At 37.5% G+C, this 72,089-nt stretch overlaps 1 pseudogene; it reads left to right on the top strand.

Moving 5' to 3' along the window:
* The first annotated feature begins 30,454 nt into the window (after positions 1-30,454).
* Positions 30,455-56,788, top strand: LOC131346409 (nucleolar protein 7-like; annotated as a pseudogene).
* The last annotated feature ends 15,301 nt before the right edge of the window (positions 56,789-72,089 follow it).

Here is a 72,089-nt window from a genome sequence, read left to right as displayed (position 1 = left end):
CAAAAGGTCACTCAGGTACTTTTACTAGTCCATACTATTATTATTATTATTATTATTATTATTATTATTATTATTATTATTATTATTATTATTATTATTATTATTATCTTCTGTATATTTTAATTTTATATTTATTTTTATATTTGTATATTTGTCTGTTTGTATTTTTAAATCTATATTATCAGTTACAATTTATAAAAGTCACCTTGTCTTGATATTATCCTTTTCTTTATCTGCTATACCTTTACTGCTGCAGCTATGCAAATTTCCCCACTGTGGGCCAAATAAAGAGTGATCTTATCCAATCCTTTTTGTTTAATGGGCTGGAGTCTCACCCAGGGAGCCTTACACCCAGTTTTCCAGGATGGGATCCAGCTCCTCTGTGAAACTGAAGAAGGTAAATTACTGAAATTGAATGAATGAATATAATTATAATGAATTATACTTGTTATAACTTTATTACAGAATACAGTGGTAAAAAGAAAATGTAGCAAATTAATTGTGGATAATTAAGAGATATGAAAGTCCTGGGTATTTAAGAGAGTCCCAGTGTGCTGTCCTAAAAGATTCACATAATAACAGAAAACGTTTACAAAAATTGCCCCAGATTACTTGATGTCATCTCATCGATTCTCCAGCAGATGGGGAAAAAGGATTGTTGAATTTTTTAGTGACTTGCATTTATGAGTACTGTGTTCACATTTACAAAGCTCTTCACACAGTTAGAGCAACAACAGTCTATGTGGACTAAATTGTATATCACCTTTCATTGTTTTGACACAAAGCATCAAATAACCTCAGCTTTCAAACTTCGTCTATTCTTTTCTCGTTCAAACTCACCCTTCAACAAAACTATGTGTATCTACAGATCTACGTTTGCATTCTGTTTTCAAAACTAATCAATATCATTAAAAAACAAGCAAATTCTCTTTATTTGTCTAATGAAATATATTTATTTAAAGTTGTAAACATATAAACTAATAGATTAAAAAATAAATAACCTAATAAAGAAGTAAAGTTTATTATTAATTAAGTGAATTATTAAAGGATTAAGTATATCTTAATATATGTGTAATTAAAGTAAATAAGTGCATTAGTGTGTGTTAATAAGAACACCATAATAGTAATTTTTATTACAGTCATTAATAACGATAACAACAACCAATAATAATAATAATAATAATAATAATAATAATAATAATAATAATAATAATCATCATCATCATCATCATCATCATCTCCGTGACTCCAATCCGCATCTCAGACAATAGCACGTGCGGTCGCATTGCTTCATCCTTGACGTCATCTGCGTCTTCGCTGCTGTAGAGTTGTTTATTTGTATTTAAACTGTCTCCATGGTGATGACGCGTTCATCCAATAGTTTTCATTCAAAACCTGCATTGAGTTTCTGCCTGGCATCGGATAAACATCGTCTCCATCACCACAACTCTACAACTCCACAAGACAACTCTACAACTCTACAAGACAACTCTACAAGACAACTCTACAACTCTGCAAGACAACTCTACAAGACAACTCTGCAAGACAACTCTACAAGACAACTCTACAAGACAACTCTACAAGTCATCTCTACAATCAGCGACTTCTACGATCGACGAAGGACTTCTGACCACACCATGTCTTTCCGTGGATTTCTTCAGGGACTGAAGAACTGGACTCTGGGTGAGATCGCCTGTGCTGCGGGTCTGGTCACTCTGTCTGCCGGTGCGGGATACTTCATTTACCGCAGCCTCCGGACAGAAAGAGCTCCTCCTGACCACACTGAGCTTCCTCAAGGTAGGAGGAGCTTTATCCTACCTCGTGACTTTAATGTCTCACTGATTTTACAATAAATCCAGTAGAAGGTACAGTGTTACAGTCTAATGTTATGTAGCTAACAAGCCACCTCATCTACTGCTAACAATTAGCCTCATGCTAGTTATCGTGCTAGCGAACTTGGCTACTGGTTTAAATTACACAATAAAGTCCTTAAGCTTGGTTCAAGAATGTATTTTATTTCCACAATGAATTATTTAGCCTGTTAGTAGGTCACTTTTAACAGCCCTGGCTACTGGTTTTACACTAAATCATGCTTAGCCTTGTGATTCTCCAGCTAGCGCGCTAACAGACTTTAGCCGATTTTTACCGATTTAAATGACACTGTAATAGTTGGACTAATCATATCTACAACTTATCATATTCTCAAGCTCTAGAGAACATGTCTATTTGCTGTAATTATTACACAATTAATATTATATAAATATAATGTTTAGCCTAATGTTAGTTAAGCTGCTAGCGAACTTGGCTGTTGGTTTAAATGAAACTAAAATCCTGAACCGAGTTGATGAGCTTGAACAAGGAGAATTTCATTTATTTCTACAATATAATATTCATCCCCATTAAAAAGTCACTTTTACCAACCCTGACTACTGGTTTTACACTAAATCATGTTTAGACTACTGATTAATCAGCTCTCCTAAAGGGCTTGGTTACAGGTGTATGTTATCTACCTAGAGAACTTCACTAATCATTTTATTTACACAATATCATAGTGAGTATGAAGCTAGTTAGCTTGATGAACTGAGATTTAATAATTACACAGTATAATATTTTTATAGATTTGGGTGGTGGACAGGGGCAGGAGGTTTTAGAGAGTTTAATCAGGTCACATGTACAGTGAATTTACACAATCTGACTGCTACAATTTGTCTGTTTCTTCACAAGTTAACTAATTATAAAACTTGACAGGTTATTAATCATTAATAGGAAAGTTTGATGTTGTGTAATTGAAGAGTCAGAATTCTGAGTCACATAAAAGTGATTTTGTTACAGAGCCTGTGGATGTGCAGGGGGAATCAGTAGATACTCCCTCTGTCCTCCAGGTATGTTTCAGTTAAATAGTGATATTTAACTTAATCTGAAACCTGTAGGCCACTTTTGTCTAAGTGTGTGTGTGTGTGTGTGTGTGTGTGCACGTTAAGGTCATTGAGCCAATCCTGCAGCTGCTGCCTCCCGAACCTCAGGATGAACCTTCAGCTGTCATTCTGGTAAACAAATCATTCATTTATTTACTAAAACCAATCAGTAGATTTAACAAGGTGTTTACTGTAAATAATGTTAGTATGAATCTGATTTGATAAGAAGCACTTATGATCTTCATGCTCTACATTTCACAGCCGCTCGATGCTGATGAGCCGAACAGCGCCTGCCGTGACGTCCAGTGCGTGTCTGCAGACTCCTCCCTCTCCCAGTCTGGGGTATTCTACAGTGCTGCAGCTGAGATACAAACACACAAACACCCTTCTTTACAAGTTCTAATGTTTAGTTTTGTTTCTCTATTTCTAGCCAGTGGACATAGTTGGAATGAGAAGGGGTCCAGAGAGTCGGCTCTACTGGTTTGACACCGCAGAGACATGCTGCTTGACTCTCGAGGTAATCACAGTCTTTATTACTCTGGTGAAGAGAATGGACATTATTGAATTGACATGGTTTTTAGTACTTTGTTGAAAGGTGGATCTTGAATTTCATCAAATTGTCATTTGCAGGGATTCCCTTATTATACCAGCTATGAGGGGAGATTCACTGGCATTCAGGTAAGGGACTATTCATTGTTGCATTGTAAAATTATGGTAATTGCAGTGACTAATTTTGTTTGTGTGTTTTAAGGTTGTTGAGCCAACTGTTCAGCTGCTGCCCACAGAAGACGACCAAGACCCTTCACCTGTTTTTCTGGTAACCAGAGCTTTAAGGAAAAGAATATTATTATGAAACTGCTATGATCAGAAGCACTCACGATCTTCCTGCTTTACTTTTCACAGCCACTCGATGCTGGTGAGCTGATCAGTGCCTGCCGAAACATACAGTTCCTCTCTTCAGACCCCTCCATCTCCCAGTTTAAGGTATTCTACAGTGCAGCAACTGAGATACAAACACATAAACACCCTTCTTTACAAGTTCTGATGTCTAGTTTTGTTTCTCTATTTCCAGTCAGTGGACGTAAAGTCCTACTACTTGGGGATGATAAGGGGCCCACAGAGTCGGCTTTGCTGGTTTAAAACCACCACGACGCACTGCTTGACTCACATGGTAATCACAGACTTGATTATTCTGAGGAAGAGAATTGACCTTGATGATTATTAGATGCTCACGTTTGTGAAATAGATCTTGAGTTCCAGCTATTTGTCATTGCAGGGATTCCCTTATCATACCACCATAGAGGATTGTTTCACTGGCATACAGGTAAGGGATTATTCATTGTGGCATTAGGAAACTTTTGCTAATTGCAGTGACTAATTGTGTTCACTTTAAATTGTTCTTTTAAGTCTGACTCTGGGAGGGTTACAGAGTTCATCTCCTGTAACCGAGTGGAGACATCGTTCATCGTGCCACATTACAACACGGTAAATTTATTGCACTGTCATGAAGTGTATATTGTAGTTAGTAATTTTTGGAATTTTGTCATATGTACTTTTGTCTGCAATGACAATATATTTTTTTATTCAGCACAAAACCATTAAAACGGTAACCTGCCATTACGTGTATGTGGCTGGAGATGGGCAGATGTGCACCTCCACCTGGGAGTATGACCAGGACGACTCTGAGGTAATTCAGAGTTTCAGATCTGATGTGTATCTACATATGTTGCTATTCCTCTGATTCGGATGCTGTAAAATTTACTGTGTGAGTTTTAATGATTTAATGATTTGGCTTGCAGGAGAATGAGGAGGAGGTGGAGATGGAGGTGCCCTTTATTTGGTACGATCCTATTCACTGTTTATTGATGTAACAGTGTATTGTATGTTTAACATACACTAAGCATTTACATCTCTTCTTTCTTAGCTGCCATCTTTCAGAAAGAGGGGTGACTGACATCGGCCTGAAGGTGCCCGCTGTCCGTGAGGCGTTCGCTGTAAGTAAAACCTTTCTTCAGCTGCTGTTATTGCGCAGGTAAAGTCCTCTCTGCTTTAACGTATATTGTGTGCTGTCTTATATTCAGACTCTGCTTGCCAGCGTCCACAACCAGGACTTCTTTTTCATGGTGGGAAAAAGGATTGTCATGCGACTGGCAGCAGCTAACAACCAGGTAACTTCAGAATGATGAAAGACTGTTTGATTTTTGTGATGAAAATACTTTCAGTTACTCAGTCATAGCCAAAGTGAGTTACAGAGATTTTCTTGTTTGTTTGAACAGGATGTAGTTGGTGTGCAGTTGGCATACGAGGCCCTGATTCGATTCCTGAGGACGCCTTCATATCAGGATTCGATTAAAGCAGAGCTCTCCGGGCCTGATGTAAGCTAATAAACACCTGTGTGAAATGACAGATGTTTAAACAGAAAAGATTTTGATAATATAGAAAACTGAAGCTTCAATATGTGAAGCTAATTTCTTTTTGTACCTTTACTCCTATGTGCAGGTCTACCACTACAACTTCCTGGATGTTTTTTATGAGCTGATTCTCTTCGGCTGTTTTAAAAATGGCTCAACACCTCAGCTAGTAAGTGTCTTATCAGGAGATTTAAGTTTCAGAACATGGTCTTTTTTATCTCATTTTCCCTTATTTTTTAATCCTGATAAGACATGGCATTAATGAAGCCTGTTGTCTTTCTTTCCTAAAGTTTAAGGGAGGATTCTTGGAGCGCGTGCTTCAGCTCATCAGCATGTGGGATATAGACGTGTGGGAGCCTGCAGCAGAGCTGTACTTCAAAGTGCTTATTGTAAGTGTTCCAATATCTTCTGATGCCACGATACACAAATTCTCAGGATTGTACCTTAAACTCAGTGACACTATGTTGAATATGTGTGTGATTTGTCAATAGGATCACCTTACACAGATATTTGAAGTACTGTTCACTCAGCCTCTGGAGCTCTACAGCAACCCAGCAGCCTTAGCCTCCATAGTTCAGATTCTCGTCATGCAGGACGTCCAGCAGATGATGAACACTTTGGAGAAGCTCTGAGCAATGTCTTTCCCTTTGCCCTCTTCATCTTTTCTTTCTCTCTTTCATTTCATATTTCTTCTTTTCTCTCACTTCTTTTTCCTACATTTGCTCAGGCTCTCCACACGTGAGTATGAATTAATTTTATTTCTATTTTAGATTAATGTAGTATTTTAAAAATCTTTTTTTCTTTCTTACAGGTTGTACAGTGAACCCCAGGACTGAAGAAGGGCTTAACCCTAAATCTTCAGATCCCCTTTCCCTTAAAAATCATCCCTTATTAATCTATCCCTCTATTCCTGTCCCACTCCCCCATTCCCATAAATACCCTATAGTTCATAAATAGATAAATAGAATTGATTGTAAATAAACTTATATCTGTATAGTGCTTATATGCTTTATTTTTAATAAATATTTATATTTGTTCCTATTTCAGTCTCATTCTGATTATTTTTAGTCATCAGTATGTCTGTATAATTTCCCTTTAAAAAGCAACACAAAATGAATTTTTCACTTATATACAGATCCTTTTTAAAGAATTTCACAACCTTTAAATGGTTCACTAAAATGTGAAATTTTATATTTTATTTATATTATGTAATGTATTTATGAATTGTATAATATGATATATAATCTAAAAACACAAGCATGATCACAATGGCAGAAAAGAATTGAACTCCATATTGAAGAATAAAACAAGATGAAGGTCTTACAATTCACTATACAGTTACTGGGGTGTGGTATAAATAAAAAAATGAGGTAATTATCATTATTTTGTAATCATAGTAATGTAAATAATAGAATAGAATAAGTGCCAAGCTGTTCCCCACCTTTTCTACATGAGGTATCATGCTGACCAGAGAAAGGGTCAGTCTACTGCTCATGATTTTTGAGTCAGTGGTAAACACAAGTCAGTGTCGTAGGAAGTCTCTTTCTGTTCCCATCCTCTCCTGTCTTCACTACAGCCATGTAAGTTAAACGCTCTGTAAGTTAGTGATACTGGAGCTGCACCCTCGTTGCCGGACACCCCAACTTCCTGGCCTGCCCTTTAGATACACCTCTACTGTGTAATAATTTAAGATCTGTGTAATACTCTGTAATCTTAGCATGTAATGCTAAGGAGGAGTCTTCATCTATCTTCATCAATAAATAAAAGCAGGGGGCAACAATCACTTGTGTATTATGTGGGAGAAACTCTTACTCAGATCATAAAGAGGCAATGTTTGTGACATGTAATCCTGGAAAAAGTGTTATATGAGATGGATATCATATCATCATTATTAAACTATCATTTTTAATAAATGTAATCTGTTGTAAAACGTTTATTCATATTAAAAAAACATTATTCCATGTTTTTTAATTCATTCATGTTCTTATTTTCTTTTGGGTAATGAACCAGTATTTTCTTTCACCCCCTGAATAGCTTGTTCTCTTTTCATAGACAATTATATCCTCTTTATCTTATCTTAGGCCTACAGACTGCATAATGCAGATTTATCCCTGTATAACTGTCTGTTAGACACATTTCATCAGTATCCATCTGACCAATAACCACAAAGAAATAAAAAGTGACATTCTTTAATTCTGCTTCATACTTGATTTACTGTTGTTGCAGTTCCAAGCTGCTTGATAAAACAACAGAAAAGAGATGTTGAAATGAACAATTCAGAATACCTTTAGAGGACGTTGTATTATATAAAGCTGCAGCTTGTTTCTTCTGCCATTTACTTCCTGCAAATCCATGCAAATTTCCTGTAACCTTCTACTCCATTCTTTCACATGCTAAAGTCATTAGATAATTATCTATGTATAATGTAGTTAATATTCTCCAGCCAGCAATTACTGCTCATTGAAATTAAAACAGAATATGGAGTGGGTGGAATAATCAACCCATTTGCTCAGATTTCTTAAATCACATCTATAACCAGACCAATAATTCCATCTAAAACTCTGTCTATCTATATGCAAGTAGCCATCTGATTCTTTAGAATTCCACCTCAGGCACCTTAAAGCAAAATAAAATTAATCCCCCCTAAAAAATTATGTATCTGTAAAGAGTATTATAAGTCATCTCTTTCCCCTTCTATACTTCTCGTACTAAAAGAACTCAAAGGCTCTCAGATTAACACTGTCAGGTAAATTTCCATTACAGCAGGTCTGAGGTCTTGAGGAGTCATCCCACCATCGTACCACAGTGTTGCTGTAATTATAAAACGTCTAATAACATTTTCTATTACATTGACTACACTTTACCTACAGTAATCACAGTCAAGTGGCCTTTACAAAGGCATTTGGCCACAGGAAATGTATCCCCAAATCAAACTGAATATAATGGGGTCTGTTTGGTATCAATGGCTCCACTTTTGGCAGCAGAAAGTCCAGCTGAACGATGATGGGCCATTTAACAAGCATACCTGAATGCAACGTGTCTTCTAGGCTTTCAGCTGAAACTGATAATAATATAAAAAATAATAATAATAATACTAATAACATAAAACAGTAGCAGGCAATGTACAAATGAAAAATATATGTTGATTATCTAAAAATGTTCTCATTCAGCCCTGTACCCAAAATATATAAATAAAACAATTTCATTATTTAACAAAGTACAAAGAGACTACAGTCTAATCGCAAATGTTTCAAATCATTATCATGTGGTTACACAATCGAGGAATTGCTTATGTACAAAAAATCTGCAATTATTTCAGTGCATAAGAGAAAGATCAAGATCAAGTGCATAGAGTATTATGAACCCATAGCAAGAGTTTCTTCTAACTGAAAGCAGAACAAATGTGAAAGGTTTTTTTTCCGGAAGTGAAGAAAGGAAAAGTCATTTGAAATTAGCATCGTCTGAGAAAATATCTACAAAATCTTGTACCACTTTGTAGCAGAAGTCATACTGTTCCTGAAAGAAAGAAAAAACATAACTGTTTACATATTAGTACACTATCACATATTGATAAGACAGTGACAGGACCTAGTTATTTTTCCACAAATCAGGCACTTGTGTGTAAAAGATTCTTACCACAGTTTGGACCATGTGTGGTCTCTGAGTGCGTAAACTCTTCACGTCCAGTAAGCCCTCGGCTTTAACCCGCTCCAAAACGAGAGCAATGAACGTTCCAATCCGGCCTGCACCAGCACTGATTAAAACCAAAACACAAGTGGTAACTATTGTGTATTAACAGCAATATAAAACCGTGAAAGTGTGATTATATATTGACACAAAATAATAGTGTTGCAAATGATTGGATTGGTTCCTCAATCAGTCCTTTGCCAAGCCAGCAAGGATTCTTGTTCACTTCAATTCTGAGCTTTAATCATCAGTTTGCAGCTTGAGTGTGTGAGTGGGTGTGTATGTGTACCTGCAGTGCACCACTATAGGGGGGTTGCCAGATTGCTGTTGTTGTTTCTGCACTGCAGCAATCAGATCAATCATTCCTTTTCCGTCCGATGAGATTCCAATCTCTGGCCAACCATGGAAATGAAAATGTCTGACCAGACGAGACTGCTTCTCCTAAGAACACATATTATATTTACTGTATGTAATGTGTGTATATATGTAGGTCTATAATGAAACATTTTATTCTGATCTTACAGCATGACAATATCCATATCTACAGGGCATGAGGGATCACTGAGTGGTTTAATGAGTATAAAAATGATGTAAATTATATGCTCTGGCCTTCTCTGTGACTATTGGAGATAGCAGCCAACACCCGGTGTTCCATCAAGCATCATCTCTGCTCAAAATATAGCCTGAGTTTGAAACCATTTCCCCTTCAAACAGCTCACTATCAAGCATTTGAAGCAGATATACGCATTACTGGAGAGTAAATACTGAACATTACAGCAAGGCTTACACGTTATTATCCCTTAGTGTTTTTTTCTGTCCTATAAAATGTCATAGTAACTGAGCTGGTACTGTCCGGCTGGTAACAGTAACTGACAACTGTGAACTTATAATAATCATGCAGCGTTATCCAAAAATAATCTCTATGCACATCATAAATATTTCAGTGTAAACTTCATGTGTTTCAGGGTGGACTGTTCTGTTAAACACATATACACTGGCTTGTTTTGTTTCCTTAATGGTTGTTCTCTGGGTTCCTGAGCCATACAGACGTGCTTGGGTGAAATCCATGGCTGATTTCTGCTTGGAGGTATTTCCAGACCCATCCTTCACCCGCATCGCCCTGCAGTTACCCTGCAAACTAAAGAAAGCGAAATTGTGGTGTTCATATCATTTCATAAACAAGTGTGGTGGCATGTCTGTACTGTGACTTGAAATGGTTAACAAACTACACATTGACACAAGGGTACGAGTCAAAGCAAAGAGAGTCGCTCCTGGTACTGGCAGCCACCTGTTTAACGTCTTCCTCTCCACACACACAGCAGAGTTCCTGAAGGGTTACTTGTTCATCTATGTTACTTGTTAAAATTTCCACTACACAAGTGACAAATGTTCTGGTGATGAACAGTTTTCTATCACAGATGTGTTTGATTATTGTTGGGCTGTGGATCTGTATTGTAACACAACTTATTAAACCAGTGCCACATGTTGGATTGCTGTTTTTGTTTATACAACATGGCACTGTAGTCAGGGTATGTGGTAAAATAGTTCATTTTCCTGAGCCTAAGTGTTAGTATACTAAGAGTTAGCACTGAACCACAAATTGAAGTGTTTGCCTCAGAAAATATCATCCATTTTTTTGCATTAATGCTACCAATCCCATTTTTGACAATACTGATACTGAACTCCGAGTATTAGCCACTAGCACTGATCCAGTACAGACATCCTCACAGCAACAGTCTCTACCTTCTGTAGCTATGTTATGTCAGAAATCACAGATGTTGTGCATCAAGCTGCAGTTTAACACAATTTGTGCTCCTGTGCAGAAGCACTGCTGTGTCAGTCTACATCAGGTGTATTCTAGCCACATGGATTAGACTGAAGACATCGAATTTTACTGCAGTCATTTTGTTCTGTTCACTTCCTCATAATCATGTGCAAGAACATCTAGTTGTATTCATAAATGTTTCAGCCTACCGTTTGGACACTTTCTTCAACTTCTTCACTTTTATTTTCTTCTCTTTCTGCTGCTCAGCTGCAGGACAAAATAGCCTCCAATAAGTCAAAGGAAACTTATAAGCAAATTACTGTCTACCAACTAAAGAGATAATGCCTGATCTGATCAGAGTTGGGAAACTACCAGAAGAATTTTAGATCTTACCTTGATCATCTGGCAATGATGGTGGTCTAAACAGAAACAACAGGAATACACAATTATACAAGTGAATATGAAGAAGTTTGTGTGTGTGTGTATATATATACATAAATAGATCTGGCATAACATTATAACCACTGACAGGTGAAGTGAATAACACTGATTATCTCCTCATTATCACCTGTTAGTGGGTGGGATGTTTTAGGCAGCAAGTGAACATTTTGTCTTCAAAGCTGATGTGTTAAATGCAGGAAAAATGGCCAAGCGTAAGGATTTGAGTGAGTTTGACAAAGGCTAAATTGTGGTGGCTAGACGACTGGATCAGAGCATCTCCAAAACTGCAGCTCTTGTGGGGTGTTCCTGGTCTGCAGTGTCAGTATCTATCAAAAGTGGTCCAAGGAAGGAACAATGGTGAACCGGCAACAGGGTCATGGGCGGTCAAGGCTCACTGATGCACACGGGGATTGAAGGCTGGCCCGTGTGATCCGATCCAACAGACGAGCTACAAATTGCTGAAGAAGTTAATGCTGGTTCTGATAGAAAGGTGTCAACACAACACAACAACACAACACAATATTAGTGGTCATAATGGTCATAATGTGGACATAATGTTATGCCTGGTCAGTGTATGTTAGCTTAAAAATATCACGTACTTCTGGACCGCTGTCTCAAATTCTTCTAAAAGAGCATCTGGTAAAAGTCTGCTTTTCTTCAAAGCTTTAAACAATACATGAGTAATAATTAAACTTTAGAAACATTAGGCAATTACAAAGACTTTAAAACATTTGCATTGCTTAAATATGAAAGTTTACTATGCAAAGGTTTATACCTTTTGTTCTTGGAAAAGCAACTGTCTTTTCGCCTCTTCTCCTTCAGCAACTCTTTCCCCTGATAAACAAAGTATAATTACTACACAGTATAAAACGTATAAATATAAATACTTCCTGTATGGGGCATGTTATACACAATGCTCTCATGTAAATCAGTTCATCCTCTAACTGTATGAAACTCTGACACAGAAATGTTTACCTATTATGAACATAAACAACAGAACAGGACTGACTTTAGCATTAAAAAAAGAAATCTGTAAGAAGCTTGTAATTTCTCAGACACTCATGATCCCCATGTTTCTCTCAGCAATGTATGACAAGCAGACTCTGGATGCTAGTTTAATGTTAATTATATTAATGTCTTTATAAAAACCACTGAAATGACGAGCAGCCAGAAAATGAGTAAGTAAATGAACAAAAATGAACCTGACATACAACCGATTAGATTTTCTTCATTTTCAGCCCAAAAACTCAACTCTCTCAGTAACTAGTGAGAGCATATTAACAGCAGTAATCACACAGTGACACCTAGTGGTCAATCCAGGAAGCATTTTCCATGGCGATAATATTTAGTTCAGGATACCACAAAACCGACATGGACAATGTTAATAAGATAAATGCTTAAAGGTACTGAAAAATAAAACAAAATAAATGAATTGTTTATCATGTAAATTTCCAGAAGCAGTTTGTAAAAGCAATCACTCACACCGATAACTCTTTAACTGTAAACTAAACTGCACATGATCCCTCTGAACATCAACTACTCAAAGAAATAAGTAACTAAACAAACGAGCATAAAAAATACAAATTCATCCTTTATTTATAAAAAAATATTATTAATAATCAAAAATGTCAATAGTGATAGTGTTTAAGACTGAGGCTGAAGTGGAAGCCGAGACTGAAGCAGTCGATGCTGAGGCTGAGGTCGAGAAGGAAGATGAGGCTGAAGCTGGTGATGAGGCTGAAGTGAAGGTTGAGGCTGTAGCTGAGGCTGAAGTGAAGGTTGAGGCTGTAGCTGAGGCTGAAGTGAAGGTTGAGGCTGTAGCTGAGGCTGAAGTGAAGGTTGAGGCTGTAGCTGAGGCTGAAGCTGAAGCTCAAGTTGATTTTGATGCTGAAGCTGAGGCTGATGCTTTAGAAAGCAAACCAGGAGATACTGAAGCAGAGAACAGCACACCAGCAGTTAAAAAGGAGAAGAAGAAACGGACCAAAAAGGGACACGAGGCAGAAGAAAGAAGAAAGTCCAAGTCAACAAATCAGGTATGAATATTAATATCATGTCATGATGTCAGTAATGTACCTGGACTTAAATTAATGAGGAATTGAAGTAAAAGATTTTATCTGTGTCAATTAATACAATCTAAACATTACATCATATTGAAAAAGCTAATCAAGATTTTTTTTTTTTAGAAGTAGATGAGGCTGAAAACATGGTTCAGGTTGAAGCTGAGGCTGAAGCTGTAGAAAGCAAGCCAGGTGATGCTCAACCAGAGAGCAGAAAATAAAGAAATTACCTGTCAACGGGGAAACAGCTTTTATTTTAAACATTTGAAGATAAATTGTTAAAAATAGACTTTTTTTGTTGTTACTGCTAATAAAATAAAAAATAAAAAACTGTTAAATTTCACTTGGCTCAATAATGGCTTTCATTTCCTCTGGAGTTACTGCACAGCTCTCCATATCTACTGCTCATAGATCACTTCTTAAGCAGTGAATTCCTTCATCCTTCATAATCATTTCAGGATCAGACTTTACTGTCTAAGTACGATGGTTTGTGTTGAATTCCGTGAAACAACACACACACACACACACACACACACGTGTTTACAAGTTCTAATGTTTAGAATTGTTTTTCTATTTCTAGTCAGTGGACAATAAGAGAGACAGAAAGGTGGTCAGTTTTAACCTTTTTAAGGCAGCTGGACCAAACGGCGTGTTCAGGGCGACCTCTCCCTGGAACGGTCACTAATAACCATGGGAAAAAAATACTGCACTACTCTTCCAGTCCTGAAGAAGCTCGACAGGGTTTTTACCACCGAAGACCATTCACAGACTTTCAACTGAACTGAAAATGGAAGAAAAATTTCAAGGGGCAGCAACAATATGTATATAGCTCGTGTATGTTGGAGTGAAATGTGGTTTCTTTAGGATCATGGTGTAACATGTAACAGTACAAGGTGTGACCTTTGTTTGTTTTTTTCTTTGTTTGCAGTTGTAATGTAAAATAGTAGCATTGCTACATCCAGGCTGTGCCACATAAAAGAGCAACTTTTACTGCTAAACTTTAGTCTTTTCTTGACTTCTCTTTTTAGAAAGCACTTTCTCTTTAAGTTAATTTTCAATTTCTTGAAACAGTAGCCTCTGTAGGTGTAGCATCTCCTTTTCAAGATTGTCCTAAACACAAGTGGGCTACGAAATGATAAAACATACAAAGGAGGCATCAATAAATAGCAAATACACAAAGAACAATTACACAAAAACAAACAAACAGGCCACAGCCATCAGAGAATACAGTTTCCATGAAAGGGTGTACATGGTCTGTAACAATGCTTAGGTAGGTGGTATGTGTCAAAGTAACATCCACATGGATGGCAGGTGTCAAGGTTTCCCAGCAGAACATTGCCTGAAGCATGACACTGCCTCCGCCGGCTTGCCTTCTTCCCATAGAGCATCCTGGCGCCATGTGTTCCCCAGGTAAGCGACTCACACGCATCCGGGCATCCATGTGATGTAAAAGAAAACGTGATTCATCAGACCAGACCACCTTCTTCCATTGCTCTGTGGTTCAGTTCTGATTCTCACATGCCCATTGTTGGCACTCTTGGCGGTGCACAAACTGTGATGCACTGTGTATCCTGACACCTTTCTATCAGAACCAGCATTAACTTCTTCAGCAATTTGAGCAACAAATTTTATTTCAATTTTCACTCCTGAAAAATCTCAGATACTTCAGTACCCTGATCATTTCCTCCAATTCACCTTTTAGACTGCAATATTCTGCCACATAAGAGAGCATCATGTTTTGTGCTGCATCACGTGCACATCTGGTCCACAGTGTCAGTGTGAAATGCCATTATTTTTTGCTGTAATTAGCCTGAAATAGTATATTTATAGTTTACATTCAGATGAAGAATGTTCAGATTGATGGTCACTGTCACCTGCAGTGAACTATGATGGGTCCGGCGTGTGCTGGGTTAACACTCTTGACTTTCTTAAGAGCATACTGATAGGCGAGAGTGGAACACCAAAATCAGGCCAGCTGGTGAAATGGAGCTGAGAGTAAATTCATTTCTATGTAAAAACTACATACATGAAACTCCTCACAAACCACCATGAGCCAATGTACTGTATACATACATACATACATACATACATACATACAGGGGTTGGACAATGAAACTGAAACGCCTGGTTTTAGACCACAGTAATTCATTAGTATGGTGTAGGGCCTCCTTTTGCTCCCAGTACAGCATCAATTCGTCTTGGGAATGACAGATACAAGTCCTGCACAGTGGCCAGAGGGATTTTGAGCCATTCTTCTTGCAGAATAGTGGCCAGGTCACTACGTGATGCTGGTGGAGGAAAACGTTTCCTGACTCGCTCCTCCAAAACACCCCAAAGTGGCTCAATAATATTTAGATGTGGTGACTGTGCAGGCCATGGGAGATGTTCAACTTCACTTTCATGTTCATCAAACCACTCTGTCACCAGTCTTGCTGTGTGTATTGGTGCATTATCATCCTGATACACGGCACCGCCTTCAGGATACAATGTTTGAACCATTGGGTGTACATGGTCCTCCAGAATGGTTCGGTAGTCCTTGGCAGTGACACACCCATCTAGCAAGTTTTGGGCCTAGGGAATGCCACGATATTGCAGCCCAAACCATCACTGATCCACCCCCATGCTTCACTCTGGGCATGCAATAGTCTGGGTGGTACGCTTCTTTGGGGCTTCTCCACACCGTAACTCTCCCGGATGTGGGAAAGACAGTGAAGGTGGACTCATCAGAGAACAATACATGTTTCACATTGTCCACAGCCCAAGATTTTCGCTGCTGGCACCATTGAAACCGACGTTTGGCATTGGCACGAGTGACCAAAGGTTTGGCTATAGCAGCCCGGCCATGTACACTGACCCTGTGGAGCTCCTGACGGACAGTTTTGGTGGTGCACATTTTGCATATCACCTCAGAGTTGAGGTGCACATTTAATTCTGCAGTGAGTTGGGCAGCTGTGGTTTTATGTTTTTTGGATACAATCCGGGTTAGCACCCGGACATCCCTTTCAGACAGCTTCCTCTTGCGTCCACAGTTACTCCTGTTGGATGTGGTTCGTCCTTCTTGGTGGTATGCTGACATTACCCTGGATACCGTGGCTCTTGATACATCACAAAGACTTGCTGTCTTAGTCACAGATGCGCCAGCGAGACGTGCACCAACAATTTGTCCTCTTTTGAACTCTGATATGTCACCCATAATGTTGTGTGCATTGCAATATTTTAAGCAAAACTGTGCTATTACTCTGCTAATTAAACCTTCACACTCTGCTCTTACTGGTGGAATGTGCAATCAATGAAGATTGGTCACCAGGCTGGTCAAATTTAGCCATGAACACCAAAATCAGGCCAGCTGGTGAAATGGAGCTGTGTGTAAAATCATTTCTATGTAAAAACTACATACATGAAACTCCTCACAAATCACCATGAGCCAATGTACTGTATATATATATATAGCTATATATATATATATATATATATATATATATATATATATAGCTTAGGAACATTTTATATGTATCTGATGCAGAAAAACTAGTTCATGCATTCCTGAACTCCAGACTGGACTATTGTAATGCATTACTAGGTGGTTGTCCTGCATCTCCAATAAACAAGCTACAGTTAGTCCAGAAAGCAGCTGCCAGAGTTCTTACCAGATCAAGAAAATATGATCAAATAACCCCAATATTACCATCCCTGCACTGGCTACCTGTTAAAATTAGAATTGATTACAAACTAGCACTACTTAAATGCAAGGCTGTAAATGGTTTAGCTCCCACGTATCTAGCCAGTCTTCTGACTCGCTACAATCCACCACGCTCTTTAAGATCACAAAACTCTGGACTTCTGGTAGTTCTCAGAATATCAAAGTCTACAAAAGGGGGTAGAGTGTTTTTAAACTTTGGAATAGCCTTCCTGACAGTGTTCAGGGCTCAGACACAGTCTCCCAGTTTAAAAGTAGATTAAAGACATATCTCTTTAGCCTGGCATAGACATAATACATCCCATAACCTTGTGCTCCAGTACATCTGATTAAATGCACATTATCATCTAGTGCTGCTAATATCATAAACGGCAGCTACGCTAATTCCTTTCCACATGTTCCTTTTTTCCTACCCATCCTGAGGCATCTGGAGATTGTGCCATCTTCAGTAATCAGAGGCCAATCCTGCAAGGATCCTGAGGCATCCAGAGATGGACCAGCTTCAGCTGGGTTCTGCTTCGTGAGGATTTGTGTATATCAAAGCAACGCTGCCAGCCCTATGTGGACTTAGAGGACGACAACAACCTCCTAATTAATACACACACTAACATTCTACATATGCTGTATCTGCATCACACTGTAGACTGTACATAACTGCAGAAATAACATTGTTCATAATCACACTCTTCGATGTTTAGAATAATTTATAATCACACTCTCTGGTGTCACCCAAATGAGGATGGGTTCCCTTTTGAGTCTAATTCCTCTCAAGGTTTCTTCCTTAAACCATTTAAGGGAGTTTTTCCTTGCCACAGTCACCATAGGCTTGCTCACTAGGGATGATTTTGTCTAACATCTATGTTTTTTGTTCCTATGTTCTGTAAAGCTGCTTTGAGACACTGTTCATTGTTAAAAGCACTATCCACATAAAATTGAATTGAATTGATATATGTGCAATTCTGCATTCTTTATTCTTCTGTTCATTTGTTTCTTTCAGACTTACATATTGCACACAGAACTACTGGATAGTGTAGTCGATCAGCACTGCTACATCCTCCAAGGACACATCTGTACAGCCAGCAGCCCTGCTGTGGCCAGTACTGACAGCATTATTCCTAAAAACATATGCAGATTCAAAATCATTTAACCCTTTCAAGCATTTCCAGAACAAACTGTGTGCTATATTTATGTATTTTACCTCTTCTCTCTCCCGTATGTTAGTTAGCATGACTATGGTGGCAGATTTGTGCTCCCAAACCATTCTCCAGAAATCAGCCACTGTCTCCGGTTTCTGACCTTCAAACAGACCTTTTTAAAGTTTTCCTACAGAAGTCATGCTGTTCAGTAAATTCACTCTGACATTCACTCTTCTGATCTGTATGCTGTGTAACATGTGGATGACCACTTCTGTGTAATAATCTTGAAAACTGATGAAACCCTCAGATGAAAGGTCACTTACACTACAAGCTGGTGTTAATTGTAGAACCGCACAACACTAACTTGGTGTCACAAAACAACCCTTTACTCTGTTTTATCATCATACTGGTGTTCCTTCCATTTGACTTATCAAACATTGTATAACTGCTACAATAAAATTATAACATTTAAACCCAATAATCAACTAAATAAAATATAAATGAATAAAACTACACATTATTAGTCCTGAATGTCACCTTTCATATGACCATCCATTAACTACCACAGTGGAGTGTAACACAACAAAATAATTCAACACTGAACCCCCAAAACACACAGATTTTTTTGTAAGCTGTGTTGAAGCATGCCATTTCTTTCTAGGGTTAGCATACATAGTGAGGAATGGTTTAGTGGCTTTACAGTTGAAAACAGAAGTTTACATACACTGTATAAAAAGACACATAACCTTTTTTTTACTGTCTGACATCAAATCAGACTACACTTTGCCTGTTTTAGGTCAGTTAGCATTACCAAATATTTCTATTTGCTTAATGTCAGAATAATGAGAGAGAGATTTTTTAGAAACTTTTTTATTACTTCCTTCAAAGTCAGAGGTTTACATACATTTCCTTAGTATTTGGTAGCATTGCCTTTAAACTGTATGACTTGGGTCAAACGTTTTGGGCATCCTTCCACAAGCTTCTCACAATAGTTTACTGGAATTTTGGCCCATTCCTCCTGACAGAACTGGTGTAACTGAATCAGATTTGTAGGCCGCCTTGCTGTCACACGCCTTTTCAGCTCTCCCCACAAATTTTCTAAAGGATTGATATCAGGGCTTTGTGATGGCCACTCCAAAACATTGAGTTTGTTGTCCTTTAGACATTTTGTAACTAATTTGGCGGTATGCTTAGGGTCATTGTTGATTTGGAAGACCCATTTGCTCCCAAGCTTTAACTTCCTGGCTGATGTCTTCAGATGTTGCTTCAATATTTCTACATAATGTTCTTCCATCATAATGTCATCTATTTTGTGAAGTGCACCAGTCCCTCCTGCAGCAAAACACCCCCACAACATGATACTGCCACTCTCGCACTTCACAGCTGGTGTTCTCAGGCTTGCAAGCTTCCCCCTTTTTCCTCCAAATGTAACGATGATCACTATGGCCAAACAGTTCAATCAGGCCACAGGACATGTCTCCAAAAATTAAGGTATTTGTCCTCAGTGCAAACTGTAGTCTGGCTTCTTTATGATGTTTTTTGAATAATGGCTTCTTCCTTGTTGAGTGGAATTTCAGCCCATGTCGGTACAGTTCTTATACTTGCGTATTGGTACGGTCTTAAATTAGTCTAGGGAAGACAGCAACAGAGCTAAATGGTTGGTGGTGAGAGACTGTGCAGCGGCAGAAAAAAACGCTGTCTCCAGGCCCAGCAATGGATACAATAACCCAAGCAACCACAGCCAATACAGAAAAAAAATTATTTACAAATTTCAAAACAAAGAAATAATAAAAGGGTATCAACTTCAGAAGGGCGCAAGGCCAAAATAACAAATATAACCAAATTAACTCTTTTATGACCCACTGGCTAAGCTACAAAGGAAAGAACACAAAATACAGCAGAATCCACAATTCTCCTCCTGATTACTTTGCTGATTTTCTTTTGTTTTTCCCATGACGTCCCACAAGGAAGCAGAGTGTTTGAGGTGTGCCTTATAATACATCCACAGCTGTATCTCCAATTGACTCACATGTTGTCAATTAACCTATCAGAAGCTTTCACCACCATGACATCATCATCTAGGCTTTCCCAAATTGTTTAAAGACATAGTAATCTTTGCGTATGTAAACTTCTGACTCTGAAGAAAGTAATAAAAAAAATTCTCTAAAAAATTCTCTCTCTCAAAATTCTGTCATTTAGCAAATAGAAATAATTTTGGTAATCCGAACTGACCTAAATCAGGAAAAGTTTAGTCTGATTTAATGACAGACAATAAGAAAAAAAGTTATGTGTCTTTTTTAGTGAATCCCATGTGTTAAAAAACAGGCTTTCATGGGGTGTCCTAATTTTTTCACAAGACTGTATATAAAAAGTTTAAATTTAAGTTTAAACTTACTATTTCATCCCTATTTTATCATTATTTTATTCCTAATGACCAAGCCTGATGGGACTGTGGCAAGGAAAAACTCCCTGTGATGATATGAGGAAGAAACGTTGAAAGGAACCAGGCTCAGAAGGGAACCCATCCTCATTTTGGTGACACTGGAAAGTAAATAATGTAAATGTAACTAAATAATATCCTTTCTACAACAGCAACCAAGAGCTTATGGGGAACTATTAGGTCAGTGTACTGTAGTTTCTGAGTTCCACCCAGGGAGACTCACACCCAGTTTTCCAGGATGGGATCCAGCTCCTCTGTGAAACTGAAGAAGGTAAATTACTGAAATTGTATGAATGAATATAATTATAATGAATTATACTTGTTATAACTTTATTACAGAATACACTGGTAAAAAGAAAGTGTAGCAAATTAATTGTGGATAATTAAGAGATATGAACGTCCTGGGTGTTTAAGAGAGTCCCAGTGTGCTGTCCTAAAAGATTTACTTATTAACAGAAAACGTTTACAAAAATTGCCCCAGATTACTTGATGTCATCTCATCGATTCTCCAGCAGATGGGGGAAAAAGGATTGTTGAATTTTTTATGAGTACTGTGTTCACATTTACAAAGCTCTTCACACAGTTAGAGCAACAACAGTCTATGTGGACTAAATTGTATATCACCTTTCATTGTTTTGACACAAAGCATCAAATAACGTCAGCTTTCAAACTTCATCTATTCTTTTCTCGTTCAAACTCACCCTTCAACAAAACCATGTGTATCTACAGATCTACGTTTGCATTCTGTTTTCAAAACTAATCAATATCATTAAAAAAACAAGCAAATTCTCTTTATTTGTCTAATGAAATATATTTATTTAAAGTTGTAAACATTTAAACATATAAACCAATAGATTAAAAAATAAATAAACTAATAAAGAAGTAAAGTTTGTTATTAATTAAGTGAATTATTAAAGGATTAAGTACATATTAATATATAAGTGTAATTAAAGTAAATAAGTTTAATTAAAGTGAATGTGTTAACAATAAGAACACCATAATAGTAATTTTTATTACAGTCATTATAACGATAACAACAACCAATAATAATAATAATAATAATCATCATCATCCTCATCATCATCTCCGTGACCCCAATCCGCATCTCAGACAATAGCACGTGCGGTCGCATCGCTTCATCTTTGACGTCATCTGCGTCTTCGCTGCTGTAGAGTTGTTTATTTGTATTTAAACTGTCTCCATGGTGATGACGCGTTCATCCAATAGTTTTTATTCAAAACCTGCATTGAGTTTCTGCCTGGCATCGGATAAACATCGGATAAACATCGTCTCCATCACCACAACTCTACAACTCTACAGCTCTACAAGACAACTCTACAGCTCTGCAAGACAACTCTACAAGACAACTCTACAAGACAACTCTACAGCTCTACAAGACAACTCTACAAGACAACTCTACAGCTCTACAACTCTACAAGACAACTCTACAACTCTACAAGACAACTCTACAAGACAACTCTACAGCTCTACAAGACAACTCTACAAGACAACTCTACAGCTCTACAACTCTACAAGACAACTCTACAACTCTACAAGACAACTCTACAAGACAACTCTACAGCTCTACAATTCATCTCTACAATCAGCGACTTCTACGATCGACAAAGGACTTCTGACCACACCATGTCTTTCCGTGGATTTCTTCAGGGACTGAAGAACTGGACTCTGGGTGAGATCGCCTGTGCTGCGGGTCTGGTCACTCTGTCTGCCGGTGCGGGATACTTCATTTACCGCAGCCTCCGGACAGAAAGAGCTCCTCCTGACCACACTGAGCTTCCTCAAGGTAGGAGGAGCTTTATCCTACCTCGTGACTTTAATGTCTCACTGATTTTACAATAAATCCAGTAGAAGGTACAGTGTTACAGTCTAATGTTATGTAGCTAACAAGCCACCTCATCTACTGCTAACAATTAGCCTCATGCTAGTTATCGTGCTAGCGAACTTGGCTACTGGTTTAAATTACACAATAAAGTCCTTAAGCTTGGTTCAAGAATGTATTTTATTTCCACAATGAATTATTTAGCCTGTTAGTAGGTCACTTTTAACAGCCCTGGCTACTGGTTTTACACTAAATCATGCTTAGCCTTGTGATTCTCCAGCTAGCGCGCTAACAGACTTTAGCCGATTTTTACCGATTTAAATGACACTGTAATAGTTGGACTAATCATATCTACAACTTATCATATTCTCAAGCTCTAGAGAACATGTCTATTTGCTGTAATTATTACACAATTAATATAATATAAATATAATGTTTAGCCTAATGTTAGTTAAGCTGCTAACGAACTTGGCTGTTGGTTTAAATGACACTAAAATCCTGAACCGAGTTGATGAGCTTGAACAAGGAGAATTTCATTTAATTCTACAATATAATATTCATCCCCATTAAAAAGTCACTTTTACCAACCCTGACTACTGGTTTTACACTAAATCACTAAATCATGTTTAGACTACTGATTAATCAGCTCTCCTAAAGGGCTTGGTTACAGGTGTATGTTATCTACCTAGAGAACTTCACTAATCATTTTATTTACACAATATCATAGTGAGTATGAAGCTAGTTAGCTTGATGAACTGAGTTTTAATAATTACACAGTATAATATTTTTATAGATTTGGGTGGTGGACAGGGGCAGGAGGTTTTAGAGAGTTTAATCAGGTCACATGTACAGTGAATTTACACAATCTGACTGCTACAATTTGTCTGTTTCTTCACAAGTTAACTAATTATCAAACTTGACAGGTTATTAATTATTAATAGGAAAGTTTGATGTTGTGTAATTGAAGAGTCAGAATTCTGAGTCACATAAAAGTGATTTTGTTACAGAGCCTGTGGATGTGCAGGGGGAATCAGTAGATACTCCCTCTGTCCTCCAGGTATGTGTCAGTTAAATAGTGATATTTAACTTAATCTGAAACCTGTAGGCCACTTTTGTCTAAGTGTGTGTGTGTGTGTGTGTGTGTGCACGTTAAGGTCATTGAGCCAATCCTGCAGCTGCTGCCTCCCGAACCTCAGGACGAACCTTCAGCTGTCATTCTGGTAAACAAATCATTCATTTATTTACTAAAACCAATCAGTAGATTTAACAAGGTTGTGTTTACTGTAAATAATGTTAGTATGAATCTGATTTGACAAGAAGCACTTATGATTTTCATGCTCTATATTTCACAGCCGCTCGATGCTGATGAGCCGAACAGCGCCTGCCGTGACGTCCAGTGCGTGTCTGCAGACTCCTCCCTCTCCCAGTCTGGGGTATTCTACAGTGCTGCAGCTGAGATACAAACACACAAACACCCTTCTTTACAAGTTCTAATGTTTAGTTTTGTTTCTCTATTTCTAGCCAGTGGACATAGTTGGAATGATAAGGGGTCCAGAGAGTCGGCTCTACTGGTTTGACACCGCAGAGACATGCTGCTTGACTCTCGAGGTAATCACAGTCTTTATTACTCTGGTGAAGAGAATGGACATTATTGAATTGACATGGTTTTTAGTACTTTGTTGAAATGTGGATCTTGAATTTCATCAAATTGTCATTTGCAGGGATTCCCTTATTATACCAGATATGAGGGGAGATTCACTGGCATTCAGGTAAGGGACTATTCATTGTTGCATTGTAAAATTATGGTAATTGCAGTGACTAATTTTGTTTGTGTGTTTTAAGGTTGTTGAGCCAACTGTTCAGCTGCTGCCCACAGAAGAAGACCAAGACCCTTCACCTGTTTTTCTGGTAACCAGAGCTTTAAGGAAAAGAATATTATTATGAAACTGCTATGATCAGAAGCACTCACGATCTTCCTGCTTTACTTTTCACAGCCACTCGATGCTGGTGAGCTGATCAGTGCCTGCCGAAACATACAGTTCCTCTCTTCAGACCCCTCCATCTCCCAGTTTAAGGTATTCTACAGTGCAGCAACTGAGATACAAACACATAAACACCCTTCTTTACAAGTTCTGATGTCTAGTTTTGTTTCTCTATTTCCAGTCAGTGGACGTAAAGTCCTACTACTTGGGGATGATAAGGGGCCCACAGAGTCGGCTTTGCTGGTTTAAAACCACCACAACACACTGCTTGACTCACATGGTAATCACAGACTTGATTATTCTGAGGAAGAGAATTGACCTTGATGATTATTAGATGCTCACGTTTGTGAAATAGATCTTGAGTTCCAGCTATTTGTCATTTGCAGGGATTCCCTTATCATACCACCATAGAGGACTGTTTCACTGGCATACAGGTAAGGGATTATTCGTTGTGGCATTAGGAAACTTTTGCTAATTGCAGTGACTAATTGTGTTCACTTTAAATTGTTCTTTTAAGTCTGAATCTGGGAGGGTTACAGAATCCATCTCCTGTAACCGAGTGGAGACATCGTTCATCGTGCCACATTACAACACGGTAAATTTATTGCACTGTCATGAAGTGTATATTGTAGTTAGTAACTTTTGGAATTTTGTCAGATGTACTTTTGTCTGCAATGACAATATATTTTTTTATTCAGCACAAAACCATTAAAACGGTAACCTGCCATTACGTGTATGTGGCTGGAGATGGGCAGATGTGCACCTCCACCTGGGAGTATGACCAGGACGACTCTGAGGTAATTCAGAGTTTCAGATCTGATGTGTAACTACATATGTTGTTATTCCTCTGATTCGGATGCTGTAAAATTTACTGTGTGAGTTTTAATGATTTAATGATTCGGCTTGCAGGAAAATGAGGAGGAGGTGGAGATGGAGGTGCCCTTTATTTGGTACGATCCTATTCATTGTTTATTGATGTAACAGTGTATTGTATGTTTAACATACACTAAGCATTTACATCTCTTCTTTCTTAGCTGCCATCTTTCAGAAAGAGGGGTGACTGACATCGGCCTGAAGGTGCCCGCTGTCCGTGAGGCGTTCGCTGTGAGTAAAACCTTTCTTCAGCTGCTGTTATTGCGCAGGTAAAGTCCTCTCTGCTTTAACGTATATTGTGTGCTGTCTTATATTCAGACTCTGCTTGCCAGCGTCCACAACCAGGACTTCTTTTTCATGGTGGGAAAAAGGATTGTCATGCGACTGGCAGCAGCTAACAACCAGGTAACTTCAGAATGATGAAAGACTGTTTGATTTTTGTGATGAAAATACTTTCAGTTACTCAGTCATAGCCAAAGTGAGTTACAGAGATTTTCTTGTTTGTTTGAACAGGATGTAGTTGGTGTGCAGTTGGCATACGAGGCCCTGATTCGATTCCTGAGGACGCCTTCATATCAGGATTCGATTAAAGCAGAGCTCTCCGGGCCAGATGTAAGCTAATAAACGCCTGTGTGAAATGACAGATGTTTAAACAGAAAAGATTTTGATAATATAGAAAACTGAAGCTTCAATATGTGAAGCTAATTTCTTTTTGTACCTTTACTCCTGTGTGCAGGTCTACCACTAAAACTTCCTGGATGTTTTTTATGAGCTGATTCTCTTCAGCTGCTTTAAAAATGGCTCAACACCTCAGCTAGTAAGTGTCTTATCAGGAGATTTAAGTTTCAGAACATGGTCTATTTTATCTCATTTTCCCTTATTTTTTAATCCTGATAAGACATGGCATTAATGAAGCCTGTTGTCTTTCTTTCCTAAAGTTTAAGGGAGGATTCTTGGAGCGCGTGCTTCAGCTCATCAGCATGTGGGATATAGACGTGTGGGAGCCTGCAGCAGAGCTGTACTTCAAAGTGCTTATTGTAAGTGTTCCAATATCTTCTGATGCCACGATACACAAATTCTCAGGATTGTACCTTAAACTCAGTGACACTATGTTGAATATGTGTGTGATTTGTCAATAGGATCACCTTACACAGATATTTGAAGTACTGTTCACTCAGCCTCTGGAGCTCTACAGCAACCCAGCAGCCTTAGCCTCCATAGTTCAGATTGTCGTCATGCAGGACGTCCAGCAGATGATGAACATTTTGGAGAAGCTCTGAGCAATGTCTTTCCCTTTGTCCTTTTCATCTTTTCTTCCTCTCTTTCATTTCATATTTCTTCTTTTCTCTCACTTCTTTTTCCTACATTTGCTCAGGCTCTCCACACGTGAGTATGAATTAATTTTATTTCTATTTTAGATTAATGTAATATTTTAAAAATCTTTTTTTCTTTCTTACAGGTTGTACAGTGAACCCCAGGACTGAAGAAGGGCTTAACCCTGAATCATATGTCACCCTAAAATCACCCCTATCCCTTAATAATCATCCCTTATTAATCTATCCCTCTATTCCTGTCCCACTCCCCCATTTCCATAAATACCCTATAGTTCATAAATAGATAAATAGAATTGATTGTAAATAAACTTATATCTGTATAGTGCTTATATGCTTTATTTTAATAAATGTTTATATTTGTTCCTATTTCAGTCTCATTCTGATTATTTTTAGTCATCAGTATGTCTGAATAATTTCCCTTCAAAAAGCAACACAAAATGAATTTTTCACTTATATACAGATCCTTTTTAAAGAATTTCACAACCTTTAAATGGTTCACTAAAATGTGAAATTTTATATTTTATTTATATTATGTAATGTATTTATGAATTGTATAATATGATATATAATCTAAAAACACAAGCATGATCACAATGGCAGAAAAGAATGGAGCTCCACATTGAAGAATAAAACAAGATGAAGGTCTTACAATTCACTATACAGTTACTGGGGTGTGGTATAAATAAAAAAATGAGGTAATTATCATTATTTTGTAATCATAGTAATGTAAATAAGAGGATAAGGCCTTCAACCCTCTCTCTGCTTAGTGCCAAGCTGTTCCCCACCTTTTCTACATGAGATATCATGCTGACCAGAGAAAGGGTCAGTCTACTGCTCATGATTTTTGAGTCAGTGGTAAACACAAGTCAGTGTCGTAGGAAGTCTCTTTCTGTTCCCATCCTCTCCTGTCTTCACTACAGCCATGTAAGTTAAACGCTCTGTAAGTTAATGATACTGGAGCTGCACCCTCGTTGCCGGACACCCCAACTTCCTGGCCTGCCCTTTAGATACACCTCTACTGTGTAATAATTTAAGATCTGTGTAATACTCTGTAATCTTGGCATGTAATGCTAAGGAGGAGTCTTCATCTATCTTCATCAATAAATAAAAGCAGGGGGCAACAATTACTTGTGTATTATGTGGGAGAAACTCTTACTCAGATCATAAAGAGGCAATGTTTGTGACATGTAATCCTGGAAAAAGTGTTATATGAGATGGATATTATATCATTATTATTAACCTATCATTTTTAATAAATGTAATCTTTTGTAAAACGTTTATTCATATTAAAAAAACATTATTTCATGTTATTTTATTCATTCATGTTCTTATTTTCTTTTGGGTAATGAACCAGTATTTTATTTCACCACCTGAATAGCTTGTTCTCTTTTCATAGACAATTATATACTCTTTATCTTATCTTAGGCCTACAGACTGCATAATGCAGATTTATCCCTGTATAACTGTCTGTTAGACACATTTCATCAGTATCCATCTGACCAATAACCACAAAGAAATAAAAAGTGACATTCTTTACTTCTGCTTCATACTTGATTTACTGTTGTTGCAGTTCCAAGCTGCTTGATAAAACAACAGAAAAGAGATGTTGAAATGAACAATTCAACAATTCAGAATTCAATTTGTATTATATAAAGCTGCTGCTTGTTTTTTTCTGCCATTTACTTCCCACAAATCCATGCAAATTTCCTGTAATCTTCTTCTCCATTCTTTCACATGCTAAAGTCATTAGATAATTAGCTATGTATAATGTAGTTAATATTCTCCAGCTAGCAATTACTGCTTATTGAAATTAAAACAGAATATGGAGTGGGTGGAATAATCGACCCATTTGCTCAGATTTCTTATATCACATCTATAACCAGACCAATAATTCCATCTAAAACTCTGTCTATCTATATGCAAGTAGCCATCTGATTCTTTAGAATTCCACCTCAGGCACCTTAAAGCAAAATAAAATTAATCCCCCCTAAAAAATTAAGCATCTGTAAAGAGTATTATAAGTCATCTCTTTCCCCTTCTATACTTCTCGTACTAAAAGAACTCAAAGGCTCTCAGATTAACACTGTCAGGTAAATTTCCATTACAGCAGGTCTGAGGTCTTGAGGAGTCATCCCACCATCGTACCACAGTGTTGCTGTAATTATAAAAAGTCTAATAACATTTTCTATCACATTGACTACACTTTACCTACAGTAATCACAGTCAAGTGGCCTTTACAAAGGCATTTGGCCACAGGAAATGTATCCCCAAATCAATCTAAATATAATGGGGTCTGCTTGGTATCAATGGCTCCATTTTTGGCAGCAGAAAGTCCAGCTGAACGATGATGGGCCATTTAATGCATATTCTAGGGTTTCAGCTGAAACTGATAATAATAATAATAATAATAATAATAATAATAATAATAATAATAATAATAATAATAATAATAACATAAAACATTATCAGGCAATGTATAAATGAAAAATATATGTTGATTATCTAAAAATGTTCTCATTCAGCCCTGTACCCAAAATATATAAATAAAACAATTTCATTATTTAACCAAGTACAAAGAGACTACAGTCTAATCGCAAATGTTTCAAATCATTATCATGTGGTTACACAATCAAGGAATTGCTTATGTACAAAAAATCTGCAATTATTTCAGTGCTTAAAAAGAGAAAGATCGAGATCAAGTGCATAGAGTATTATGAACCCCTAGAAGAATTTCTTCTAACTGAAAGCAGAACAAATGTGAAAGGTTTTTTTCAGATGTGAAGAAAGGAAAAGTCACTTGGAATTAGCATAGTCTGAGAAAATATCTACAAAATCTTGTACCACTTTGTAGCAGAAGAATTCCTGAAAGAATGTAAAAACATAATTGTTTATATATTAGTACGACTGTGCAGCAATGCACAGCTCCAACCATATCATCTAGTTCTCCGATGACACGACCGTGGTGGGTCTCATCAGAAAGAACGACGAGTCAGCATACAGAGAGGAGGTGCAACAGCTAACAGCCTGGTGTAAAGCCAACAACCTGTCCCTGAACGTCAACAAGACTAAAGAGATGGTTGTTGACTTCAGGAGAGCACAGAGTGACCATTCTCCACTGTTCATCGACGGATTCTCTGTGGAGTTTGTCAAGAGCACCAAATTCTTTGGTGTTCATCTGGCGGAGAAGTTCACCTGGTCACTCAACACCAGCTCCATCACCAAGAAAGCCCAGCAGCACCTCTACTTCCTGAGGAGGCTGAAGAAAGCCCATCTCCCTCCCCCCGCCCTGACTGTGTTCTACAGAGGGACCATCGAGAGCATCCTGAGCAACTGCATCACTGTCTGGTTTGGGAACTGCACCGTCTCGGATCGCAAGACCCTTCAGTGCTGGAAAGAGGTACCGGCGCATTCGGGCCCTCACAACCAGATTGTGTAACAGTTTATTCCCTCAAGCCCTCAAGCCATCAGGCTTCTCAACACCCAGGACTGAACTGTACAAAACCCTCTCTCTCTCTCACACACACACACACACACGCACACACAGGACTGAAATGCACAAAACTCTCTGTCTCTCTCTCACAGACCTGAACATATGGGCATTTGATCTTCATTTTAACAATATTGAAAGATTCAAGTAATATAACTAAACATATAAAACCAAAGAAAAGTCTTTTTATTAATTATTTTAAAAAAATAAAGTAAGAACACTCCCACATTTATTTGTACTTAAAATGGATAAAATGACCTACAGGTGTATAACATCTGGTGCAAATTATTAGACCATTGTTATAGAGCATTTTGAAGGAGGCTTGCCTTATTTAAACCTCAGACATTTAGCTTGGTTTGTTCTTAATTGTTGAAGTGAGAGGTATCACCATGGTGAGATCCAAAGAGCTCTCTGAGGCCTTCAGAAAGAAGATTGTTGATTATTATGAGTCTGGTAAAGGATAAAAAGATCTCAAAGGAATTCAGCCATTCCATGTAATCAGCCATTCCATTGTCCAGAAAATCATTTACAAGTGGAGAACATTTAAAGCAACTGCCAACATGGCCAGGTCAGGCCATCCATGCAAAGACTGCAAGATGCTTAAAGATGTCTCCAAAAATCCTAAAATATCATCACTGGACCTACTGAAAGCTTTTTCTACAGTTTATGCCAAAGTGCATGAATCTACAATCAGAAAGAGACTACACAAGTTTAATGATTATGGGAGGTGTGCAAGAAGGAAACAAACATCACACAGCTGAAAGAAATCTGCATTGAGGAGTGGGGGATACTTTCCTCCAGTCGATGTCAGAAACTGGTAGATGGCTAAAAGAAACGTCTCACTGAGGTTATTTCAGCCAATGGGGGAAACACTAGCTATTAGGGCATAGGGTGTCCTAACTTTTTCCTCAGGTGAAATACTCATTTTTGTTAATTTTTTTTGTTTTTTGTTTTTTGTTTTTTTGTATAAGTGATATATATACATATATATATATATATATATATATATATATATATATATATATATATATATATATATATATATATATATATTTCCTCTCAGTTCACCTTTTAGACAGCAATATTCTGCCACAGAAGACGGCATCATGTTTTGTGCTGCATCACACACACACACACACACACACATATATATATATATATATATATATATATATATATATATATATATATATATATATATATATATATATATATACATATAAAGATTTTCATTATCGGGTATGGTATTTTGCTAGGCATGATACAGAATTTTGCTGTCTGGAATATTACAATACAGAAAACTGACAAGATGACTTTTGCTTCTCTGATGTGTATCACAATATTTTCATTTAAGGTTTATTAATGCGAGTGGGAACCTAACTGCCTCAAAGCATGCTTAATAAAGCTAATCAGAAGCAAGCATTGTGGCATGTTTGTCCAACACAAGACCTGAAATAATTGTTTGGTCTGAAAACCACACACCTGGCAACACTCACAGACATCATCTGACATTCATTGAATTTAACTAGATGACTGTTCCTGAGAAAATTCAGCTTCCTATTATTTCAATCAATTTGCCCACTAGGATTTCTCACAACAAATCTATCTCACTGTTGGTTATGTAATCCAATAATTGTCAGGTAGTTCTAGGTTTCACCTTGTTTTATATAAACTTTATATAATCCTGCCATCCTGTGGAGAGATAGAGAATTACCTAGCACAGGAGACTGACTAGGAGGTACCACAGAAAAAGAGTTAGGAGAGGAAATGTCTGATCAGAGTGATGATGAAGGACTGGAGGAAGTCACATTTGATGAGTCGAAAGCAGTCGCGTTAAAGAGCGTTAAAGACGCACGGGATTAAGGTACACAGATCTGGGGCTGCTAGCTAGTCTGTCTGAATCATTCCTTACGGCTAGTACAGTGCACTACTCAGCACATGGACAACGATATATTCACTCTCTGTAGTCAAACTATGTATGAAGTAGGGATATATTACTAATAGATCTGCAGTTAATGAAAATCTGCAGTTAATGAAAACATGGTTTGGGAGTCGACTCCGAAGAGTCGACTCATACCAGTCGACTCCGAACCGTATACATCAGAATTTCGGATTTTTAGTGCACTGACTGTAAAGATCTCTTTGAGAGTACATGACCATAGGACCAGTCCAGCTGACAAATACAGCCAGGGTGTTATATATGATCAAAGTTTGGTGAATAAATAGGTTAAATACAAGGGTGTAACTATGGTTTGAGAAGTGGGGGAGGACACAAAATAGGGGAAAATGTTTTTGATTTGAATCCCATTTTCTGCATTTCCATACATTTAGGGACTATGGTGATACAAAATCCAGGAAATAATTAAGTTGATTAGAATGATAAATTCTGCCAAAAAGAATAGTAGGCTACTAAACTATGTATATAAAAAAGATGTCTTCATTTCTTTATTGTTCAATAGCGGTCGATCAGCAAGACTCCAGAGAATCATTTTATAAAGTCAAAAATGTTCACCAGTAATGTTTTGTGTGTGAATAAAATGTAAATAATGTGAGACTCAATTTCCACTGTTCCAACTAACCGCTGAACCTGAAAATGTAAAATAAATCACTTGTTGAACAGGATGTCTGTCAGAGACACATCCACCAAACCACAGGGGTTTAGAATAGAAAAAGCAAAAAGCTTTTATGAACTGGGTGTGTTACATCACTGTTTTGTAATATCAATTGCAGATAGACAGCCGCAACATTAATATGTAATTATATGAAAATGTTGATCATTACTTTAATAATTGTTTCTCATGCATAAACAAGCACCCTTAGTTAATGAACAAATTAAAATATTTACATTCCTGAGTATTTATATTCTGTTCCAGGAAGTATTTATATTTATACATGTTTCAGCTGTGTAGTAATGATACTTTGTTCATCAGGGGAAAGAGTTGTTGAAGGAGAAGAGGCGAAAAAGACAGTTGCTTTTCCAAGAACAAAATGTACAAACCTTTGCATAGTAAACTTTCATATTTAAGCAATGCAAATGTTTTAAAGTCTTTGTAATTGCCTAATGTTTCTAAGCTCTAATTACATGTATTGTTTAATGCTTTGAAGAAAAGCAGGCTTTTACCAGAAGCTCTTTTAATTTGAGACAGTGGTCCATAAGTAGGTGATGTTTTTATGCTAACATACACCAACCAGGCATAACATTATGACCACCTGCCTAATATTGTGTTGGTCCCCCTTTTGGTTCTAAAACAGCCCTGACCCGTCATGCACTGTATATACTGACACCTTTCAGTCAGAACCAGCATTAATTTCTGCAGCAATTTGAGCAACAGTAGCTCGTCTGTTGGATTGGATCACATGGGCCAGCCTTCACTCCCCACTCAGCGTTATTCACTTCACCTGTCAATGCTCATAATGTTATGCGGGATCTGTTTATGTATACACACACACACACACACAAACTTATTCATATTCACTTGTATAATTGTGTATTCCTGTTGTTTCTGTTTAGACCACCATCATTGCCAGATGATCAAGCTAAGATCTAAAATTCTTCTGGTAGGTTCCCAACTCTGATCAGATCAGGCATTATCTCTTTAGTTGGTAGACAGTACTTTCCTTGTAAGTTTCCTTTGATTTATTGGAGGAGAAGAAAATAAAAGTGAAGAAGTCAAAGAAAGTGTCCAAACGGTAGGCTGAAACATTATGAATACAACTCGATGTTCTTGCACATGATTATAAGGAAGTGAACAGAACAAAATGACTGCAGTAAAATTCGATGTGTTCAGTCTAATCCATGTGGCTAGAATACACCTGATGTAGACTGACACAGCAGTGCTTCTGCACAGGAGCACAAATTGTGTTAAACTGCAGCTTGATGCACAACATCTGTGATTTCTGACATAACATAGCTACAGAAGGTAGAGACTGTTGCTGTGAGGATGTCTGTACTGGATCAGTGCTAGTGGCTGATACTCGGAGTTCAGTATCAGTATTGTCAAAAGCATTAAGCAAAAAATGCAATGCAAAGCATTAATAGCATTAATGCAAAAAAAATGGATGATACTTTTTGAGGCAAACACTTCAACTGGTGGTTTAGTGCTAACTCTTAGTATACTAACACTGTATTTACTCTCCAGTAATGCGTATATCTGCTTCAAATGCTTGATAGTGAGCTGTTTGAAGAGGAAATGGTGTCAAACTCAGGCTATATTTTGAGCAGAGATGATGCTTGATGGAACACCGGGTGTTGGCTGCTGATATGAATTGTTTTAACATCTTTTGCTAGTTTTAGGCAATAAGTACAAGTAAAAAAAAACAAGTAAAGTGGTGAAAGAAGAGTTTCATGTATATTAAACTAATGTGTGATAATTATAATTTATTCTATAATAAATGTGAGGAATTGAATAGAGCAGTCAGATTGTGGCCTCAAAGCATCATCACTTATTTATAGTTTGTAATGTTGCTGTCATGAGAATCCCAGGTCAGAATTTGTAGGAAATGACTGGTCATCTGCTAGTTTATTTGCTTGTGTGAATGGAAGCTCTGGGGTTGTTTTGCAACAGCAAACAAGAGACTTCACCTGAATTTACTGTGTCTTTTTCAAATGCTGAACTTCTCTCTCTGGAAAAGAAGCATGGACTCAATCAAGGAGCAGCAGTGCAATTTACAAATAAGGAGTGGGGTGAGTTTGAGCTCTGAATGTTCATCTCTGGTTATTTAAGATGAAAATTCAGCAAAGGTTTTTATCTTGAACACATGTGGGATCACATACTCAACAACAATAGTTTAAGGCAAGGCAGCATTAGGACTGATTCACTCACTGATCAGTCATGATGCTCTCTGAAAGGTTTTGCAAGCTTTATGACGATGATTGAGTTTAAGTTAATTCGACTAGAAAATATTAGAATAAAATGTTATACTGTACTTTAGAAAGTAGTGAGTTATTTTAGAAAATGTTGGGGAAAAAAGATTACTTGAGATAGTATGGAATGATCCCAATAATATATGTTTATGATGACACGTGTTCCAGATTGTCCTATTAAACAATAAAGATCCTGTTTTAACAGACACATGAGCCATGATTCAAAATTGCAAGCCAGAATGAAAGAAGAGCAAAATTTCTTTCTTGTTGATAGAGTGCACTGTACAAAATATCACAATCTCCAATAGTCACAGAGAAGGCCAGAGCATATCATTTACATCATTTTTATACTCATTAAACCACTCAGTGATCCCTCATGCCCTGTAGATATGGATATTGTCATGCTGTAAGATCAGAATAAAATGTTTCATTATAGACATACATATATACACACATTACATACAGTAAATATAATATGTGTTCTTAGGAGAAGCAGTCTCGTCTGGTCAGACATTTTCATTTCCATGGTTGGCCAGAGATTGGAATCTCTTCGGATGGAAAAGGAATGATTATTCTGATTGCTGCAGTGCAGAAACAACAACAGCAATCTGGCAACCCCCCTATAGTGGTGCACTGCAGGTACACATACACACCCACTCACACACTCAAGCTGCAAACTGATGATTAAAGCTCAGAATTGAAGTGAACAAGAATCCTTGCTGGCTTGGCAAAGGACTGATTGAGGAACCAATCCAATTATTTGCAACACTATTATTTTGTGTCAATATATAATCACACTTTCACGGTTTTATATTGCTGTTTTATACACAATAGTTACCACTTGTGTTTGGGTTTTAATCAGTGCTGGTGCAGGCCGGATTGGAACGTTCATTGCTCTCGTTTTGGAGCGGGTTAAAGCCGAGGGCTTACTGGATGTGAAGAGTTTACGCACTCAGAGACCACACATGGTCCAAACTGTGGTAAGAATCTTTTACACACAAGTGCCTGATTTGTGGAAAAATAACTAGGTCCTGTCACTGTTAGTATAATACTTCTTATCAATATGTGATAGTGTACTAATAGTGTACTAAATTTGAAACATTTGCGATTAGACTGTAGTCTCTTTGTACTTTGTTAAATAATGAAATTGTTTTATTTATATATTTTGGGTACAGGGCTGAATGAGAATATTTTTAGATAATCAACATATATTTTTCATTTGTACATTGTCTGCTACTGTTTAATGTTATTATTATTATTATTATTATTATTATTATTATTATTATTATTATTATTATTATTATTATTATTATTATCAGTTTCAACTGAAAGCCTAGAAGACACGTTGCATTCAGGTATGCTTGTTAAATGGCCCATCATCGTTCAGCTGGACTTTCTGCTACCAAAAGTGGAGGCACTGATACCAAGCAGACCCCATTATATTTAGATTGATTTGGGGATACATTTCCTGTGGCCAAATGCCTTTTTAAAGGCCACGTGACTGTGAGTACTGCAGGTAAAGTGTAGTCAATGTAATAGAAAATGTTATTAGACGTTTTATAATTACAGCAGCACTGTGGTACGAGGGTGGGATGACTCCTCAAGACCTCAGACCTGCTGTAATGGAAATTTACCTGACAGTGTTAATCTGAGAGCCTATGAGTTCTTTTAGTACAAGAAGTATAGAAGGGGAAAGGATGTGATTTTAAAAAAATCTGAACAAATGGGTCGATTATTCCACCCACTCCATATTCTGTTTTAATTTCAATGAGCAGTAATTGCTGGCTGGAGAATATTAACTACATTATACATAGCTAATTATCTAATGACTTTAGCATGCGAAAGAATGGAGAAGAAGGTTGCAGGAAATTTGCATGGATTTGTGGGAAGTAAATGGCAGAAAAAAACAAGCAGCAGCTTTTTATATACAACGTCCTCTGAAGGTATTCTGAATTGTTCATTTCAACAACTCTTTTCTGTTGTTTTATCAAGCAGCTTGGAACTGCAACAACAGTAAATCAAGTATGAAGCAGAAGTAAAGAATGTCACTTTTTATTTCTTTGTGGTTATTGGTCAGATGGATACTGATGAAATGTGTCTAACAGACAGTTATACAGGGATAAATCTGCATTATGCAGTCTGTAGGCCTAAGATAAGATAAAGAGTATATAATTGTCTATGAAAAGAGAACAAGCTATTCAGGTGGTGAAATAAAATACTGGTTCATTACCCAAAAGAAAATAAGAACATGAATGAATTAAAAAACATGGAATAATGTTTTTTAACATGAATAAAATTTTACAAAATATTACATTTATTTAAAAGGATAGGTTAATAATAATGATATAATATCCATCTCATATAACACTTTTTCCAGGATTACATGTCACAAACTTTGACTCTTTATGATCTGAGTAAGAGTTTCTCCCACATAATACACAAGTGATTGTTTCCCCCTGCTTTTATTTATTGATGAAGATATATGAAGACTCCTCCTTAGCATTACATGCCAAAATTACAGACTATTACACAGATCTTAAATTATTACACAGTAGAGGTGTATCTAAAGGGCAGGCCAGGAAGTTGGGGTGTCCGGCAACGAGGGTGCAGCTCCAGTATCATTAACTTACAGAGCGTTTAACTTACATGGCTGTAGTGAAGACAGGAGAGGATGGGAACAGAAAGAGACTTCCTACGACACTGACTTGTGTTTACCACTGACTCAAAAATCATGAGCAGTAGACTGACCCTTTCTCTGGTCAGCATGATACCTCATGTAGAAAAGGTGGGGAACAGCTTGGCACTAAGCAGAGAGAGGGTTGAAGGCCTTATTCTATTATTTACATTACTATGATTACAAAATAATTACCTTATTTTTTTTATTTATACCACACCCCAGTAACTGTATAGTGTATTGTAAGACCTTCATCTCGTTTTATTCTTCAATATGGACCTCCATTCTTTTCTACCATTGTTATCATGTTTGTGTTTTTAGATTATATATCATATTATACAATTCATAAATACATTACATAATACAAAATGTTATTTTTAAACATTTTGAAAGGTTTAAAGGTTGTGAAATTCTTTAAAAAGGATCTGTATATAAGTGAAAAATTCATTTTGTGTTCCTTTTTAATGGGAAATTATACAGACATCCTGATGACTAAAAATAATCAGAATGAGACTGAAATAGGAACAAATATAAACATTTATTAAAATAAAGCATATAAGCACTATACAGATATAAGTTTATTTACAATCAATTCTATTTATCTATATATGAACTATAGGGTATTTATGGGAATGGGGGAGTGGGACAGGAATAGAGGGATAGATTAATTAAGGATAATTGTTAAGGGATAAGTGATCTTATGATTTAGGGTTAAGCCCTTCTTCAGTCCTGGGGTTCACTGTACAACCTGTAGGGAAAAAAAGAGATTTTAAAAATATTACATTAATCAAAAATAGAAATAAAATTAATTCATACTCACATGTGGAGAGCCTGAGCAATGTAGGAAAAAGAAGTGAGAGAAAAGAAGAAATATGAAATGAAAGAGAGGAAGAAAAGATGAAAAGGACAAAGGGAAAGACATTGCTCAGAGCTTCTCCAAAATGTTCATCATCTGCTGGACGTCCTGCATGACGACAATCTGAACTATGGAGGCTAAGGCTGCTGGGTTGCTGTAGAGCTCCAGAGGCTGAGTGAACAGTACTTCAAATATCTGTGTAAGGTGATCCTATTGACAAATCACACACATATTCAACATAGTGTCACTGAGTTTAAGGTACAATCCTGAGAATTTGTGTATCGTGGCATCAGAAGATATTGGAACACTTACAATAAGCACTTTGAAGTACAGCTCTGCTGCAGGCTCCCACACGTCTATATCCCACATGCTGATGAGCTGAAGCACGCGCTCCAAGAATCCTCCCTTAAACTTTAGGAAAGAAAGACAACAGACTTCATTAATGCCATGTCTTATCAGGATTAAAAAATAAGGGAAAATGAGATAAAATAGACCATGTTCTGAAACTTAAATCTCCTGATAAGACACTTACTAGCTGAGGTGGTGAGCCATTTTTAAAAACAGCCGAAGAGAATCAGCTCATAAAAAACATCCAGGAAGTTGTAGTGGTAGACCTGCACATAGGAGTAAAGGTACAAAAAGAAATTAGCTTCACATATTGAAGCTTCAGTTTTCTATATTATCAAAATCTTTTCTGTTTAAACATCTGTCATTTCACACAGGCGTTTATTAGCTTACATCAGGCCCGGAGAGCTCTGCTTTAATCGAATCCTGATATGAAGGCGTCCTCAGGAATCGAATCAGGGCCTCGTATGCCAACTGCACACCAACTACATCCTGTTCAAACAAACAAGAAAATCTCTGTAACTCACTTTGGCTATGACTGAGTAACTGAAAGTATTTTCATCACAAAAATCAAACAGTCTTTCATCATTCTGAAGTTACCTGGTTGTTAGCTGCTGCCAGTCGCATGACAATCCTTTTTCCCACCATGAAAAAGAAGTCCTGGTTGTGGACGCTGGCAAGCAGAGTCTGAATATAAGACAGCACACAATATACGTTAAAGCAGAGAGGACTTTACCTGCGCAATAACAGCAGCTGAAGAAAGGTTTTACTCACAGCGAACGCCTCACGGACAGCGGGCACCTTCAGGCCGATGTCAGTCACCCCTCTTTCTGAAAGATGGCAGCTAAGAAAGAAGAGATGTAAATGCTTAGTGTATGTTAAACATACAATACACTGTTACATCAATAAACAGTGAATAGGATCGTACCAAATAAACGGCACCTCCATCTCCACCTCCTCCTCATTCTCCTGCAAGCCGAATCATTAAATCATTAAAACTCACACAGTAAATTTTACAGCATCCGAATCAGAGGAATAACAACATATGTAGATACACATCAAATCTGAAACTCTGAATTACCTCAGAGTCGTCCTGGTCATACTCCCAGGTGGAGGTGCACATCTGCCCATCTCCAGCCACATACACGTAATGGCAGGTTACCGTTTTAATGGTTTTGTGCTGAATAAAAAAATATATTGTCATTGCAGACAAATAAAAGTACATCTGACAAAATTCCAAAAGTTACTAACTACAATATACACTTCATGACAATAAATTTCACTTCAAGTGCAATAAATTTACCGTGTTGTAATGTGGCACGATGAACGATGTCTCCACTCGGTTACAGGAGATGAACTCTGTAACCCTCCCAGATTCAGACTTAAAAGAACAATTTAAAGTGAACACAATTAGTCACTGCAATTAGCAAAAGTTTCCTAATGCCACAACGAATAATCCCTTACCTGTATGCCAGTGAAACAGTCCTCTATGGTGGTATGATAAGGGAATCCCTGCAATGACAAATAGCTGGAACTCAAGATCTATTTCACAAACGTGAGCATCTAATAATCATCAAGGTCAATTCTCTTCCTCAGAATAATCAAGTCTGTGATTACCATGTGAGTCAAGCAGTGTGTTGTGGTGGTTTTAAACCAGCAAAGCCGACTCTGTGGGCCCCTTATCATCCCCAAGTAGTAGGACTTTACGTCCACTGACTGGAAATAGAGAAACAAAACTAGACATCAGAACTTGTAAAGAAGGGTGTTTGTGTGTTTGTGTCTCAGTTGCTGCACTGTAGAATACCTTAAACTGGGAGATGGAGGGGTCTGAAGAGAGGAACTGTATGTTTCGGCAGGCGGCGCTGATCAGCTCACCAGCATCGAGTGGCTGTGAAAAGTAAAGCAGGAAGATCGTGAGTGCTTCTGATCATAGCAGTTTCATAATAATATTCTTTTCCTTAAAGCTCTGGTTACCAGAAAAACAGGTGAAGGGGTCTTGGTCTACTTCTGTGGGCAGCAGCTGAACAGTTGGCTCAACAACCTTAAAACACACAAACAAAATTAGTCACTGCAATTACCATAATTTTACAATGCAACAATGAATAGTCCCTTACCTGAATGCCAGTGAATCTCCCCTCATAGCTGGTATAATAAGGGAATCCCTGCAAATGACAATTTGATGAAATTCAAGATCCACCTTTCAACAAAGTACTAAAAACCATGTCAATTCAATAATGTCCATTCTCTTCACCAGAGTAATAAAGACTGTGATTACCTCGAGAGTCAAGCAGCATGTCTCTGCGGTGTCAAACCGGTAGAGCCGACTCTCTGGACCCCTTCTCATTCCAACTATGTCCACTGGCTAGAAATAGAGAAACAAAACTAAACATTAGAACTTGTAAAGAAGGGTGTTTGTGTGTTTGTATCTCAGCTGCAGCACTATAGAATACCCCAGACTGGGAGAGGGAGGAGTCTGCAGACACGCACTGGACGTCACGGCAGGCGCTGTTCGGCTCATCAGCATCGAGCGGCTGTGAAATGTAGAGCATGAAGATCATAAGTGCTTCTTATCAAATCAGATTCATACTAACATTATTTACAGTAAACACCTTGTTAAATCTATTGATTGGTTTTAGTAAATAAATGAATGATTTGTTTACCAGAATGACAGCTGAAGGTTCGTCCTGAGGTTCGGGAGGCAGCAGCTGCAGGATTGGCTCAATGACCTTAACGTGCACACACACACACACACACACACACACACACTTAGACAAAAGTGGCCTACAGGTTTCAAATGAAGATAAATATTACTATTTAACTGACACATACCTGGAGGACAGAGGGAGTATCTACTGATTCCCCCTGCACATCCACAGGCTCTGTAACAAAATCACTTTTATGTGACTCAGAATTCTGACTCTTCAATTACACAACATCAAACTTTCCTATTAATGATTAATAACCTGTCAAGTTTGATAATTAGTTAACTTGTGAAGAAACAGACAAATTGTGTCAGTCAGATTGTGTAAATTCACTGTACATGTGACCTGATTAAACTCTCTAAAACCTCCTGCCCCTGTCCACCACCCAAATCTATAAAAATATTATACTGTGTAATTATTAAAACGGACTTCATCAAGCTAACTAGCTTCATACTCACTATGATATTGTGTAAATAAAATGATTAGTGAAGTTCTCTAGGTAGATAACATACACCTGTAACCAAGCCCTTTAGGAGAGCTGATTAATCAGTAGTCTAAACATGATTTAGTGATTTAGTGTAAAACCAGTAGTCAGGGTTGGTAAAAGTGACTTTTTAATGGGGATGAATATTATATTGTAGAATTAAATGAAATTCTCCTTGTTCAAGCTCATCAACTCGGTTCAGGATTTTAGTGTCATTTAAACCAACAGCCAAGTTCGTTAGCAGCTTAACTAACATTAGGCTAAACATTATATTTATATTATATTAATTGTGTAATAATTACAGCAAATAGACATGTTCTCTAGAGCTTGAGAATATGATAAGTTGTAGATATGATTAGTCCAACTATTACAGTGTCATTTAAATCGGTAAAAATCGGCTAAAGTCTGTTAGCGCGCTAGCTGGAGAATCACAAGGCTAAGCATGATTTAGTGTAAAACCAGTAGCCAGGGCTGTTAAAAGTGACCTACTAACAGGCTAAATAATTCATTGTGGAAATAAAATACATTCTTGAACCAAGCTTAAGGACTTTATTGTGTAATTTAAACCAGTAGCCAAGTTCGCTAGCACGATAACTAGCATGAGGCTAATTGTTAGCAGTAGATGAGGTCGCTTGTTAGCTACATAACATTAGACTGTAACACTGTACCTTCTACTGGATTTATTGTAAAATCAGTGAGACATTAAAGTCACGAGGTAGGATAAAGCTCCTCCTACCTTGAGGAAGCTCAGTGTGGTCAGGAGGAGCTCTTTCTGTCCGGAGGCTGCGGTAAATGAAGTATCCCGCACCGGCAGACAGAGTGACCAGACCCGCAGCACAGGCGATCTCACCTAGAGTCCAGTTCTTCAGTCCCTGAAGAAATCCACGGAAAGACATGGTGTGGTCAGAAGTCCTTCGTCGATCGTAGAAGTCGCTGATTGTAGAGATGACTTGTAGAGTTGTCTTGTAGAGTTGTCTTGTAGAGTTGTCTTGTAGAGCTGTAGAGTTGTAGAGTTGTCTTGTAGAGTTGTCTTGTAGAGCTGTAGAGTTGTCTTGTAGAGCTGTAGAGCTGTAGAGTTGTCTTGTAGAGCTGTAGAGTTGTCTTGTAGAGTTGTCTTGTAGAGCTGTAGAGTTGTCTTGTAGAGCTGTAGAGTTGTCTTGTAGAGTTGTCTTGTAGAGCTGTAGAGTTGTCTTGTAGAGCTGTAGAGTTGTCTTGTAGAGCTGTAGAGTTGTCTTGTAGAGTTGTCTTGCAGAGCTGTAGAGTTGTCTTGTGGAGTTGTAGAGTTGTAGAGTTGTGGTGATGGAGACGATGTTTATCCGATGTTTATCCGATGCCAGGCAGAAACTCAATGCAGGTTTTGAATGAAAACTATTGGATGAACGCGTCATCACCATGGAGACAGTTTAAATACAAATAAACAACTCTACAGCAGCGAAGACGCAGATGACGTCAAGGATGAAGCGATGCGACCGCTCGTGCTATTGTCTGAGATGCGGATTGGGGTCACGGAGATGATGATGATGATGATGATTATTATTATTATTATTATTATTATTATTATTATTATTATTATTATTATTATTATTATTGGTTGTTGTTATCGTTATAATGACTGTAATAAAAATTACTATTATGGTGTTCTTATTGTTAACACATTCACTTTAATTAAACTTATTTACTTTAATTACACTTATATATTAATATGTACTTAATCCTTTAATAATTCACTTAATTAATAATAAACTTTACTTCTTTATTAGTTTATTTATTTTTTAATCTATTGGTTTATATGTTTAAATATTTACAACTTTAAATAAATATATTTCATTAGACAAATAAAGAGAATTTGCTTGTTTTTTAATGATATTGATTAGTTTTGAAAACAGAATGCAAACGTAGATCTGTAGATACACATAGTTTTGTTGAAGGGTGAGTTTGAACGAGAAAAGAATAGATGAAGTTTGAAAGCTGAGGTTATTTGATGCTTTGTGTCAAAACAATGAAAGGTGATATACAATTTAGTCCACATAGACTGTTGTTGCTCTAACTGTGTGAAGAGCTTTGTAAATGTGAACACAGTACTCATAAATGCAAGTCACTAAAAAATTCAACAATCCTTTTTCCCCCATCTGCTGGAGAATCGATGAGATGACATCATGTAATCTGGGGCAATTTTTGTAAACGTTTTCTGTTAATAAGTAAATCTTTTAGGACAGCACACTGGGACTCTCTTAAACACCCAGGACGTTCATATATCTTAATTATCCACAATTAATTGGCTACACTTTCTTTTTACCACTGTATTCTGTAATAAAGTTATAACAAGAATAATTCATTATAATTATATTCATTCATACAATTTCAGTAATTTACCTTCTTCAGTTTCACAGAGGAGCTGGATCCCCTCCTGGAAAACTGGGTGTGAGTCTCCCTGGGTGGAACTCAGAAACTACAGTACACTGACCTAATAGTTCCCCATAAGCTCTTGGTTGCTGTTGTAGAAAGGATATTATTTAGTTACATTTACATTATTTACTTTCCAGTGTCACCAAAATGAGGATGGGTTCCCTTCTGAGCCTGGTTCCTTTCAACGTTTCTTCCTCATATCATCACAGGGAGTTTTTCCTTGCCACAGTCACATCAGGCTTGGTCATTAGGAATAAAATAATGATAAAATAGGGATAAAATAGTAAGTTTAAACTTAAATTTAAACTTTTTATATACAGTCTTGTGAAAAAATTAGGACACCCCATGAAAGCCTGTGTTTTTTAACACATGGGATTCACTAAAAAAGACACATAACTTTTTTTTCTTACTGTCTGTCATTAAATCAGACTAAACTTTTCCCGATTTAGGTCAGTTCGGATTACCAAAATTATTTCTATTTACTAAATGACAGAATAATGAGAGAGAGAATTTTTTAGAGAATTTTTTTTAGTACTTTCTTCAGAGTCAGAAGTTTACATACGCAAAGATTACTATGTCTTTAAACAATTTGGGAAAGCCTAGATGATGATGTCATGGTGGTGAAAGCTTCTGATAGGTTAATTGACAACATGTGAGTCAATTGGAGATACAGCTGTGGATGTATTATAAGGCACACCTCAAACACTCTGCTTCCTTGTGGGACGTCATGGGAAAAACAAAAGAAAATCAGCAAAGTAATCAGGAGGAGAATTGTGGATTCTGCTGTATTTTGTGTTCTTTCCTTCGTAGCTTAGCCAGTGGGTCATAAAAGAGTTAGTTTGGTTATATTTGTTATTTTGGCCTTGCGCCCTTCTGAAGTTGATACCCTTTTATTATTTCTTTGTTTTGAAATTTGTAAATAATTTTTTTTCTGTATTGGCTGTGGTTGCTTGGGTTATTGTAGCCATTGCTGGGCCTGGAGACAGCGTTTTTTTCTGCCGCTGCACAGTCTCTCACCACCAACCATTTAGCTCTGTTGCTGTCTTCCCTAGACTAATTTAAGACTGTACCAATACGCAAGTATAAGTCCTGTACCGACATGGGCTGAAATTCCACTCAGCAAGGAAGAAGCCATTATTCAAAAAACATCATAAAGAAGCCAGACTACAGTTTGCAAATGCACACTGAGGACAAATACCTTAATTTTTGGAGACATGTCCTGTGGCCTGATTGAACTGTTTGGCCATAGTGATCATCGTTACATTTGGAGGAAAAAGGGGGAAGCTTGCAAGCCTGAGAACACCAGCTGTGAAGTGCGAGAGTGGCAGCATCATGTTGTGGGGGTGTTTTGCTGCAGGAGGGACTGGTGCACTTCACAAAATAGATGACATTATGATGGAAGAACATTATGTAGAAATATTGAAGCAACATCTGAAGACATCAGCCAGGAAGTTAAAGCTTGGGAGCAAATGGGTCTTCCAAATCAACAATGACCCTAAGCATACCGCCAAATTAGTTACAAAATGTCTAAAGGACAACAAACTCGATGTTTTGGAGTGGCCATCACAAAGCCCTGATATCAATCCTATAGAAAATTTGTGGGGAGAGCTGAAAAGGCGTGTGACAGCAAGGCGGCCTACAAATCTGATTCAGTTACACCAGTTCTGTCAGGAGGAATGGGCCAAAATTCCAGTAAACTATTGTGAGAAGCTTGTGGAAGGATGCCCAAAATGTTTGACCCAAGTCATACAGTTTAAAGGCAATGCTACCAAATACTAAGGAAATGTATGTAAACCTCTGACTTTGAAGGAAGTAATAAAAAAGTTTCTAAAAAATCTCTCTCTCGTTATTCTGACATTAAGCAAATAGAAATATTTGGTAATGCTAACTGACCTAAAACAGGCAAAGTGTAGTCTGATTTGATGTCAGACAGTAAAAAAAAGGTTATGTGTCTTTTTATACAGTGTATGTAAACTTCTGTTTTCAACTGTAAAGCCACTAAACCATTCCTCACTATGTATGCTAACCCTAGAAAGAAATGGCATGCTTCAAAAAAATCTGAAATCATTTTGTTGTGTTACACTCCACTGTGGTGGTTAATGGATGGTCATATGAAAGGTGACATTCAGGACTAATAATGTGTAGTTTTATTCATTTATATTTTATTTAGTTGATTATTGGGTTTAAATGTTATAATTTTATTGTAGCAGTTGTACATTGTTTGTTAAGTCAAATGGAAGGAACACCAGTATGATGATAAAACAGAGTAAAGGGTTGTTTTGTGACACCAAGTTAGTGTTGTGCGGTTCTACAATTAACACCAGCTTGTAGTGTAAGTGACCTTTCATCTGAGGGTTTCATCAGTTTTCAAGATTATTACACAGAAGTGGTCATCCACATGTTACACAGCATACAGATCAGAAGAGTGAATGTCAGAGTGAATTTACTGAACAGCATGACTTCTGTAGGAAAACTTTAAAAAGGTCTGTTTGAAGGTCAGAAACCGGAGACAGTGGCTGATTTCTGGAGAATGGTTTGGGAGCACAAATCTGCCACCATAGTCATGCTGACTAACATACGGGAGAGAAAAGAGGTAAAATACATAAATATAGCACACAGTTTGTTCTGGAAATGCTTGAAAGGGTTAAATGATTTTGAATCTGCATATGTTTTTAGGAATAATGCTGTCAGTACTGGCCACAGCAGGGCTGCTGGCTGTACAGATGTGTCCTTGGAGGATGTAGCAGTGCTGATCGACTACACTATCCAGTAGTTCTGTGTGCAATATGTATGTCTGAAAGAAACAAATGAACAGAAGAATAAAGAATGCAGAATTGTACATATATTCAATTCAATTCAATTTTATATGGATAGTGCTTTTAACAATGAACAGTGTCTCAAAGCAGCTTTACAGAACATAGGAACAAAAAACATAGATGTTAGACAAAATCATCCCTAGTGAGCAAGCCTATGGTGACTGTGGCAAGGAAAAACTCCCTTAAATGGTTTAAGGATGAAACCTTGAGAGGAATTAGACTCAAAAGGGAACCCATCCTCATTTGGGTGACACCAGAGAGTGTGATTATAAATTATTCTAAACATCGAAGAGTGTGATTATGAACAATGTTATTTCTGCAGTTATGTACAGTCTACAGTGTGATGCAGATACAGCATATGTAGAATGTTAGTGTGTGTATTAATTAGGAGGTTGTTGTCGTCCTCTAAGTCCACATAGGGCTGGCAGCATTGCTTTGATATACACAAATCCTCACGAAGCAGAACCCGGCTGAAGCTGGTCCATCTCTGGATGCCTCAGGATCCTTGCAGGATTGGCCTCTGATTACTGAAGCTGGCACAATCTCCAGATGCCTCAGGATGGGTAGGAAAAAAGGAACATGTGGAAAGGAATTAGCGTAGCTGCCGTTTATGATATTAGCAGCACTAGATGATAATGTACTGGAGCACAAGGTTATGGGATGTATTATGTGTATGCCAGGCTAAAGGAAGGCTATTCCAAAGTTTAAAAACCCTCTACCCCCTTTTGTAGACTTTGATATTCTGGGAACTACCAGAAGTCCAGAGTTTTGTTCTACACTCTCACACACACACACACACACACACTCACTCAGGACTGAACTGTATACAACTCTCTGTCTCTCTCACACACATATACACACACACTCTCTCTCTCAACTGTGTGGACGCACACACATAATTTATATTCTTCATTACTTAGTGCACTACCTCAACCTGTCAACTGCTGCTATAGTTGTATTTATGTTTATTTCTATTTGCACTACCTCAACCGCTGCTGTTGTATTTTTGCACAATATTTTTTTTTACATCATTTCATTTTATCTTATTTTATTTCACTTACATTCCATTACAAATATTCTTTTCTTTCTTTTTCGGCGCTAATTGTCCTGTGTTTTTTGTGTTGTCTTTCTTGTATTTATTGTCTATGCTCTGTTTGCACCTAGCTGCACACTGTGCACTTTACGTGGCTAAGACAAACTTCTGTCCTAGCTCTGTGGTGTTGTTTTTTTTGTGTTGAACTCTTTGTTGTTGTATGTTTATGTAGCACCAGGTCCTGGAGAAACTTTGTTTCATTTCACTATGTACTGCGTCAGCTATATGTGGTTGAAATGACAATAAATCTTGAATCTTGAATCTTGTGATCTTAAAGAGCACGGTGGATTGTAGCGAGTCAGAAGACTGGCTAGATACGTGGGAGCTAAACCATTTACAGCCTTGTATGTAAGTAGTGCTAGTTTGTAATCAATTCTAAGTTTAACAGGTAGCCAGTGCAGGGATGGTAATATTGGGGTTATATGATCATATTTTCTTGATCTGGTAAGAACTCTGGCAGCTGCTTTCTGGACTAACTGTAGCTTGTTTATTGAAGATGCAGGACAACCATCTAGTAATGCATTACAATAGTCCAGTCTGGAGGTCATGAATGCATGAACTAGCTTTTACATATAAAATGTTCCTAAGCTTGGCTATATATATATATATATACACTATATTGCCAAAAGTATTCGCTCACCTGCCTTGACTCGCATATGAACTTAAGTGACATCCCATTCCTAATCCATAGGGTTCAATATGACGTCGGTCCACCCTTTGCAGCTATAACAGCTTCAACTCTGGGAAGGCTGTCCACAAGGTTTAGGAGTGTGTTTATGGGAATTTTTGACCATTCTTCCAGAAGTGCATTTGTGAGGTCACACACTGATGTTGGACGAGAAGGCCTGGCTCTCAGTCTCCGCTCTAATTCATCCCAAAGGTGTTCTATCGGGTTGAGGTCAGGACTCTGTGCAGGCCAGTCAAGTTCATCCACACCAGACTCTGTCATCCATGTCTTTATGGACCTTGCTTTGTGCACTGGTGCACAGTCATGTTGGAAGAGGAAGGGGCCAGCTCCAAACTGTTCCCACAAAGTTGGGAGCATGGAATTGTCCAAAATGTCTTGGTATGCTGAAGCATTCAGAGTTCCTTTCACTGGAACTAAGGGGCCAAGCCCAGCTCCTGAAAAACAACCCCACACCATAATCCCCCCTCCACCAAACTTTACACTTGGCACAATGCAGTCAGACAAGTACCGTTCTCCTGGCAACCGCCAAACCCAGACTCGTCCATCTGATTGCCAGATGGAGAAGCGCGATTCGTCACTGCAGAGAACGCGTCTCCACTGCTCTAGAGTCCAGTGGCGGCGTGCTTTACACCACTGCATCCGACGCTTTGCATTGCACTTGGTGATGTATGGCTTGGATGCAGCTGCTCGGCCATGGAAACCCATTCCATGAAGCTCTCTGCGCACTGTTCTTGAGCTCATCTGAAGGCCACATGAAGTTTGGAGGTCTGTAGCAATTGACTCTGCAGAAAGTTGGCGACCTCTTCGCACTATGCGCCTCAGCATCCGCTGACCCCGCTCCGTCAGTTTACGTGGCCTACCACTTCGTGGCTGAGTTGCTGTCGTTCCCAAACACTTCCACGTTCTTATAATACAGCTGACAGTTGACTGTGGAATATTTAGGAGTGAGGAAATTTCACGACTGGATTTGTTGCACAGGTGGCATCCTATCACAGTTCCACGCTGGAATTCACTGAGCTCCTGAGAGCGACCCATTCTTTCACAAATGTTTGTAAAAACAGTCTGCATGCCTAGGTGCTTGATTTTATACACCTGTGGCAATGGAAGTGATTGGAACACCTGATTCTGATTATTTGGATGGGTGAGCGAATACTTTTGGCAATATAGTGTATATATATATATATATATATATATATATATATATATATATATATATATATATATATATATATACACAGTACATTGGCTCATGGTGGTTTGTGAGGAGTTTCATGTATGTAGTTTTTACATAGATGCAACCCAATGATTTTACACACAGCTCCATTTCACCAGCTGGCCTGATTTTGGTGTTCCACTCTCGCCTATCGGTATGCTCAAGTTTCTTAAGGAAGCCAAGAGTGTTAACCCAGCACACACCGGACCCATCATAGTTCACTGCAGGTGACAGTGACCATCAATCTGAACATTCTTCATCTGAATGTAAACATAAATTTACTATTTCAGGCTAATTACAGCAACAAATAATGGCATTTCACACTGACACTGTGGACCAGATGTGCACATGTGATGCAGCACAAAACATGATGCTTTCTTCTGTGGCAGAATATTGCAGTCTAAAAGGTGAATTGGAGGAAATGATCAGGGATGAAAGAAGTACTGAGGATTTGAAAGTATAGATTTTTCAGGAGTGAAAATTGAAATAAAATTTGTTGCTCAAATTGCTGAAGAAGTTAATGCTGGTTCTGATAGAAAGGTGTCAGGATACACAGTGCATCACTTTTTGTGCACCGCCAAGAGTGCCAACAATGGGCATGTGAGAATCAGAACTGAACCACAGAGCAATGGAAGAAGGTGGTCTGGTCTGATGAATCACGTTTTCTTTTACATCACATGGATGCCCGGATGCGTGTGAGTCGCTTACCTGGGGAACACATGGCACCAGGATGCTCTATGGGAAGAAGGCAAGCCGGCGGAGGCAGTGTCATGCTTCAGGCAATGTTCTGCTGGGAAACCTTGACACCTGCCATCCATGTGGATGTTACTTTGACACATACCACCTACCTAAGCATTGTTACAGACCATGTACACCCTTTCATGGAAACTGTATTCTCTGATGGCTGTGGCCTGTTTGTTTGTTTTTGTGTATTTGCTCTTTGTGTATTTGCTATTTATTGATGCCTCCTTTGTATATGTTTTATCATTTCGTAGCCCACTTGTGTTTAGGACAATCTTGAAAAGGAGATGCTACACCTACAGAGGCTACTGTTTCAAGAAATTCAAATTAACTTAAAGAGAAAGTGCTTCCTAAAAAGAGAAGTCAAGAAAAGACTAAAGTTTAGCAGTAAAAGTTGCTCTTTTATGTGGCACAGCCTGGATGAAGCAATGCTACTATTTTACATTACAACTGCAAACAAAGAAAAAAACAAACAAAGGTCACACCTTGTACTGTTACATGTTACACCATGATCCTAAAGAAACCACATTTCACTCCAACATACACGAGCTATATACATATTGTTGCTGCCCCTTGAAATTTTTCTTCCATTTTCAGTTCAGTTGAAAGTCTGTGAATGGTCTTCGGTGGTAAAAACCCTGTCGAGCTTCTTCAGGACTGGAAGAGTAGTGCAGTGTTTTTTTCCCATGGTTATTAGTGACCGTTCCAGGGAGAGGTCGCCCTGAACACGCCGTTTGGTCCAGCTGCCTTAAAAAGGTTAAAACTGACCACCTTTCTGTCTCTCTTATTGTCCACTGACTAGAAATAGAAAAACAATTCTAAACATTAGAACTTGTAAAAACGTGTGTGTGTGTGTGTGTGTGTGTGTGTGTGTGTGTGTGTGTGTTGTTTCACGGAATTCAACACAAACCATCGTACTTAGACAGTAAAGTCTGATCCTGAGGTTGATGAGATGAATGTGTGGGACACTCGGATGGATTACCATAAAGGAGATTCACTGTGAATACCACAATTTTCACAGTTTTTGTTAAGCTGTTCTTATTAAAATGATGTTTTTATTTATTAATCTTTTGGAATTCACTGCTTCAGAAGTGATCTATGAGCAGTAGATATGGAGAGCTGTGCAGTAACTCCAGAGGAAATGAAAGCCATTATTGAGCCAAGTGAAATTTAACAGTTTTTTATTTTTTATTTTGTTAGCAGTAACAACAAAAAAAAGTCTATTTTTAACAATTTCTATAATATATTAAAAAAGTTTAATATAAAACCTGTTTCCCTATTTACAGGTAATTTCTTTATTTTCTGCTCTCTGGTTGAGCATCGTCTGGCTTGCTTTCTACAGCTTCATCCTCAGCTTCAGCCTGAACCATGTTTTCAGCCTCATCTACTGACACAGATAAAATCTTACACTTTCAATTCCTCATTAATTTAATATCAGCAGATCTCCAGGTACATTACTGACATCATGACATGATATTAATATTCATACCTGATTTGTTGACTTGGACTTTCTTCTTTCTTCTGCCTCGTGTCCCTTTTTGGTCCGTTTCTTCTTCTCCTTTTTAACTGCTGGTGTGCTGTTCTCTGCTTCAGTATCTCCTGGTTTGCTTTCTAAAGCATCAGCCTCAGCTTCAGCATCAAAATCAACTTGAGCTTCAGCTTCAGCCTCAGCTACAGCCTCAACCTTCACTTCAGCCTCAGCTACAGCCTCAACCTTCACTTCAGCCTCAGCTACAGCCTCAACTTTCACTTCAGCCTCAGCTACAGCCTCAACCTTCACTTCAGCCTCAGCTACAGCCTCAACCTTCACTTCAGCCTCAGCTACAGCCTCAACCTTCACTTCAGCCTCATCACCAGCTTCAGCCTCATCTTCCTTCTCGACCTCAGCCTCAGCATCGACTGCTTCAGTCTCGGCTTCCACTTCAGCCTCAGTCTTAAACACTATCACTATTGACATTTTTGATTATTAATAATATTTTTTTATAAATAAAGGATGAATTTGTATTTTTTATGCTCGTTTGTTTAGTTACTTATTTCTTTGAGTAGTTGATGTTCAGAGGGATCATGTGCAGTTTAGTTTACAGTTAAAGAGTTATCGGTGTGAGTGATTGCTTTTACAAACTGCTTCTGGAAATTTACATGATAAACAATTCATTTATTTTGTTTTATTTTTCAGTACCTTTAAGCATTTATCTTATTAACATTGTCCATGTCGGTTTTGTGGTATCCTGAACTAAATATTATCGCCATGGAAAATGCTTCCTGGATTGACCACTAGGTGTCACTGTGTGATTACTGCTGTTAATATGCTCTCACTAGTTACTGAGAGAGTTGAGTTTTTGGGCTGAAAATGAAGAAAATCTAATCGGTTGTATGTCAGGTTCATTTTTGTTCATTTACTTACTCATTTTCTGGCTGCTCGTCATTTCAGTGGTTTTTATAAAGACATTAATATAATTAACATTAAACTAGCATCCAGAGTCTGCTTGTCATACATTGCTGAGAGAAACATGGGGATCATGAGTGTCTGAGAAATTACAAGCTTCTTACAGATTTCTTTTTTTAATGCTAAAGTCAGTCCTGTTCTGTTGTTTATGTTCATAATAGGTAAACATTTCTGTGTCAGAGTTTCATACAGTTAGAGGATGAACTGATTTACATGAGAGTATTGTGTATAACATGCCCCATACAGGAAGTATTTATATTTATACGTTTTATACTGTGTAGTAATTATACTTTGTTTATCAGGGGAAAGAGTTGCTGAAGGAGAAGAGGCGAAAAGACAGTTGCTTTTCCAAGAACAAAAGGTACAAACCTTTGCATATTAAACTTTCATATTTAAGCAATGCAAATGTTTTAAAGTCTTTGTAATTGCCTAATGTTTCTAAAGTTTAATTATTACTCATGTATTGTTTAAAGCTTTGAAGAAAAGCAGACTTTTACCAGAAGCTCTTTTAGAAGAATTTGAGACAGCGGTCCAGAAGTACGTGATGTTTTTATGCTAACATACACTGACCAGGCATAACATTATATCCACATTATGACCATTATGACCACTAATATTGTGTTGTGTTGTTGTGTTGTGTTGACACCTTTCTATCAGAACCAGCATTAACTTCTTCAGCAATTTGAGCAACAGTAGCGATCTGTTGGATCGGATCACACGGGCCAGCCTTCAATCCCTGTGTGCATCAGTGAGCCTTGACCGCCCATGACCCTGTTTCCGGTTCACCACTGTTCCTTCCTTGGACCACTTTTGATAGATACTGACACTGCAGACCGGCAACACCCCACAAGAGCTGCAGTTTTGGAGATGGTCTGATCCAGTCGTCTAGCCACCACAATTTAGCCTTTGTCAAACTCGCTCAAATCCTTACGCTTGGCCATTTTTCCTGCATTTAACACATCAACTTTGAAGACAAAATGTTCACTTGCTGCCTAAAACATCCCACCCACTAACAGGTGATAATGAGGAGATAATCAGTGTTATTCACTTCACTTGTCAGTGGTTATAATGTTATGCCAGATCTATTTATGTATATATACACACACACACACACACAAACTTCTTCATATTCACTTGTATAATTGTGTATTCCTGTTGTTTCTGTTTAGACCACCATCATTGCCAGATGATCAAGGTAAGATCTAAAATTCTTCTGGTAGTTTCCCAACTCTGATCAGATCAGGCATTATCTCTTTAGTTGGTAGACAGTAATTTGCTTATAAGTTTCCTTTGACTCATTGGAGGCTATTTTGTCCTGCAGCTGAGCAGCAGAAAGAGAAGAAAATAAAAGTGAAGAAGTTGAAGAAAGTGTCCAAACGGTAGGCTGAAACATTTATGAATACAACTAGATGTTCTTACACATGATTATGAGGAAGTGAACAGAACAAAATGACTGCAGTAAAATTCTATGTGTTCAGTCTAATCCATGTGGCTAGAATACACCTGATGTAGACTGACACAGCAGTGCTTCTGCACAGGAGCACAAATTGTGTTAAACTGCAGCTTGATGCACAACATCTGTGATTTCTGACATAACATAGCTACAGAAGGTAGAGACTGTTGCTGTGAGGATGTCTGTACTGGATCAGTGCTAGTTCAGTATCAGTATTGTCAAAAATGGGATTGGTAGCATTAATGCAAAAAAATGGATGATATTTTTGGAGGCAAACACTTCAACATGTGGTTTAGTGTTAACTCTTAGTATACTAACACTTAGGCTCAGGAAAATGAACCATTTTACCACATACCCTGACTACAGTGCCATGTTGTATAAACAAAAACAGCAATCCAACATGTGGCACTGGTTTAATAAGTTGTGTTACAATACAGATTCACAGACACAAACACATCTGTGGTAGAAAACTGACTTTTTTGCTCATCACTATAAAATTTGTCACTTGTTTATGAAATGATATGAACGCCACAATTTCCCTTGCTTTAGTTTGCAGGGAAACTGCAGGGCGATGCGGGTGAAGGACGGGTCTGGCAATACCTCCATGCAGAAATCAGCCATGGATTTCATCCAAGCAGGTCTGTATGGCTCAGGAACCCAGAGAACAACCATTAAGGAAACAAAACAAGCCAGTGTATATGTGTTTAACAGAAAAGTCCACACTGAAACACATTAAGTTTACACTGAAATATTTGTCATGTGCATAGAGATTATTTTTGGGTAACGCTGCATGTTTATTATTCTTGTGAGAAGTTCACAGTTGTCAGTTACTGCTACCAGCCGGACAGTACCAGCTCAGTTACTATGACATTTTATAGGACAGAAAAAACCACTAAGGGATAATAACGTGTAAGCCTTGCTGTAATGTTCATTATTTACTCTCCAGTAATGCGTATATCTGCTTCAAATGCTTGATAGTGAGCTGTTTGAAGGGGAAATGGTTTCAAACTCAGGCTATATTCTGAGCAGAGATGATGCTTGATGGAACACCGGGTGTTGGCTGCTATCTCCAATAGTCACAGAGAAGGCCAGAGCATATAATTTACATCATTTTTATACTCATTAAACCACTCAGTGATCCCTCATGCCCTGTAGATATGGATATTGTCATGCTGTAAGATCAGAATAAAATGTTTCATTATAGACCTACATATATACACACATTACATACAGTAAATATAATATGTGTTCTTAGGAGAAGCAGTCTCGTCTGGTCAGACATTTTCATTTCCATGGTTGGCCAGAGATTGGAATCTCATCGGACGGAAAAGGAATGATTGATCTGATTGCTGCAGTGCAGAAACAACAACAGCAATCTGGCAACCCCCCTATAGTGGTGCACTGCAGTTACACATACACACCCACTCACACACTCAAGCTGCAAACTGATGATTAAAGCTCAGAATTGAAGTGAACAAGAATCCTTGCTGGCTTGGCAAAGGACTGATTGAGGAACCAATCCAATCATTTGCAACACTATTATTTTGTGTCAATATATAATCACACTTTCACGGTTTTATATTGCTGTTAATACACAATAGTTACCACTTGTGTTTTGGTTTTAATCAGTGCTGGTGCAGGCCGGACTGGAACGTTCATTGCTCTCGTTTTGGAGCGGGTTAAAGCCGAGGGCTTACTGGACGTGAAGAGTTTACGCACTCAGAGACCACACATGGTCCAAACTGTGGTAAGAATCTTTTACACACAAGTGCCTGATTTGTGGAAAAATAACTAGGTCCTGTCACTGTCTTATCAATATGTGATAGTGTACTAATATGTAAACAGTTATGTTTTTTCTTTCTTTCAGGAACAGTATGACTTCTGCTACAAAGTGGTACAAGATTTTGTAGATATTTTCTCAGACGATGCTAATTTCAAATGACTTTTCCTTTCTTCACTTCCGGAAAAAAAACCTTTCACATTTGTTCTGCTTTCAGTTAGAAGAAACTCTTGCTATGGGTTCATAATACTCTATGCACTTGATCTTGATCTTTCTCTTATGCACTGAAATAATTGCAGATTTTTTGTACATAAGCAATTCCTCGATTGTGTAACCACATGATAATGATTTGAAACATTTGCGATTAGACTGTAGTCTCTTTGTACTTTGTTAAATAATGAAATTGTTTTATTTATATATTTTGGGTACAGGGCTGAATGAGAACATTTTTAGATAATCAACATATATTTTTCATTTGTACATTGCCTGCTACTGTTTTATGTTATTAGTATTATTATTATTATTTTTTATATTATTATCAGTTTCAGCTGAAAGCCTAGAAGACACGTTGCATTCAGGTATGCTTGTTAAATGGCCCATCATCGTTCAGCTGGACTTTCTGCTGCCAAAAGTGGAGCCATTGATACCAAACAGACCCCATTATATTCAGTTTGATTTGGGGATACATTTCCTGTGGCCAAATGCCTTTGTAAAGGCCACTTGACTGTGATTACTGTAGGTAAAGTGTAGTCAATGTAATAGAAAATGTTATTAGACGTTTTATAATTACAGCAACACTGTGGTACGATGGTGGGATGACTCCTCAAGACCTCAGACCTGCTGTAATGGAAATTTACCTGACAGTGTTAATCTGAGAGCCTTTGAGTTCTTTTAGTACGAGAAGTATAGAAGGGGAAAGAGATGACTTATAATACTCTTTACAGATACATAATTTTTTAGGGGGGATTAATTTTATTTTGCTTTAAGGTGCCTGAGGTGGAATTCTAAAGAATCAGATGGCTACTTGCATATAGATAGACAGAGTTTTAGATGGAATTATTGGTCTGGTTATAGATGTGATTTAAGAAATCTGAGCAAATGGGTTGATTATTCCACCCACTCCATATTCTGTTTTAATTTCAATGAGCAGTAATTGCTGGCTGGAGAATATTAACTACATTATACATAGATAATTATCTAATGACTTTAGCATGTGAAAGAATGGAGTAGAAGGTTACAGGAAATTTGCATGGATTTGCAGGAAGTAAATGGCAGAAGAAACAAGCTGCAGCTTTATATAATACAACGTCCTCTAAAGGTATTCTGAATTGTTCATTTCAACATCTCTTTTCTGTTGTTTTATCAAGCAGCTTGGAACTGCAACAACAGTAAATCAAGTATGAAGCAGAATTAAAGAATGTCACTTTTTATTTCTTTGTGGTTATTGGTCAGATGGATACTGATGAAATGTGTCTAACAGACAGTTATACAGGGATAAATCTGCATTATGCAGTCTGTAGGCCTAAGATAAGATAAAGAGGATATAATTGTCTATGAAAAGAGAACAAGCTATTCAGGGGGTGAAAGAAAATACTGGTTCATTACCCAAAAGAAAATAAGAACATGAATGAATTAAAAAACATGGAATAATGTTTTTTTAATATGAATAAACGTTTTACAACAGATTACATTTATTAAAAATGATAGTTTAATAATGATGATATGATATCCATCTCATATAACACTTTTTCCAGGATTACATGTCACAAACATTGCCTCTTTATGATCTGAGTAAGAGTTTCTCCCACATAATACACAAATGATTGTTGCCCCCTGCTTTTATTTATTGATGAAGATAGATGAAGACTCCTCCTTAGCATTACATGCTAAGATTACAGAGTATTACACAGATCTTAAATTATTACACAGTAGAGGTGTATCTAAAGGGCAGGCCAGGAAGTTGGGGTGTCCGGCAACGAGGGTGCAGCTCCAGTATCACTAACTTACAGAGCGTTTAACTTACATGGCTGTAGTGAAGACAGGAGAGGATGGGAACAGAAAGAGACTTCCTACGACACTGACTTGTGTTTACCACTGACTCAAAAATCATGAGCAGTAGACTGACCCTTTCTCTGGTCAGCATGATACCTCATGTAGAAAAGGTGGGGAACAGCTTGGCACTTATTCTATTCTATTATTTACATTACTATGATTACAAAATAATGATAATTACCTCATTTTTTTATTTATACCACACCCCAGTAACTGTATAGTGAATCTTGTTTTATTCTTCAATATGGAGTTCAATTCTTTTCTGCCATTGTGATCATGCTTGTGTTTTTAGATTAAATATCATATTATACAATTCATAAATACATTACATAATATAAATAAAATATAAAATTTCACATTTTAGTGAACCATTTAAAGGTTGTGAAATTCTTTAAAAAGGATCTGTATATAAGTGAAAAATTCATTTTGTGTTGCTTTTTAAAGGGAAATTATACAGACATACTGATGACTAAAAATAATCAGAATGAGACTGAAATAGGAACAAATATAAATATTTATTAAAAATAAAGCATATAAGCACTATACAGATATAAGTTTATTTACAATCAATTCTATTTATCTATTTATGAACTATAGGGTATTTATGGGAATGGGGGAGTGGGACAGGAATAGAGGGATAGATTAATAAGGGATGATTTTTAAGGGAAAGGGGATCTGAAGATTTAGGGTTAAGCCCTTCTTCAGTCCTGGGGTTCACTGTACAACCTGTAAGAAAGAAAAAAAGATTTTTAAAATACTACATTAATCTAAAATAGAAATAAAATTAATTCATACTCACGTGTGGAGAGCCTGAGCAAATGTAGGAAAAAGAAGTGAGAGAAAAGAAGAAATATGAAATGAAAGAGAGAAAGAAAAGATGAAGAGGGCAAAGGGAAAGACATTGCTCAGAGCTTCTCCAAAGTGTTCATCATCTGCTGGACGTCCTGCATGACGAGAATCTGAACTATGGAGGCTAAGGCTGCTGGGTTGCTGTAGAGCTCCAGAGGCTGAGTGAACAGTACTTCAAATATCTGTGTAAGGTGATCCTATTGACAAATCACACACATATTCAACATAGTGTCACTGAGTTTAAGGTACAATCCTGAGAATTTGTGTATCGTGGCATCAGAAGATATTGGAACACTTACAATAAGCACTTTGAAGTACAGCTCTGCTGCAGGCTCCCACACGTCTATATCCCACATGCTGATGAGCTGAAGCACGCGCTCCAAGAATCCTCCCTTAAACTTTAGGAAAGAAAGACAACAGGCTTCATTAATGCCATGTCTTATCAGGATTAAAAAATAAGGGAAAATGAGATAAAATAGACCATGTTCTGAAACTTAAATCTCCTGATAAGACACTTACTAGCTGAGGTGTTGAGCCATTTTTAAAACAGCCGAAGAGAATCAGCTCATAAAAAACATCCAGGAAGTTGTAGTGGTAGACCTGCACATAGGAGTAAAGGTACAAAAAGAAATTAGCTTCACATATTGAAGCTTCAGTTTTCTATATTATCAAAATCTTTTCTGTTTAAACATCTGTCATTTCACACAGGTGTTTATTAGCTTACATCAGGCCCGGAGAGCTCTGCTTTAATCGAATCCTGATATGAAGGCGTCCTCAGGAATCGAATCAGGGCCTCGTATGCCAACTGCACACCAACTACATCCTGTTCAAACAAACAAGAAAATCTCTGTAACTCACTTTGGCTATGACTGAGTAACTGAAAGTATTTTCATCACAAAAATCAAACAGTCTTTCATCATTCTGAAGTTACCTGGTTGTTAGCTGCTGCCAGTCGCATGACAATCCTTTTTCCCACCATGAAAAAGAAGTCCTGGTTGTGGACGCTGGCAAGCAGAGTCTGAATATAAGACAGCACACAATATACGTTAAAGCAGAGAGGACTTTACCTGCGCAATAACAGCAGCTGAAGAAAGGTTTTACTTACAGCGAACGCCTCACGGACAGCGGGCACCTTCAGGCCGATGTCAGTCACCCCTCTTTCTGAAAGATGGCAGCTAAGAAAGAAGAGATGTAAATGCTTAGTGTATGTTAAACATACAATACACTGTTACATCAATAAACAGTGAATAGGATCGTACCAAATAAAGGGCACCTCCATCTCCACCTCCTCCTCATTCTCCTGCAAGCCGAATCATTAAATCATTAAAACTCACATAGTAAATTTTACAGCATCCGAATCAGAGGAATAGCAACATATGTAGATACACATCAGATCTGAAACTCTGAATTACCTCAGAGTCGTCCTGGTCATACTCCCAGGTGGAGGTGCACATCTGCCCATCTCCAGCCACATACACGTAATGGCAGGTTACCGTTTTAATGGTTTTGTGCTGAATAAAAAAATATATTGTCATTGCAGACAAAAGTACATATGACAAAATTCCAAAAATTACTAACTACAATATACACTTCATGACAGTGCAATAAATTTACCGTGTTGTAATGTGGCACGATGAACGATGTCTCCACTCGGTTACAGGAGATGAACTCTGTAACCCTCCCAGATTCAGACTTAAAAGAACAATTTAAAGTGAACACAATTAGTCACTGCAATTAGCAAAAGTTTCCTAATGCCACAATGAATAATCCCTTACCTGTATGCCAGTGAAACAATCCTCTATGGTGGTATGATAAGGGAATCCCTGCAATGACAAATAGCTGGAACTCAAGATCTATTTCACAAATGTGAGCATCTAATAATCATCAAGGTCAATTCTCTTCCTCAGAATAATCAAGTCTGTGATTACCATGTGAGTCAAGCAGTGCGTCGTGGTGGTTTTAAACCAGCAAAGCCGACTCTGTGGGCCCCTTATCATCCCCAAGTAGTAGGACTTTACGTCCACTGACTGGAAATAGAGAAACAAAACTAGACATCAGAACTTGTAAAGAAGGGTGTTTATGTGTTTGTATCTCAGTTGCTGCACTGTAGAATACCTTAAACTGGGAGATGGAGGGGTCTGAAGAGAGGAACTGTATGTTTCGGCAGGCACTGATCAGCTCACCAGCATCGAGTGGCTGTGAAAAGTAAAGCAGGAAGATCGTGAGTGCTTCTGATCATAGCAGTTTCATAATAATAATTTTCCTTAAAGCTCTGGTTACCAGAAAAACAGGTGAAGGGTCTTGGTCGTCTTCTGTGGGCAGCAGCTGAACAGTTGGCTCAACAACCTTAAAACACACAAACAAAATTAGTCACTGCAATTACCATAATTTTACAATGCAACAATGAATAGTCCCTTACCTGAATGCCAGTGAATCTCCCCTCATAGCTGGTATAATAAGGGAATCCCTGCAAATGACAATTTGATGAAATTCAAGATCCACCTTTCAACAAAGTACTAAAAACCATGTCAATTCAATAATGTCCATTCTCTTCACCAGAGTAATAAAGACTGTGATTACCTCGAGAGTCAAGCAGCATGTCTCTGCGGTGTCAAACCGGTAGAGCCGACTCTCTGGACCCCTTCTCATTCCAACTATGTCCACTGGCTAGAAATAGAGAAACAAAACTAAACATTAGAACTTGTAAAGAAGGGTGTTTGTGTGTTTGTATCTCAGCTGCAGCACTGTAGAATACCCCAGACTGGGAGAGGGAGGAGTCTGCAGACACGCACTGGACGTCACGGCAGGCGCTGTTCGGCTCATCAGCATCGAGCGGCTGTGAAATGTAGAGCATGAAGATCATAAGTGCTTCTTATCAAATCAGATTCATACTAACATTATTTACAGTAAACAGCTTGTTAAATCTACTGATTGGTTTTAGTAAATAAATGAATGATTTGTTTACCAGAATGACAGCTGAAGGTTCATCCTGAGGTTCGGGAGGCAGCAGCTGCAGGATTGGCTCAATGACCTTAACGTGCACACACACACACACACACACACTTAGACAAAAGTGGCCTACAGGTTTCAGATTAAGTTAAATATCACTATTTAACTGAAACATACCTGGAGGACAGAGGGAGTATCTACTGATTCCCCCTGCACATCCACAGGCTCTGTAACAAAATCACTTTTATGTGACTCAGAATTCTGACTCTTCAATTACACAACATCAAACTTTCCTATTAATGATTAATAACCTGTCAAGTTTTATAATTAGTTAACTTGTGAAGAAACAGACAAATTGTAGCAGTCAGATTGTGTAAATTCACTGTACATGTGACCTGATTAAACTCTCTAAAACCTCCTGCCCCTGTCCACCACCCAAATCTATAAAAATATTATACTGTGTAATTATTAAATCTCAGTTCATCAAGCTAACTAGCTTCATACTCACTGTGATATTGTGTAAATAAAATGATTAGTGAAGTTCTCTAGGTAGATAACATACACCTGTAACCAAGCCCTTTAGGAGAGCTGATTAATCAGTAGTCTAAACATGATTTAGTGTAAAACCAGTAGTCAGGGTTGGTAAAAGTGACTTTTTAATGGGGATGAATATTATATTGTAGAATTAAATGAAATTCTCCTTGTTCAAGCTCATCAACTCGGTTCAGGATTTTAGTGTCATTTAAACCAACAGCCAAGTTCGCTAGCAGCTTAACTAACATTAGGCTAAACATTATATTTATATTATATTAATTGTGTAATAATTACAGCAAATAGACATGTTCTCTAGAGCTTGAGAATATGATAAGTTGTAGATATGATTAGTCCAACTATTACAGTGTCATTTAAATCGGTAAAAATCGGCTAAAGTCTGTTAGCGCGCTAGCTGGAGAATCACAAGGCTAAGCATGATTTAGTGTAAAACCAGTAGCCAGGGCTGTTAAAAGTGACCTACTAACAGGGTAAATAATTCATTGTGGAAATAAAATACATTCTTGAACCAAGCTTAAGGACTTTATTGTGTAATTTAAACCAGTAGCCAAGTTCGCTAGCACGATAACTAGCATGAGGCTAATTGTTAGCAGTAGATGAGGTGGCTTGTTAGCTACATAACATTAGACTGTAACACTGTACCTTCTACTGGATTTATTGTAAAATCAGTGAGACATTAAAGTCACGAGGTAGGATAAAGCTCCTCCTACCTTGAGGAAGCTCAGTGTGGTCAGGAGGAGCTCTTTCTGTCCGGAGGCTGCGGTAAATGAAGTATCCCGCACCGGCAGACAGAGTGACCAGACCCGCAGCACAGGCGATCTCACCCAGAGTCCAGTTCTTCAGTCCCTGAAGAAATCCACGGAAAGACATGGTGTGGTCAGAAGTCCTTCGTCGATCGTAGAAGTCGCTGATTGTAGAGATGACTTGTAGAGTTGTCTTGTAGAGTTGTCTTGCAGAGCTGTAGAGTTGTCTTGTGGAGTTGTAGAGTTGTAGAGTTGTGGTGATGGAGACGATGTTTATCCGATGTTTATCCGATGCCAGGCAGAAACTCAATGCAGGTTTTGAATGAAAACTATTGGATGAACGCGTCATCACCATGGAGACAGTTTAAATACAAATAAACAACTCTACAGCAGCGAAGACGCAGATGACGTCAAGGATGAAGCGATGCGACCGCACGTGCTATTGTCTGAGATGCGGATTGGAGTCACGGAGATGATGATGATGATGATGATGATGATGATGATTATTATTATTATTATTATTATTATTATTATTATTATTATTGGTTGTTGTTATCGTTATTAATGACTGTAATAAAAATTACTATTATGGTGTTCTTATTAACACACACTAATGCACTTATTTACTTTAATTACACATATATTAAGATATACTTAATCCTTTAATAATTCACTTAATTAATAATAAACTTTACTTCTTTATTAGGTTATTTATTTTTTAATCTATTAGTTTATATGTTTACAACTTTAAATAAATATATTTCATTAGACAAATAAAGAGAATTTGCTTGTTTTTTAATGATATTGATTAGTTTTGAAAACAGAATGCAAACGTAGATCTGTAGATACACATAGTTTTGTTGAAGGGTGAGTTTGAACGAGAAAAGAATAGACGAAGTTTGAAAGCTGAGGTTATTTGATGCTTTGTGTCAAAACAATGAAAGGTGATATACAATTTAGTCCACATAGACTGTTGTTGCTCTAACTGTGTGAAGAGCTTTGTAAATGTGAACACAGTACTCATAAATGCAAGTCACTAAAAAATTCAACAATCCTTTTTCCCCATCTGCTGGAGAATCGATGAGATGACATCAAGTAATCTGGGGCAATTTTTGTAAACGTTTTCTGTTATTATGTGAATCTTTTAGGACAGCACACTGGGACTCTCTTAAATACCCAGGACTTTCATATCTCTTAATTATCCACAATTAATTTGCTACATTTTCTTTTTACCACTGTATTCTGTAATAAAGTTATAACAAGTATAATTCATTATAATTATATTCATTCATTCAATTTCAGTAATTTACCTTCTTCAGTTTCACAGAGGAGCTGGATCCCATCCTGGAAAACTGGGTGTAAGGCTCCCTGGGTGAGACTCCAGCCCATTAAACAAAAAGGATTGGATAAGATCACTCTTTATTTGGCCCACAGTGGGGAAATTTCCATAGCTGCAGCAGTAAAGGTATAGCAGATAAAGAAAAGGATAATATCAAGACAAGGTGACTTTTATAAATTGTAACTGATAATATAGATTTAAAAATACAAACAGACAAATATACAAATATAAAAATAAATATAAAATTAAAATATACAGAAGATAATAATAATAATAATAATAATAATAATAATAATAATAGTATGGACTAGTAAAAGTGACCTTTTGGTTATTTATGATCTGCCACGCCTACTCCGATCCAAGGTTGCTGGTTATTTGGTTGTACCTCAAGTAGTAAAGGCTACAGCAGGTGGCAGATTTTTTTCTTACAAAATCCCACAGTTATGGAACAGCCTTCCAATTAGTGTTTGGGATTCAGACACAGTCTCAATGTTTACGTCTAGGCTAAAGACACATTTGTTTAGTGAAGCTTTCAATGTATAATTTTTCTTAGGTAAAGGAGCAGATCTGGAAGATTCATGGGCATAGAGTGTTTGGTGTACTGGGATATTTGGATGCTGTCGCCTTACCACCCTCATAAGTCGCTCAGGCTTTGCTGACTGTGAAGTGGTTGGATGCTTTATATCCTGGGAAGCCTTCATGTCTGTCACCTTCTGGTTCTCCCTTTTAGTTATGCTGTCATGGCTAGTCTTGCCGGAGTCCCTGCCTGCACTTTACACATAATCTACATTGTCTTTAAACAACACATGATCACAAGCATACTTAATATCTTTCTCTCTGTCTCTCTGTCTTTCTCTCTCGAGCTCTATGTCCCACTCCCGAGTTCCCAGTGCTCTGAGTTTCCGGTGTGACCACTGGCTCCATCCCTGGTCAGAGTCTCGTCGCTTGGTGGTGCTCACTGATGCTGTGGATGGATCTGTGTGGACAGCCTGTGACCAGGAGACAGCTGTGGACAGAGCCACTTGGAGACTATCCCACCATCAAGGGTTGCTCATGAGGGATAAAATAGGGATAAAGTAGTAACTTTAATTTAAACTTTATATATAACTTTTTTTCTTCTTCTCTGTTTCGCTACTTCTGTAAAGCTGCTTTGAGACAATGTCCATTGTTAACAGCATTATACAAATAAATTGAATTGAATTGAACTGAATTGAATAGACAATTCTACCTTCATGTTGGTATATAACTTATACAAGAGGAGAACTTTGGACGGTTCTGATGAAGAAAATCAGAGAAACCTATCATGAAATCTCAACAGCAGGAGTTACACAGAAAATATTACAAAAAAGAAATATTACTCGGACATTTTTGTTAAAAACATGCTTTATTTAACATCCTCTTTACTCCACTGTCAAACAAACAGGTTTCCATTTGAAAACGGAGATTCGCCATTTGTTTTCTTTCTCCTTAAATACTTAATTTTTTTCAATCAATTTATTTACAAATGCAATAATACTGATTTGACGAGCTGGACTCGACTACCTGGGACTCAAAACTCCAAACACCCTGCAAAGTGTACCAGGTGAGGATAACGCTGCCTTCCTCACACAAATAAAAGGGACATTAAACCAGACAAAAATGGCAATCTGTAACAAACACAGTGAGGCAAACCAGAACACTGTAGCACCTTGTCCAGAAGTCTGGAAGAAATATAGAATAATAAAGAAAATCAAAAGGAACAATCAAAAACATAGACTTTAGCGTGTGCACAAAAAAAAACGTAACAGGATGAACTGAAAATCCACTCGAACTCTAGGTTAGTGTTTTTAAATCTTTAAAAGAAATCAGTGATCTTTCTACATGATCTACTCCATCACATTTTCTGCATTTGGATGTTACACATCTTGATATGTGCATATATTCTGAATAAAAGAATTACAACTGCTGTTTAATAAAAATCTGAACTGGAAGCCAACAATTTAAAATAAACCTAAACCCCAATACTGCATCTCAGATCTGAAAATCCGTCCATTACAAATGTTAAATTCATTTAAATACTTTCTGGCCACGTGATTAAACTGTATGTAACAATATTTCTGTATGTTTTCCACAACAACACGTCTGTATGTACCACAGTAAAAATCTCATCAGTCCCTTCAGGATTTCCTGATTTTGCGATCACAGAGTTTACAATTTGTCAAAATTACCTCAGATTTTTCCTCAGATTTGGGCCGAGACGAGTCATGTGACTTCATCACAACATGCATTCAGTCAAAGCTCTCCTCCATTCATGTGTGTGGAACATGAGTGCAGCTCTCATAGAAAGTCATTACACGTGTCTTCACTTGTAGGAGTTTAAAAGAAGAATCCTGTGATTGACATTTCACCAATTCAAGCAGTTTTCCACAAAAAAATCACAAGTTGCTTAAAAAATCAGGCACTTTTGGCCACAACAATTGAGAAAAACATTTTGAAAAAATCTGTGTGAAATCCTGGAGGGACTGAGCAGTGATATGGCGTGTCTGCTGGTGTTCTGAGCATCGCTGCATGTTTTCTCACTTCACAATCATGGACTTTTAACCATTGCAAGTTCATCTGGACATCAGACTTAAATTAGAACGTTCAAGTTGGAGAAACATGATTGTAACAATGCGCAATAAAACATCAGGACCTGTACATGATGCTGCTTCATGAAAAAGCATCCTGGGTTTATTTCCGGTTTAAAACTTCAATCAACTGCAAACAACACAACGTCATCTTCATCATGGTGCACTCCAGCGCTCTCAGGTTTCAGCCTTGGCACTTGAGATGCTGCTGCAATGCAACACTCTCCACGTGCAGACTGCTGGAAGTTGGAGGGTTAAAGGAAGTAGGTCTCCATGCATGTTTTGTGAAAGTGGGCCAAATTTCTGAATCTGTCTCCATCAGCTGCTGTTATGGGAATATTCTGAAGAATGTAGGGTGATCATACTGGGGAAAAAAGTGACGGCCAAAACACACACTTTCTCTGACTCCAAAAAAATCCATCATTTCCATCTTTGTTGTGATTTTCAGTTTCCAGTCAGGTTCAAAAGCTGCTGAATGGAAACTCTGACCTCATCACCTCAAAGCTGAGGCAACTCACGTTAAGGGATTAAAGATGGCAGAATTATCTATAACTCGAGTTATGCCTTGCTACAAGTGTCAATCCTGTTAATCCTGTTACAGGCCAATAAACCAAACTCAGAGAAAACCACATTCTACCCTCCTCTACATTAGTGCAGCTGGTGTTTCAGAGTAAAGTACTCTTTAATATTTCCCATTGCACATGCATGTAAATGCCATAAAAATACTATTATTTATTCACATAAAGTCCAAAACAATTTCAGGTCTCTGTTTTCAAAATTAATATTGCCTTCAATGTCAAAGATGTTCCCTTTTTTATGAAAAGAGTCTTTTTCAGTCTTGCTGAGGACATCAGGGTACGTGCAGGGAGACTTGTAAGTAACAGTTTACTGATAATAACAGAATCCATGTGAATGAATGAAATCTGACGAAATTTATTATATTTTAAAGTTCACACAAAATAGCTGATTCAGCTGGTTTGGTTTATGGCAATAAGCTATGTAAATTCATGTTACTAATAATATAACAGGAGTAGCTCTTAATTTTGTAAGTATCTCTCAGAGGAATAAAGGTTGGAGAGCCCTGGCCTGTGTCGTTCATGAACGATTCGTTCATTTTGAACGAATCTTTCCCATGACTCGAGAACATCGAGTCATCTCGGGGAGTGAATCGTTCATTTTGTGTTGAATGCGCATGCGCAACATCGCATAAGATCAGTAAACAGAAAAGATTCGTTCACCTTTCGAGTCCTCGGGTACGAGTCATTCGTTCATCACGTGACAGCCCTGTATGCTAAGGCAATGCAGTCTGAGCCGAAAACAGAAAAGATTAGTTCATCTTTCGAGTCTTCGGGTTTGTACCGTGACATGACCGCTTTATTGGATACAGAAATGAGTTCATTCTCAAACATCCTTACAGTTTTTTTTACTCTTACTGTTACGTGATGCATTATAGCTTTTTATTTCCTACAGACTATAAATGTGTGAATATCTGTCATTATGGTTCTTTTCCATAACACTAAATGTTTTAATAAAAAGTTGGTTAATGCTTTAAACTTCATTAGGGAAAATCATTCTTGCTTTCTTTCTTTCTTATTTATCTACTTACTTTTTATTTTATTTTATTTATTAACTTACTGTTTTTTTATTCTTTGTATCGTGTATCGGTTACTAGAAACTACATTTTATTAGGAAAACAAACTGTCTATTTTAAGTCACACAGTAAAAAATACACCAAACTATTACACTAGGTAAGGAGGTGCAGTCTATACTACAGGGCAGAAAGGGCAATAAATCACTCTTTATCTTCATTCAATAATATAACAAACACTTTGTCCATACCTTCGGGATAAAATTGGATATGCCAATCCATTTATTGTCCATTTAGCATTGCAAACAAAAAAGGAAGCATTCCGATACTTAAGTCCAACTTTCAACTAAGAAACAAATATTTTATTCAAGACAACACGTAACACTCTTCCAGACTCTCTTCCAGACACAATCCATTCAAAATACTCAGATACGCCCTCTAGTGTCCGGAACAACAATTACACATTAATATAATAACTCCAACAGCTACTTTCATTAATCCTTTGTCTTCAGAGTTAATCACTGCTATATTTATATCGTTTTTTCAATGTTTTAGAGCCTGCTTAGCTATAATATCCACCTCCTCATTACCCTCTACTCCAACATGAGCTATGGAAGTATAATAGTGCCAACATTCCTGAAAGTAAAATATCATATTGAATCACATGAATTGAATAAAACTGAATGCTTCAAGTCTTGTTGAAAATATTATGAAGTGAAAAAACATGGAATTATAACATGAACTCTTTAGAACAACAACAACAATAATAATATTAATGATAATAATGATAATAATAATAATAATAATAATGGCTTCCCCTACTGTAAATGTGTAACCTACAGCAGACAGTAAGATTTAAGGTGTAATTTTGCATAAGTAAAAACTTCAGCTCTTGATTTTCTTTCAGTAAGTCAAAATGAAACATCTTGACATGACTTGATATTTCAATTTAAGGAGCTTTTATTGTTATTTCACCCGAATACAGCTGATGCAGTACACAGTGAAATGTCAGACGGTGCAGTTCCCAAACTGGGCAGTGACACAGCTACTGGGGATGGGAGATGAGCTTTCCCCAGCCTCTACAAAAAGTCTAGAAAAAGTCATGTTACTATTTACAAGCAATTCTACTGCAACAGCTTTGTGGGCTTGTTTCTCAATCCAGTTGCATTAAAGAGATCAAACATTACTGTAATATTAGCAAGTTTGTTTTTTTCCAATTCACATCACAAGACCTTGGAATGATAAGAATCTGATAATTCTGTGGGTGTAAGATTTTTGAGATACAGACTATTATAGGAGTAGGAAGCAGATGAAATATTTCAGCTTTAATCATTCAATCATTTTCCTTCAGCAATCAGGATCTTGAAAGTCAACATAAAATTCCAGTTTTCTCAAGAACGTGGATGTCTGAATGAGGACCAGCTTCATTCTTCAAGGTGTCTATAAATCAGAAACAGTCTGTTTTTTCAATACTATTCCATATAAACAATTTCACTAACACAAAATTCATGTCATGTCACAGATTTTTATTTTCTACAATTAGAATTATAAACAGACTTTTCTACAATCTGGATCTCTTAACAAATTTGTGAAGACTATAAAAATTAGAATTTTGTTATTTGTCATTTTTCACAGTTTCAGTCATTCTTTAAAAAGGATTATGATCTATGTATATTAATGAGAAATTCATTCTGTGTGTTTGGTTTGCTTTTTAAAGGAACACTGTATATTGATGAATAGAAATGATCAGAATGATCATACTATAAAAGATAAAACTATTTACAGATAAAGAAGTATTTACAGATGATTATATAGGATACTGTGTCTATGTTCTACATAGAGGGATAAGGGGGTAATTAGGGTGGTGGGATTGATAAAGGGAGAGAGAAAAATTCTACACAGGCTAAAAAAGATGTTCTTGAGTCCTGAAGACTTGTTAAAAAAAGATGAGAGAGATTTATATACAGTCTTAGCTAAAATATAGCAAAATTTATTTATACCTACTTGTGGAGAGCTTGAGCTATGTGGGGCAAATGTGGGGTTAGTAATGGAAATAAGTATGGAATGTGATGGATGGAAGAAAAGGCAAATAACTTTAGTATAACTTACACTCACTGTCCACTTTAATAGGAACACATATACACCTGCTCATTTATGCATTTATCCAATCAGCCAGTCATGTGACAGCAGCACAATACATACAATCATGCAGATACAGGTCAAAAGCTTCAGCTAATGTTCACATCAAACATCAGAATGGTTTAAGTTCTTTCGAAAATGCTGATCTGAGATTTTCACCCTCAACACTCTAGAGTTTACACAGAATGGTTTGAAAGAACAAAACAGAAAAAAACCTCTGAGTGTAGAGTCTGTATCTGAAACATCTTGCTGATCAGAGGAGAATCACCAGGCTGGTTTGAGCTAACTGGAAGACTACAGCACCTTGAATAAGCACTCTTTACCACTGTGGTCAGCAGAAAAGTGTCATCCATATCAAAACCAGGCTAAGACCACATCAGACTCCACTCCTGTCAGCCAAGAACAGGAATTTGAGGCTAATATGAGCACACATTCCTAGAAACTATTGTTAAAGTTTAAAAAGTGAGTCTCTGGGTAGGTCTGTCCCCATAATAGTCTCAAAACCTAATGTCTACTGCTGTTGTAGCCCATCCAACTGAAGGTTATAATGGTGTAATGGTAGTTCGAACCAATCTGGCTATTTTATTTGAGCTATCTTATCAACAAAGTATTTCCACCCACAGAACTGTCAATCACTCAGTGTGTT

This window comes from Hemibagrus wyckioides, linkage group LG26, assembly GCF_019097595.1.
Source record: "Hemibagrus wyckioides isolate EC202008001 linkage group LG26, SWU_Hwy_1.0, whole genome shotgun sequence".
NCBI classification, from domain to species: Eukaryota; Metazoa; Chordata; class Actinopteri; order Siluriformes; family Bagridae; genus Hemibagrus; species Hemibagrus wyckioides.
Note: the sequence above shows the minus strand (reverse complement) of the source record. Positions and strands in the feature narration are given on the sequence as shown.